This window comes from Pinus tabuliformis, chromosome 8, assembly GCF_031772625.1.
Source record: "Pinus tabuliformis cultivar Carrire ecotype Pingquan chromosome 8, CPIR1, whole genome shotgun sequence".
Taxonomy (NCBI): Eukaryota; Viridiplantae; Streptophyta; class Pinopsida; order Pinales; family Pinaceae; genus Pinus; species Pinus tabuliformis.
In genome coordinates, this window is record NC_142294.1 from 60940715 (window position 1) to 61012803 (window position 72089).

At 39.0% G+C, this 72089-nt stretch overlaps 3 protein-coding genes across 3 annotated transcripts; all 3 read left to right on the forward strand.

The window, feature by feature from the left end:
- The first annotated feature begins 14621 nt into the window (after window positions 1-14621).
- On the forward strand, window positions 14622-15236 carry LOC149234149 (uncharacterized). Its single transcript, XM_089368168.1, has one exon. It carries the CDS (start codon window positions 14622-14624, stop codon window positions 15234-15236), a length of 615 nt encoding a protein of 204 aa, XP_089224294.1.
- A 914-nt stretch (window positions 15237-16150) lies between these two features.
- Window positions 16151-17793, forward strand: LOC149234150 (uncharacterized). Its single transcript, XM_089368169.1, has 4 exons — window positions 16151-16474; window positions 16699-16879; window positions 17330-17402; window positions 17499-17793. The coding sequence occupies exons 1-4, from the start codon at window positions 16151-16153 to the stop codon at window positions 17791-17793; spliced, it is 873 nt and encodes a 290-aa protein (XP_089224295.1).
- Window positions 17794-17820: 27 nt separating this feature from the next.
- LOC149234151 (uncharacterized) lies at window positions 17821-18177 on the forward strand. The gene has a single exon (XM_089368170.1). The coding sequence runs from the start codon at window positions 17821-17823 to the stop codon at window positions 18175-18177; it is 357 nt and encodes a 118-aa protein (XP_089224296.1).
- Window positions 18178-72089: the final 53912 nt, after the last annotated feature.

The window sequence follows — 72089 nt, forward strand, 5'->3', positions numbered from 1 at the left end:
GTGATATTTTTTCTTCTGTTGCCAAGGTAGCTTCTATTAGATTACTTTTATCTGTTGTTGTTGCTTTTGATTTTGAGGTAGAACAGATGGATGTGAAGACAACATTTCTTCACAGGGATCTGGAAGAGGAGATCTACATGAAGCAACCTAAAGGTTTTATGGTGAGTGGTAAGAAAGAACTTGTATGCAAGTTAAAGAAGTCTTTGTATGGGTTAAAACAGTCACCAAGGATGTGGTATTAGAAATTTGATACATTTATACGGGGACTTGGATTTACCAGAAGAAAAGCAGTTCACTGTGTGTATTTTAAATTAAATGGTGACCATGTTATTTATCTGGTCTTGTATGTAGATTATATGTTGTTGGTTGGAAATGACAAAGAAATTATCCAGGATTTGAAGACCTAATTGTCCTCCAAATTCGACATGAAAGATCTTGGTGCTGCAAACTATATTTTGGGCATGAAAATTAAAAGAGATCGGGAAAAGAGGAAGCTATGGTTAAACTAGAGGAAGTATGTTGAGACAATACTGCAGAGGTTTAATATGTAGGATAATAAATTGGTGAAGGTTCCTATTCCTGTAGGTGTAAAGTTATATGCCGAAAAGTGTCCCAAGACACAAGAGGAGTAAGAGGACATGTCTCATGTTCCATTTGCAAGTGCAGTCGGTAGCTTGATGTATGCAATGGTTTGTACTAGACCATACATTGCACATGCAGTGGGAGTATTGAGCAAGTTTATTTCAAAACCAGGGAAGGAGCACTGGACAATGGGTTTTCAGGTATTTGTGTGGTACTAGTGATTATGGTTTATGCTACCAAGGAAGACATGGATTGGATAGAGTGTTGGATATTCATGGCTTTGTTGATGCAGACTGGGTTGGATATCTAGATCAGAGGAGATCTACAAGTGGGTATGTGTTTAACCTATTTGGAGGTGCAGTCAGTTGGATGAGTAAGAAACAATTTGTAGTGGCACTATCAACTACAAAAGCAAAATACATGGCAGCCACTCATTCAAGCAAGGAAGTAGTTTGGTTGCAGAGATTGTGTTCAAGTGTGGGGTTAGTATACGGAGCTATAAGGATAAACTGTGATAGCCAAAGTGAAATTTTCCTAGCAAAGAACCTTGCTTATCATTCAAAGACAAAACACATTGATGTTCAATATCACTTTGTGAGGGATATGATAGAAAACAAAAAGGTGTTGCTGGTAAAGGTGGACACTTTGGAGAATACTACAGATGCATTGAAAAAATCTGTGAGCTCTAAGAAGTTCTCTTGGTGTATAGAAACAATGGGCGTTGCAAGTCTAGATAAATGACTAAGCTCTCCTGTGGCCCCCTATGGAAAGAAAACAACAAGTGGGAGAATGTTGGGTTGTGTTATATTTTTTTTGGACCCTATATTAGGTTGGGCGGACCTACCTATGGTTTTGTGCATGGTTTTCACACGTGGTTTGGACGCGATGGTTTTCGTTCCATGGTATTGAATGCTTCGGCATGTATAAATATGTATTGTAACATTGAAAGGAACATAATGAAAAATAAAGATGGTAGTCCCGGTTTTAGGATCTAGGGGAAAATATCTGTGTATATGTGTTTTATGTGTTATTCTCTTGCATTGTTTATTTTCTGTGTTTTAGAATTCGTATGCAAGTAATTTTTGTATGGGGTTAAAACCTACACGTAGGACAGTCCTCCATTTCATGATCAAATAGAGTGCAATATTTGTAGGAAGGACGCGTTGGGTTAGTGTAATCGCGGGCATAGTGTCTTGGTCCTCCGAAATTGTAGCAGATTAGTTGTCCCCGATCTTTACTAGGTCCTCCTCCACCTCAGCCTCGTCTGCGCCCCTGAAGGCCTGTTCGCACCATCCCTGTGCTCTGGTCAGGGGGCTGCGTTTCTGCCTAAACCCTATAGACGAGTGTTCTATTCATCATCAATTCATAGCTTCTCCAATGCACTCATCATGCCCTACCAACCTACAGAAGTTGTAGAACAGTTGTTGCGGTGTTTGTACAAACTTCTGTAGCAAATGACAATTATCCGTTGTATGTTTTCCTGTTACTTGACATATAGCGCACCACAATGCAGGCCCCGCGCTTGGTCTTGCTTGGGCCTCCGGCCTCAAAGGCATTGGTCCCCCTCCTACAATATAGTTCGCAAAGACCGGGCAATGGTCTTTGTCATGCCCCTGACCCTTGCATTTCAGGCACCATACCTCTTCGCGCACCTCCAGTCAAACTATTCTGTCTTGCTTCAAACTTTGCATTTCAAGGCAAATATTTTGCAACTACGCATGGATTTGCTAAACCCCAAGATTCAGATCTTGCATCGGTGTTTCATGTAGTCTCATTACAATATCCAAGGCTTCTTCCTGAGTCGTAATCTTTTGTTGTGACAGCACAACCCTTAGGTGTGGTAGGAGCGAAGCCACAAACCACTCGTGGTGTTGGCCATCTGTTAAGTTCACATTAGCTTCACAGATTTTACACTTCAACCTATGATATAATTCCCAAGGTGTCTCTCCTGGTTTCATCACGATTTCCTTGAACCTCACAATCGACTGTGCCTTGTTTTTAGGCATACTGAATTCCATATTTAGCGTGTTCTGGATGTCCGCCACCCCAGCATTTGGGTTATCATTAGAGTACTTGATGTACCAGGTTAGCGCGCAATCCTGAAAAGCACTAACTAATGTTGCCTTCTTCATGTGATCATTTGTAACACCAGGAGCTTCCCATACAACTTTCACAACGAACCAAAACTGCTCTGGGTCTTCATTTCCTAAGGCTTTAAACAAAGGCATCTTCACTAAATTTTCCATGTTGAACTACGGTGGAGGTGGTGGTGGTATGGGCGAAGTCGCAGGTGATGGTGGTGAAGTTGGAGGTGGTGTGGGTGGAGGTGGCAGTGGTGGTAATCCTTGTCTTGTTAATTGAATAGAACTTCGCAGAGCAGCCTGCGCTACTCCCTCTGCGTCACCCAATGGAGGTGAAACCAATGGAATATATTCAGGACCCTTTCTTCCTTCGTTCTTGTAAGTCTTTCCACTTTGCGTAGCCTCGAACATCAAGGTAGCTGCATAACCCATTTATCGCACAACAACATCTTAATCCAGGTATCCAAAGACTTCAAGTACACACTTATAGATGCCTCCACTAAGCCACTGGCCATGAACACAATTCCAACTATCCAAAAATTCCCCTCTTTGGCATTGATGGCAACACACCATCCTTCTCTCCAACTGATGGCCTACCTCAAGCTTCTGCCACATGTTGGTTGCGTGGGGCCTGACCCAGGTCCAACGTTAGTAAGCCAAACAAATCCCTACACTACTGGCCCTTTTGGCATCAGCCTGCAGAGCGTAGATCGAAGTCTCACTCGAAGCAGTATGTGGGGATGCTGGAATCAAGTTTCTGCACCTGAGATTGTTAGGAAACCAACTCACAAATAGATAGAAAATATATATCAACGCCTTAGAATTCAGCCTCTTCAAGCGGGCATCCTTCTTTACATTACACAAATGATGATCCAAATGGATCCAAGAAACACTCTCTATATCTTCAAAACTACGAAAATCATGCCAAAAACCAAGGAGAAATCGCATAAGGCAAACTTTTAATACACTATCGGGAGCCAAAACCCATGAAATTAATGAAAAAAATAGAGTAGTGGAGGTGGAAGCAATATTACATAGTAGTTGTCTGATCTGGTCGATCAATGGTCCAGATCGGTTCGGCAATCGCAATCGGTAGTAACCTTTGGTAGAGATCAGTGCTTAACACACATTTATGGCGATGAAAATTGGCGGAGTTAATATGGACCATCGATCAAGTGCATAGATCAACGACCCATATTACATCGCCAGATCGCTATCGAGGGATTGCAGAAGTTCTTACAAATGGCCCAAGGGTTATTGCGATGAGCGATTGCGATATATCGCATCGCCGCATCAGATTGGAACTGTGTAGAGGAGCGACTACAATCGCCGGGGGTCATGTGTGATATGCGTTATCACGTTGGAACATGGAGCGGGGCCGATATTAATACACCATGCAACAGCTGGACGAGATAGCATTATAAAGGAAATTTGATATAATTTCAAGTGTGTAACAGAGCCATTTTAATGTATTTTCGTGAATTTTGTTGTATTTCCAAAACACAAAGGGACGGAGCCTTCCGATATGCGATAATGACTTGTGGACGGACTTGATAGGGGAATGAATCATATTTAAGGACTTTTAAAGTCCGATATATTGATTTTTGGCGGACTTTCTCTGTTAAAACACATTTTCCCTGTGTTTAACAGAGTGCGTTTGTTTCAGTAGTTTCAGAGGCCCGCGACACTATGGCATTACAGAATGGGTGGCCACCTCCTCTCTAGGCGTTAAACAATGATTGTATCACACTGAGAGAGGGATTCGAAGTAGATAGATGTCGGGAAGACTGAGAGATAGGAATATGAAATGAACAGGCAACGCATTTTTGACTATAAAGCCACAAACAGAGAGCACAACAGAGAGGCAGTGTTGCAAGCAAATGCGAGACAGAGTTAGGATAGAGATTGAGAGCTGTGAGGGAGTCTGTGTACTCAGAGGAAGCATGAGGGATTCAATTGAAGCTCTTGTAAATGCATCTATTGTGTGTGAGGCTCAAATTGAGTTCACAATCGTAAAAAATCTGTTTGAAGACTTAATAGAGAGGCCACCATTGAAGGCTGGACCAGGAGATGTAGCCCAGGAGTTTTGGGTGAACTCCTTATTAAATTTGCTATGTTTTTATGTGTTTGTTTATTATAGTCTTTAACTACTTCAAAGTCTATGTATTTTGAAATTTGATCGATCCATTGCAAAAATAAACATAGGCACATCCATGCACATAAGTCTGTAATACCTTATTATTGTCTTAGATCTCATTATCAGATCAAGTGGTATCAGAGCTTTAGGTTGCTAAGGTTAGACAAGCTTGTGCTAGACTGTTTGTGAATGCTAACTAGGTCAAAGCTTAAATGAGGAGAAGGAGAACTGGTTGAAACTAACCTAGAAATTGGTAGAGCCTATCCTAAGAGGAAAATGACAAAAGAAATCCGCTTCGAATCAGACTCTCAGTTCATGGACAGTTTCATGACCATGAGATCCATGGTAGAAGAAATGTATAGAGAATTTAAGAAAGGTCGAAGTGAAGATTATTCCACTTCCAAACAAGACAAAGGAACAGAAGAATCTCTTATAGATGGCCATTCTGAAGGAAAAGGGAAAGGAAAAGAGGTTCCTCTGCCCACACCTCCTGACAGCCCTGAAAATAAAAGGAAGAAAACATTTGTGATTAAATTAGATGTTAAATTTGATTTGCCAATATATGATGGTGAGTTAAATGCAGAGAAGCTAGATAACTGGATTAGACAGATTGATGTGTATTACAAGGTGTAGAGAATTGATTTAGACAAAAGTAAAATTTAGCTGGCCAGCCTACGCCTTGGAGGAACTGCCTTGGCATGGTGGGAAGGCAGGACACAAGCTGACTTGAAGAAGCATGGTAAAACTCTTTCTGTCTAGAGTGAAGTTGTTTCTACAATTAAAAAAAAATTCTATCCACCAGCTTATATGTAGCAAGCTATGATGAGTTGGCAAACTCTTCGCCAATTAAAAGGGTAAAGTGTACAAAGCTACACTCAAGAGTTTAGAAAAAGATCTTTGATTCTAAGCATTTCTTTAGACTCACCTGAAACTTTGCTGAAGTATATAGGTGGTCTACATAGTTATTTGAGACATACCATTCTCATGTTTAACCCTACTAGCATAGATGAGGTATCTGTTCATGCTACCCATCTAGAGGCTAGAGGCAAGAATTTGAACCCAGAGATTTGGGGATCATCAAAACCCACTGCAAGCAAGAACAAGGAAAAGAGGAAACAAAAATGGAAGGAGAGGAAGGCCAATGTTGTACAAAAGGCAAAACCTTCACGCATTCACTGCAAGAAGGATGGACATGATGATGAACATTGCTGGTCTTTGCATCCGTTGTTGAAACCCAAGAAGTTCGATGGCAAGAAGAAGAAGGTTGCTGTTGCTTTTCAAAGAGATTTGGGGTCGGCTCAGGTGATGAAACAACCATCACAGCCACATGCATACAAGGTAAAAATTCTAAAGCATCTACTAGTAATTCTGCCCAATTTATTGATAGTGAAGAAAATGAGAGAAGAAGACATGAGCTTTTTCATATTAGAATTATTTCCAAGCATCAAAATATTGATACTTTGTTTGATAGTGGCTCACAAGTAAATTTAATTTCTAAAGCAATTGTAAAGAAGCTGGGATTACTAACCACACCTCACAACAAGCCATATCCATTGGGTTGGTTATGTGATAAAGCAAAGCTACAAGTGACTAGACAATGTAAACTTAGGTTTGCCATTGGTTCAACATTTGTAGATGAGGTGAGTTGGATGTAATTCCCTTGGATATATGGGGAATTGTTTTAGGAAGTCATTACTTGTATGATAGAAAAGCCATCTTCTATAGAGTTGAAAATAAGTATCAACTTGTTAAAGATGGAATAGAATATATCGTAAGAGCTCACAAACTCAAAAATAATTATACTCTCATAAACTTAGGGCAGATGAAAAGGATTGTAAATTCATGCAAACAATTTTTACTGATGGTTGTAAAGGAAAAGAAACCTGAAAAAACCAATGTATTTGAGGTCTGTGATGCTAAACAAAAAGCTGAGAAAAGGTTGTTTCAAATATGACATCTTATTTCATAAACCTAAAGGTCTGCCACCAAAAAGGGAAATTGTACATGATATTATTTTGTAGCAAGATTCTCCATTGCTAACATCGGAATGTACAAGTTATCTGCTTTAGAGAATGCAAAAATCAAGAAGCAGGTACAGGAGCTACTCGAGAAAGGGTTCATAAGAGGAAGCACATCGCCATGCGGATCCCTAATAGTGTTGGTGAGAAAGAAGGACGGTTCGTGGAGGATGTGCATTGATTACCGAGCACTGAATAAAATAACGAACAAGAATCATTATCCCCTTCCTCACATTGATGATCTATTGGATCAGCTGAAAGAGGCTGTTTACTTTTCCAAGTTGGACCTATGTAGTGGTTACCATCAGGTTAGAGTAGCAGAGCAAGATGCATGGAAGACTGCTTTCAAAACAAAGCAAGGGCTGTATGAATGGCTAGTTATGCCTTTTGGCTTAACTAATGCTCCTGCCACTTTCATGAGGGTTATGAATGATGTACTCAGGCCTTTTATTGATGATTTTGTAATTGTATATTTGGATGACATTCTTGTATTTAGTAAAACATGGGAAGAACATTTGAAGCATGTGAAGCAGACTCTAGATGTTTTGAAAAAGGAAAATCTCTATGTTAAATTATCAAAATGTGAATTTGGTAAAACATCTTTGAATTATTTGGGTCATATTGTAGGGGGTGGTGAATTGAAGATAGATCCCTCTAAGGTTGCAGTCATTGTAAACTAGCCTAAACCCAAGTCTGCTACAGAAATTAGAAGCTTCCTAGGGGTAGCACAATATTGGAGAAAGTTTATTGCTAACTTTTCCTTAATTGCAGCTCCCTTACATGCTTTGACAGGATTGAACAAGGTGTTTCAATGGGGAGGAAAACAACAGAAAGCCTTTGACATCTTGAAAGAAAAAATCAGTACAACACCAGTACTAGCATTGCCAAATCTTCAACAACCATTTGAGATCAAAACAGATGCCAGTGATTATGCCATGGGAGCAGTGTTGATGCAACATGGTAAACCCATATGCTACCATTTTGAGACTTTTTATTCTGCAGTAGTTAATTATCCTACATATGATAAATAATTGTATGCATTAGTCCAGAGTGTGAAAAAATGGAAACATTACTTAATGGGCAAAGAAACAATAATACATACTGATCATTAGCCACTTCAGTACTTGCACTCACAAACTAAGTTGCAAAAATCAAGACACTATAGGTGGATGGGCTTCCTACAACAGTTTCATTTAGTAATCAGATATAAAAAGGGCATACATAATAAAGTTGCAGATATGTTGTCTTGACCAATCATAAATGCATCTACTATACTTAAGCATAACTCAGTAATGCATTGAAGCTACATTGAACAATATGCTCAAGTGATAGACTTTAAAGATGTATATGCAGCTTTAAGTAATGGAAAAGAGGTAGAAGAATTGGATTACTATGTTAAGGACCAACTCTTGTATCATTTGGGAAAGCTATGCATTCCACAAACAAAGAGAATTAATATAATTAGGGAAGCACATACTTCTCTGGTATCAGGTCATTTTGGGGTAAGTAAAACAATTGCAGAGCTACAAAGATACTGCTATTGGCCAAGAATGCATGAAATTGTTTCTAGATATGTAAGAGGGTGTACCATGTGTGCTAAAAGTAAGCCCAATAATAGAAAACTAGGCTGGTACACTCCACTACTAGTCCCATACCGTCCTTGGAAAGTGTTTCCATGGACTTTGTTGGGGGATTGCCAAAATCTAGAAAGTGACATGACTATTTATATGTTATTGTGGACAGGTTCAACAAAATGTGTATTTTAATACCCTGCAATAAGAAGATTACAGCTGAACAAACAATGAAACTGTTCTTTCATCATGTTTGGGTGCATTTTGGGTTACCCACTTCCATAGTATCTGATCAAGATTCTTGATTTGTTGGGAAGTTTTGGTAAAGTCTGTGGGAATTGATGGACACCAGACTAAAGAAGAGCACAACCTTTCATCCACAAACAGATGGCAAAATAGAGGTAGTCAACAGGACAGTGATCCAATTGCTCAGGGGTTATTGCAGCAAGCATCCCAAGCTTTGGGATGAACATTTATGTTATGTGAAACATGTTTACAACTGTGCCAAACATTATTCTACACAAAGATCTCCTTTTGAGACTTGTTTTGGTTTCATACCAAGGTCTCCCTTGGATTTTGTCTTTGAAAAAGAAATAGCAATTGCTAGACACTCTGATGTGGACAAAGCAACCAGATTCATTGAACAGATCCAAGAAATTCACCAGGAAGTGCCGGAATAGCTGGAAAAGAGCCAAGCCAAATACAAGGCAAGGCATGATAAACACCGGGTGGCGCACAACTTCCACGTTGGTGATCAAGTCTAGCTGTATATCAGCAAGGACATAATGCAAGGTGAAGGAAAAAAGCTGAAGCCAATAAGGTATGGGCCTTTTAAGGTACTTGAGAAAATTGGTGAGAACTCTTTCCGCCTTAATCTATCAGCATACATGCACATCTATTCAGTAGTAAATGCAGAAAATTTAAGACTGTTTGAACTTTCATTAATTGAAGATCCTAAAGAGCAAAGTCAATTTCCTTCCATTCATGATCTGTTGCCTGAATACCTTAATGATCTACAGGAAGATATAGTTCTGTATAGGAAGGTGAGGACTATGCACAGAGGAGATGTCGAGTACCTAAGAATTGGACTCAAAGGTTCAAAACCCAGTAGTGCAAAATGGATAGAGATTGGGCAAGTGAGGCAACTGTATCCTCACTTAAACAATGCTTGAAACCCAAATTTTGGTGGTCCAAAAGCTTTTCTGTGGGAAGGCGTGATCCAAATGGATCCAGAAACACTCTCTATGTCTTCAAAACTACGAAAATCATGCTAAAAACCAACGAGAAATTGCATCAGGCAGCCTTTTAATACACTATCGGGAGCCAAAACCCGTGAAATTAATGAAAAAAATAGAGTAACGGAGGCGAAACCAATAATACACAGTAGTCGTTCGATCTGGTGGATCAACGATCCAGATTGGATCGAAAATCGCAATTGGCAGTAACCTTTGGTAGAGATCGGCGCTTAACACATATATATGGCGACGACTATTGGCAGAGTTAATATGGACCATCGATTAACCGCGCAGATTGACGACCCATATTACATCGCCAGATCGCTATCGGGGGATTGCAGAAGCGCTTAGAAATGGCCCAAGGGTTATTGTGATGAGCGATTGTGATATATCACATCGTCGCATCGCATTGGAACTGTGTAGAGGAGCGATTACAATTGGCGGGGGTCATGTGCAATATGTGATATCATGTCGGAACATGGAGTGGGGCTGATATCAATACACCATGCGATAGCTAGACCCAATAGCATTATAAAGGAAATTTGATATGATTTCAAGTCCATAACAGAGCCCTTTTTAATGTATTTTCACGATTTTTGTTGTATTTCCAAAACACAAAGGGACATAGCCTTCCGATATGCGATAACGACTTGTGGATGGACTCGATAGGGGAATGAATCATATTTAAGGACTTTTAAAGTCTGATATATTGATTTTTGGCGGACTTTCTCTATTAAAACACATTTTCCTGTGTTTAACAGAGCGTGGTTGTTTCAGGAGTTTCAGAGGTCTGCGACACTATGGCGTTACAGAATGGGTGGCCACCTCCTCTCTAGGCGTTAAACAATGATTTTATCATAGTGAGAGAGGTATTCGAAGTGGACAAAGTCCGGGGAGACCGAGAGATAAGAACATGAAACAAATAGGCAGCACATTTTTGGCTATAAAGCCACAGACATAGAGCACAACAGAGATGCAGTGTTGCAAGAAAATGTGAGATAGAGTTAGGAAAAAGATTGAGAGCTGTGAGGGAGTCTCTGTACTCAGAGGAAGCTTGAGGGGTTCAAGTGAAACTCTTGTAAATGAATTTTTTGTATGTGAGGCTCAAACTGAGCTCACTATCATAAAAAATTTGTTTGAATACTTAACAGAGAGGCCGCCACTGAAGGCTAGACCAGGTGATGTAGCCTAGGAGTATTGAGTGAACTCCTTACTAAATCTGCTGTTTTTTTATGTGTTTGTCTATTATAGTTTTTAACTGCTTCAAAGTCTATGTATTTCGCAATCTGCTCAATCCATTGCACAAAATAACATAGGCACATCCATGCACATAAGTCTGTAATACCTTATTATTGTCTTAGATCTCATTATCAGTTTGTTGGGTACCAAATCGGGCCATATTTCTGACCATTTCCATTACCCTTTTTGACCTTTTTGTACTCATTTACCTATGCTGTTATGTTAAAATTACAAGGTAAATACCCCCTTACTTGTCCAATTGGTATATTTTAATTAATGAATTAAAAACCCACAAAGTTTATCTATTTGCGGTACTGAATTATGTGTTTGACCACAACGTGGAGAAAAGGAACCCTCACTTCAGCATATCACAACAGATCTAGTAACGACCAGCCAGAAGGAGGTCACACAGCTCCAAGAATAGGCTCCCTGAACTATTCTTAGGCCTTCTTTCTATCTCAGACGTCTGATGCTGATACTGTTTCAACCGATGTACATCTTTGTATTTGCAGTTACTATGTTTCCAGGAGATCTATTAATCTCCCTCGTTGTGTATAAATTTCAGGTTGTTCCTGTGAATGGGGGTTCTCCCATCGATATTGTAAACATCTGTTACCGAGTAATAAAAGATCATCCATTTTTCTGTTCTAGTCTTTTTCATGGCCAACGTAGCCTTGATCAGAGAGCTGGGCTTGCTTTTCTGATCAGATGATGCATCTTTGTGTGCATGTGATTTATCGGTTTATGTTGTTGTTGTAGTTCTTTACTGTTTATAATTATTTCTGTAGTTCTATAAATTGTTAATCTTACAGTCATGTTTTGAATCTTAACCCACGAGCCCTTGGTTGGAAAGGATTACACGTTTGCCCCTGCATATACCTTGTGTGTTGCTTTGAAAGGATTGCACATAGATTGATAAATTATGTAGGAACAAGGTGGATAAATCACCCCTACTTGGATACCAACATTTTAGCACCATTTCCAGGGAGGCTAACAAGGTGCAAACAACGATTCGGACCGACCAGAGGGTCAATCTCTCGTCCTGGGGAGAGAACGAGTTTTCTCACTCTGCTTTAGGTCATGAGCATAGATACTCTTTTTGCTTTGTTTTTTTTGTTTTTCTGATGATTTTGGGCCATTCTCTTGCCCTGGGAGGGAGGAGTCTTTTGATGCCCTACTCCAGGCCTTGAGTTAGAATTATTTCTTCTTAACCTATGTGTGCTTTCTTTTTTGGAAAGCCCTAGCTTTTACCCTGGGGAGGGACAGGTCTTTTGACACCCTGTTTCAGATCTGGGAATATTAGGGCTTCCCGTGGTTTTTTATTGTTTTTGGTTCTTGTCCCTGGGGAGGGAGGAGTCCTTTGATGCCCTGCTCCAAGCTTGAAACCCTAGATTTTTGGTTATAGCTGCCTTTCTTTTTGTGATTTCTTTCATCTTGGGGAAGGAACGGTCTTTTGACACCTTACTCCAGGATTGAAGCATTGTAGGTTCATACCAAGACCCTCTATCAATCCAACTTTTGTATGAACAAAGAACCAAATAAAAGGGGCAGAGGGAGAGCCCCAAAGAGGGGAAGACCAGACTTGGGAAGGAAAACTTATATACAAGAGATCATAGCAAAGGTTGAATCTGAAGCATCCTCTCACATAGCTATGAGACCAGGAGCAAGATGGGTGAAGTCAGAAGGACAATCAGTGGAACAGCCAGTATCGGCTGTGGCATTCTTTGGTGACTCAACACAACAGGTTCCTGTACTGTGGAGGAAACATCTAGCAGTAGACCTGATCCAGAGAATCTTGCACTGGTGTTATCAGAGGAGGAAGTTGCAAGCAGAGAATCGGCAGAGTCAGACTATTCTAGTAAAGGAAAGGGAGTTGCAGCTGAAGGATCAATCCATCAGGCCACAGGAGAAGGAAACGAGGAGATACTTACATCACCAAGGGAATAAGGAAGTGCTACCAAAGCAGCTCGAGTTTCGGTGGCAAAGAATCCTCAGCCACTCTCTGTAGAACCTGTTGAAATCCTCAATAATTATTGGAAAATATTCATGGCTCCTACAAACTCCACCATCGATTTCCCTATTGGAGATCTAGGAATCGGTGCACCTACAAAGCCTATTCCATTGGCAGCTCTACCAACCTTCCATGGGCTTATCTCAGGAGACCCTGACACATTTCTATTTGAGTTTGATATAGTATGCCGAGGGTATGACTATACAACAGATGCCTAGAAGTTGAATTTTTCACTTCCACTCTAAAAGGGACGGCTTTGCGATGGCTCATGGGCCTTGGAGGAAAATCCATTTCCACATGGGAGGATATGTAGATGGCTTTCCTAGAGAAATACCAGGATTACTGTAAATCCCAGAACATTAAGGAGGAACTCTTCAAGTTCACACAAAAAGAAGATGAATGCTTGGAAGTATGTGTGGAGAGGTTCAGATACACCTTACAGAGGTTAGGTCATTTTGACCTAGATAAGGAAATATTAAATATTATCCTCCTTCGATCCCTTCGAGAAGACTAAATGGAACTATTGAACATTGTGGGAAAGGGAGAGATCTCCAAGGAGAATTTCGAAGATATTTGCAAATTATGTATTCAGTGCTCAAGGGGGCTCGCGAGGAACAAGCAGGGGATCCATTCAGTAAAGGGATCTGGCGGGGGTGTTACAAAAGAAAAAATCAGAAATTTTCTAGATAACCTGAGAACAGATATCCTTAGTACCCTATCAGCACAGATGGACACTTTGCAAGTAAAACAAAAGCAGCTAGATCTAGACAGAACTATGGCAATATTTTGTCTGAAGTGCAGGAAGAAGAACCCAGAGAGGGAATGTCCACTAAATTCCATAGAGGAATGTGCGATCTGCAAGCTCAATCATGCTACAAGCTCATGCCCTTCCTTACTAGTCTTGAAAGCAATATTTCAAGGAATGGTGGAGGACACAGAGCAGTTGTACCTCATGGGATCTAGGAAGCCATGGCAGCCTTGAACATCGATGGGAAATCAAGGTATATACCTGGATCCATCTCAATATTTTAACAATTGTAATATGAATCCTCATACCATGCCTTATCCTCTGATGTGGCCACAATACCAGTACTCACCTTGGCAGCAGTGGAATCCCCAAGCCAGTACGAGCTCTTCATGGGCTCCAACCTAGTGAGGATCCACTCCTGGTCAGTTTCCTCCGTAGATGCCACAGCAGATGCCCCAGTAGCAGCTTCAACTACCCTCCAATGTGCCTCCTGGTAACCAGCCTGCCCGTCCTCAACTCCTAATGTAGCCTAACCCTAAACCCAACAATAAGGGAGCTCATTAAGGTGATGTTCTTCACCTGCCTTCATATAGTATCTCCACTATAGAGTTGTATGAAATGAATCTGCGATCAGGTTGAACAGTTAACGTCCAACCTTCTCCAGTTATCATTGAACAACTTGATGGTGAAGGTAAGGAGGTAGAGCTAGTCAGTAAAGAGCCAAAGCAAACCAATAGAACCCAAACGCCTCCTATCAAGCAACATCAATCTGAACCACCTTACCCAGAGAGATTAATCATGAGTAAACCAAGTCCTCAATCTGAATTTGATTTATTAGGAGAATTGTAGAACTTATTTGTTAAAATTCCCTTATTACAAGCTATGAAGGATGTGCCAATCTATGCAAAGACTCTTAGGGAATATTGTTCAAAGAAAATTGCCAAGGAAATTAAAGATCCCCTCACTATACATGTTATGGGAAAGTTGTTGAATTTTATGATGGGAAAATCAATGCCAGTGAAATATGGAGATCTGGGGAACCCGAACTTGACAATACAGATTAATGGGGTAGAGATTCAAAATGTATTGGTAGACTTGGGAGATGCCATCAATGCCATCACCACTGAAACTATGCATGTGTTAGGACTTCGTAATTTAAAGCATACACCTACAGTAATGGAATTACCAGATCGATCTACAGTCAAATCTGTAGGGAAGTTGGAAGATGTGAAAATTTCAGTGGATTCATGGCATTACCCCATAGATTTCCTGGTATTACATACACAATCTTCAGTGGGTGGTCATCCCCTAATTTTGGGTAGGCCATGGCTGGACACTGCAGATGCTTACATTGGGTGCCGCTCAAGGAATATGGTCATCTCTAATGGGAATAACACTAAGAATTTAGTGTTCTATCCACCTGTAGAACCAAATTCACCTATAAAACTAGCAAGCGGTAAGAAGGTTGTATCTGCAGTGGAGGTTGAAACAAAAGATGAAGAAGTAAGACCCATCCTTACTATCGGACAGGCCCTACAATTGAAAATGGAATCAAAATATGATGTAATCACTTCCTTCATGGATGATCCTTGTTCTGTTTCAAAATCAAACTAGCAGATCCTAGAATCTATCCTACACTATGAGACTCAGGAAACTATGGAAACAACAGGAGGATTAGAGGAACCACCTACTGATGCACCTCATGAAAGTATGCAAGTGGAATTGGAACCTGGGAAAACCTTGAATATTAATCTGAACCTGTCAGAATCTCAGAAGGAGCAGCTTATAGACATTTTGCGGAAACATAAAGAGGCCTTTGCCTGGGATTATGTAGATATGAAGGGAATCCCTGCCAACTTATGCACCCATCACATATGCAACAAGGAAGATTGTCGTCCTATAAGACAACCTCAGAGAAGGATGAACCCTGCATTGAATAATGTGGTGAAAGAAGAACTTTAGAAATGATTAGATGTAGGTTTCATCTACCCTATTTCAGATAGCCAATAGGTCTTTCCATTGGTAATGGTCCCCAAAAAGAATGGAAAATGGCGGATCTGCGTAGATTATCGAGAATTAAATAAGGTGATGCAAAAAGACCACTTTCCCTTGCCATTTATTGATCAAGTGTTAGACACATTGGCCAGTAAGAAGTATTTCTCTTTTCTGGATGGTTTTAGTGGATATAACCAGATCCAGATTGCTCCTGAGGACTAGGACAAGACCACGTTCACATGCCCCTGGGGACATTTAGATACTAGGTTCTTCCTTTTGGTCTATGTAATGCTCCTGCAACATTCCAGAGGGCAATTCTCAGAATCTTCTCTAACTTGATAGATGACAGTGTTGAGATCTATATGTATGACTTTACTCTATATGGGGACTAGTTCATCGTGGGATTGAAAAATCTAGAAAAAGTTCTCGCAAGGTGTATACAAGTGCGTTCCTCTCTGAGTACAGTGAAATGCCACATGATGATGGAAGAGGGAATTGTTCTGGGACACTTTCTCTCAATTGAAGGGATCAGGATGGATCTAGTAAAGATACAGGTAATTCTGCACTTCCCAACACCTAAAACGGCCACACAGGTATGTGGTTTCATTGGTTGTGCTGATTATTATAGGCATTTCATAGAAAATTTTGCAAAAGTAGAACACCCACTGTTTCAATTACTAACGAAAGATTCAGAATTTGTGTGGACAAAAGATTGTGATGTAGCGTTTACAAAAATTAAAGAGATAGTTTGCAGTGCTCCGATCCTTAGAGGACCTAACTGGGCATTACCTTTCTACATTCATACAGATGCCTCTCAGACAACAATTAGTGCAGTATTGGGACAACAAGAGGATAAGGTACCTTACACAGTCTACTATGTTAGTAAAAATTTGGCTCCTGTTGAATTAAACTACATAGTGACTAACAAAGAATTTCTTGTTGTCGTTTATGCCATCAACAAGTTCCGGCACTACATTATCGGGTATCCTACTTTTGTGCACATTGATCATGCAACCATAAGGTATTTAATGAAGAAATTTGTTACCTTGGTTGCATTACAATATGATTTTTGCTATTACAGGAATTTGATGTCACTATAGTAGACAAACCAGGGAAAGACAATGTGGTCGCAGATTGTTTATCTAGGATAGAACATGATAGTAAGGAAACACCAATTCAAGATGATTTTACGGATGAGCACCTTTTTGCAGTTTCTGCTAACACTCCGCGGTATGCAGATATTGCTAATTATCTTTCTACAGGTAAAGTTCCTCATCATCTGTCCTATAAGGAGCAAAGGAAGATCATTCACCAAAGTACCTGATATTCATGGATGGCAGGATACCTCTTCCATATGGGAGTTGACCAGTAGATTCAGCGTTGTGTGGCAGGAGATGATATTTTCGAGATATTAAAAGATACACATGACAGACCCTGTGGGGGACATTTTGCAGACAAAAGAACAGGTCATAAAGTACTGGAAATGGGATATTACTGACCCACGATATTTCTTGATGCTCGGGATTATGTTCGGAAGTGTGATAGCTATCAACAGATGGGACAACCTGGGAAAGCAGATGAAATGCCCCGGCAGCCCCAGATAGTCCTTGAACCATTCGAGGAATGGGCCATCGATTTTGTTGGTCCCTTCAAACCACCTTCGTATCAAAAGGTTTACATCTTGGTCTGTACCGACTATGTAACTAAATCAGTGGAATCTAGAGCGGTCACGAGAGCAATAGAGCAAGTAGTGGTAAACTTCCTTTTTGAAGAAATCTTTGCCAGGTACATGACTCAAAGAGAAAATGTATCAGATAGTAGATCACAGTTTACATATCATATGATAGAAAACCTAATGCATAAATATGGGGTAAAACACAGAGTGACAACCCCCTATCATCCCCAGGAGAATGGATGGGTAGAAAGCACAAATAAGGTATTGGAAAATATCTTGACAAAAACAGTAGCAAGCCATTGCCAAGACTGGGCACAAAAACTTCTAGAAGCTCTATGGGAATACAGAACAGCATGGCAAAATACAACAGGGTTTTCTCCATATGAATTAGTCTATGCGAAATACCCCTTGTTTCCGGTGGAATTTAAGATTAGTACACTCAGAACAGCTCTGGAAGTAGGCCTAGATTTATCAGAAGCCCAGAAACACCGACTGGAATAGTTGAATGAGTTGGACGAGATTCGAGCAATGGCTGTCCAAAAAACTATTGCTGTTCAACAACAGAGAATGAAATGGCACGCTAAATTTATCAAAATTAAGGTGTTTCATGTGGGGGACTGGGCATTACTGTATGACTCCAAATTTAAGGATTTCAAAGGCAAGCTCTGCACTCGCTGGATGGGCCCATATAAAGTGGATGTAGTGTTCGACAATGGAATGGTTAGACTAATTACAATAGATGAAAACCATACCTTGTTCTTGGTAAACGAACATCGTCTTAAATTATACTACCATCTAGCCTCTAAAGATGCTTTTGTTAAAAATCTTTCTACTTCATTTGATTTAATGGTCATTGGAAAAGAAGATACCCTCACTCTGCTGTAATATATATATATATATATATATTGTTATTTACTTGTTTATCTTTTGCAGGAACAACAAAGAAATATGGCGAGGAGAAATGTAACACTCGACGCTGTCATTTCATCAGTCATTAAGATATTGTTATATTTCACTAGTGTGTGGCACTAAGTGCTTTTACTACACTAAGTGTTGTTATTACACTAAATGTGGTTATTTCATTAAGAGCTGTTACTCTGTAGTTACGAGATCTTAATCAAAGACTCAATTTGGAAAAGGGAGTTGCTTCATTTTTTAATGAGGTTGACCCAGTAAAAGAACTATCCTCATGACCCTTGTTTCAGATTTTAATGAGCTCGACACAAGGCATGGAACTATGCTTAGGTTTTTTGTTTCATTTTTTTTAATGAGGTTGACACAATACCAAGAACTATCCTTGGACATCTTTATTGATTGTTTAACGAGGTTGACACAAGACAAGGAACCATCCTCATACTCTTTGGTTCATTTTTTAATGAGGTTGACCCAGGAACAAACTATCCTCGGAACCCTTGTTTCATTTTTTTAATGAGGTTGAGATAATACAAGGAACTCTCCTCATACTCCTTGTTTCATTTTTTTAATGAGGTTTACACAAGACAAGGAACTCTCCTCATAAAATTCTGATGGATCATATGAGAACATGGCTCCCAAGAGGTCTTCACTAAATGGAAAGACCACGCTCTGAGAGGAATACATGTCATTTGGTACCAAAGGTAGATCGGGTTCCAATGCTCCCAGTACATAACGTACTATACCATCTGTGTGATCATCAGCAGATGTGGAGACAGAATGGGTAGCCACATAATTGACCTATGGCGAGGAAGGTACTGCTTGTAAAAAGAGCTGATAGGGGATGATGGTTGCAAAGGAGGCATCTGGTGACCAATGAACGACAATTGATCAATAGTCACAATTCTTCCTTTGTGCGTAAAACAAACCACACGGAAAAGCGAAGAAACAAGGGCTTCCATGACATAAACATAGTCACATCCAAGGAGAAGATTAAAATCTAAAGAACCTTGGACTACCATCACATCTATATAGACGGTCTTTCCTCCTAAAGTAACAGGGAACTTAGGAAGGATCCCTAAGGGTTGACTGGTTCCTCCGTTGAAAGCCAATAGATTATCATGAATCAAAGAGTGACCCTCCCATCTTGGCTGTTTAGGAGATTCCTCCTTCTATTCCTGCCAGGCATGGGGGAAATCATATGACACCCCCACCAAGTAGTTCTATCATTTCTTTTGATTGGAGTCACTTGAATGCTTTCTGCCTCCCATCATATGTGCCTTTCCAAATCAGAGTACAAGCCTATAATATGGTAGTACCTGGCAGTCTCTTGGATGAAGGTGTGTCTGTTAGAATCATGTCTTCCACTACTTGGCAAGCTTTGGGCTCCCCACAATGAGTCGCCAACTTGTGGCACAGGAAAGTTCCCTCTGTAGATACAGGCAACCCCTCTAGCCCTAGAGTGGGTCTAGTCACTGTAAAGACAATACCAAAGCAAATTTCCTTAGAAAGTTGGTGCTATGAAGGCCTACCTTCAGATCATTATTCGATGAAGTCTTCGTCGTGTCGCTCCAGCTCTTGTTCTTCTAATCACTTGTACCTAAAAACAACATGTAGAGAAACGCTACAAACGCAATAGAAAACAACCAAACAATCTACTTGAAGAGTCAAGGAACTTCGAGCTATCGACATACAATCATATGATATAGGAAACAAGCTATTGATTTGTATTAATATAAATCAAGGTAAAACTTACAACCGAGCCTTGACATCGTAAGTCTCCTCGAAGGGTCCTGTCGGCATGTCTCCGTAAGCATTCATTGGTGACCTGTCTCCCAAGGGAACAAATGACTCTCTCTTTCATCCAAAAGCTTGATGCTAGAAATTTCTCAAGCCAAATTACATGTGAGGCTACTTCCACACTATAATTACACTCTCTACCTCTACTCCTCTCTTAGAATCTTGAAACTACCAAATTACATCTAGCTATCATCAAGTTACATCCAAGCTAACTCATCTTAGTCATAGAGGAGGCATTTATAAGAGGGAGAGATTACAAAAGAGATGGGAGGAGGAACTTATCCTTTAGGGAGGTTGCAAAAAAGGTGGAACAACTATCCCAAAGGAGAGAGGTGATCTCATTTGACCCAACAACTAGCCCTAGGACCATCCATGAAGTAGTTTCATCTCAAAGCTTCGACGAGTTGATTAAAAAACTTGCCAAAAGTAGCTCATTGCAGGTGCAGCACAGGGACAGAGCGACGAATTCGCTAGGGCTAGTGCAAACTTTCCCATCTTCGTGAGTGGGAAAACTGCTGACTCGCGACGAACCAAAAACTTAGGTGGAAAAGAGTCTGCTTCAGGGATAATGAATTGAGATATTCTTCTTGAGATTACAAGGAAGGTATTGAAACATAATTGGCAACATGACACAAAATAGATGTCAGTAATATGGATTGCTAGTGTCTGGGACCAGGGAGTATGGGGTTGGTGACAAATTACAGTGTAACAAACCCCCACAATTATCATGGGTCGTTGATCTCCATCAACCGTGCTGACGTCAAGGTCAACTATGGAATTATAATCTGCATTAATTTTTCCCCCCGCAGAGTGCTCAATTTATCTTCGTTGCCGATATTTGATCCCATTTTGTGAAAATGCTCGGGCTTTAGTAGAAGGGTTGGGCCAACCTCCTTAATGCCTTCAATGCCACCGTTAGTTTCTTTTAAAATAATATTTCAAATTTTGTAAAAATTAAAATGATAGAGTAAGTTGCAAGAGGTGGTATAGCATGTTATATTAGGAACAATGTTTTCTCTCACATCCACCTTCATAAAACTGACCACTTCAATTAGTACATTTGGATCGAGATCTATGATTCTACAACCAATAGGATATTTCTTGCAATCTGCTATTTTTCCCCTATCAACTCTACATCCTATAAGAAAAAAAACATGGATAAGAATTGTCCTTTCAATACCTTAGAAAAAGACATCTATAACCTAAGGAATGATGGCAATATCCTTTTTCTTGGGGAATTTAATGCTCTAACTACTACTAAGCAAGCTATTATGTTAAGTAACAAGTCTAACCTAGACCCCTTGTGGCTTGATGAGGATGGTAACTTAACTAATAGATTCAAGAGAAAATCTGAAGCCATAATCGAGAACTTATTCGGCACAGAGCTCCTCAAACTTTTTAGTTCCTAGGACCTGATCATTTGTAATGGTATTAATAAATTGCCACTCTTCAGTCAGATGACCTATTTCCATGGGTAAGGTAGCATCGTGGATTATGTGATTTCTGACATCCATGTCCTCAACCGTATCACAAACTTTGAGCTTCTTAATAGGTATGAGCCTGACTTTGACCATAGACCCTTGTCTTTATCCCTCAATCTTGCTATGCATACCACCCACATGCAGGAGAACAATGAAAGAAAAAGTCACATTCACTTCGATAGAAGTAATGTTGACCTTTTCTTAAGGAATTTGGAAAGGGATTTAGGCTCCCTCAGCTATAATAAAAAAATTGATCAAATCTATTACCATTTTAATGCTACCCTTTCCACCACCATTAGAAAATTCTCTACTAAGACTTCATATAAGAAAAATAATAGAACTTCCAATCCTTGGTATGACAAAGACTATAAATTTACCATGAAAGAAATCAGAGAAGCCCGTAATGAAAGAATTAAGCTTCAAAATATAAATATATACAAATATCTCATTAAGAGGAAGAAGAGGTCATATATTAATAAGAGATATGAGCATCTTCTCTACCTTTCTAAAGTTGCGGCCAGAAATTTTTGGTGGAATGTGCTTGTTCGTAAAATTAAAGATAATCCTTCTACCCCCCTTGAAAATTGGGATAACTATCTTAAGAAGTTGTATGACTCTCCAGACATCATGGGAACCATATTGAACACTCCTATTAAGGATGATATTTTTTCTCTAGAAGACGTTGAGTTTGGGATTAATAAGCTTTCTAATGGGAAAGACAAAGATATTGAAGGTTACCAAGTTGAGATCTTTAAAATGGGAAAACATATCCTCATTCCTCATCTCCAAAAGCTTCTCAATTTGGTTGTAAAGCTCTTCCCTAAGCTTTGGATGCAAAGCCTTATTGTGCATATCTTCAAAAATGGGGACAAAAAGTGTTCCCTCTAACTACAGGATCATTATGATTAGCCACATCCTAGCAAATCTTTATGGGCTCATTCTGGAAAAAAAAGCTTATCCTTGTCTTGATAACCAGGGTAAAAGAGATAAAGGGAAAGTTGATTTTAGGAGACATCACTCATCCATCAACCACCTTGTCACCCTTAGGATCATTGTAGAGGAATTTCGCAATAGTAAAACCGATCTCTTCTGTTGTTTTATGGACTTTAGAAAAGCTTTCGACATTGTCCCCCAAGATAAGCTCCGGGAGAGGCTTGAAGAGATCATGGTTCCTCTTGATTTGAGGATTGTTGTGATCCGCCTCTATGAGACTGCCATTCCAAGCTTAAGACCAATGAAGGGTGGTCTAGATATATTAAATGTAATATCAGGGTTAAGCAAGGTTGTCCCCTTTCCCCTACCCTTTTTGTATTTACATCAATAAACTAAAGGAGTGTCTGGAAACTATGGGCTGCAAGTTACCGAGCTCACTGGTATTATCATTACTCTTCTCCTTTATGCTGATGATATCATTCTTCTTTCAAGGAGCCATGATGATCTAGACAATCAGCTTAAGACTTTTCATGTCTATTGCTTCAACATGGGTATGATAGTTAATACCGACAAGACTAAAGTCATGATCATTAAATCCAAGAAGATCACCCATAGTAGTTCCATCTATGATAACCATTGTCTTGAGCAGGTTTCTTCTTATAAATATTTGGGTATTGACTTTCCTCATGAGATCAACTGGAATTATAACATCGAGAATAGAATTATTGGAGGTTGGAACACTTATTATGAGCTTGAAAACAATTGTAAGTTAGCCGCTATTTACATTTGGAGTAAAAAAAGGCTCCTCTTTGAGACTCTCATCACACATGCTATCTTAAATGGATGTGAAGTTTGGGGGTGTAGTATATCTAGGGAGTCTTGGAGAAAGATTGAGATGATCCAAAAGAAATTCATAACCTATAAACTGAAGATCAAGGGAAATAATCCCTATCCTATCTTCTTGATCAAAGTTGGCATGTACCCCATTGAAAGTGTGGTTATGTTTATATATCTGATGTATAAGAAGAAGCTTCACAATATCGAATCCAAGAGGCTCCCAAAAATTGCTTCTAACTTTAGTCAAAAGCCCCACCTGCGTCTCAGGCACAGGTGGCATTAGGATGCTTAGTCTTGGCTCAATATTTGAGAGGTTAAGGAGGATATCATCATGGGAAGTAAGGAAAATATCAAAGATACTATTACCTCCAATTTTAAGGACAAGATGTGGGATGCTAAGGAGCTGGAGTGTAAAAGGTAAGGAGCTGGAGTGTAAAAGGAAGCTAAGGTACTATAAGGAGGTGATCAAACCCACCCTTGATAACCAAAATAATCTCTCTATGTTGACTAGAACTAAGAAGAAAATGAACATCGCTAGAATTATAAATAACTCTCATGAGATTCAGAGTGATATCAGGCGGTGGTCTACTCCCAAGACTCCCTAGGACATATAATTTGTTAGATTTGTGATACTAAGAAGTTGGAAGATGAAGACAACCTCCTTTTAGACTTCCCGACTCTTGCCCACATCAACTCTCAATTCCTTATCAACAGCCACACCTCTAATATTCTTGACTTCTTAAGCTAGCCCAACTATAGCGATCTTGGAACACTTCTTTCCCTTCTCCTTGATCACATAAACAAGATTTTGAAGAATGACAATTAGACTCTCTTTTCTTGAGGTCTAATAGACCACATTCATCTTAGTGGATGTTAATCATCATCTTTTTTTGTGTAAATCAGATGTTTATATTATAGCACAAAATATAGTACAAAAAATCTGCAAAGGCAGATCGAGAAGCACTGACAGACTAGAAACCAAAACGCATCAACTGCTCAGAGAGTTCAAAAAGAAACGGCTCAGCGCACACCGCGCAGGGTGGCCCGAACTAGGAGCTGATGCCTGTTTACCCAACACTATCAAAACTTGACAATACATAACAACAACATTAAGAAACAAAGGCCGAAGCATGGAAAGAGAAGAGGAAAACAGTGAAGGGGACGACACTAAATGAACTTGCCCATGCGACTAATTGTATCCAGACCAACCTCCCGAACATGTTTGTCCACTTTGGCTTGCAGGGCTTCGATTGGCTCGTTCTCCTGCACTTCTGTCGTGGTCTGCTGCTGATTCATGGGTACTGGGTTCACGGTGTCCCTCAGGATCCTGATAAGCAAAGTAAGCTTTTTGTTAACTGTTTCAACAGCCTCGTGCACAGTTGTGATTCTGCGGTCCAACGAACTGTTGTAATCGATGATTTTGGCCATTTGGGCCTCCGTCAGGTTCACCTCATTCACTACTTGCTGTTTTTCTTTCTCGATAGACTCCAGGGCTTTAGCAATGAGAGTCTTGATGCGCCAACTCTCTGCTTTCGTTCTGACAAACTGCGTTGCTCTCTTCGAAGGAGTGCCCGGGTCCTTCATCCAGTCAACCTCTTCCGCAATATCCTCCTCCGTTCGCCCAGCTTCCTCTTGTTTAGCCTTGGCTTCCAGCTCGGCTACTTTGCGTTTGTTCTTGCTTGCCGTTCTGGTCTCATACCCTCTCTTCGCAGCTTGTAGCTCCTGATTCGCAGCAAAGCAACGACAACTCCCCGCGTCCATAGCTAACTCTCTATGCTCGTCCCAGCTGATGCAGTTGCCGATGAGGGAGACGTGCTCAGCTCTATTTTGAAACACTATGGAAAAAACAGGGTATCTACTCTCTGATATATAGTGCATTCCCTTGTAGTTCCTCATGAAGCCTGTCTTAATCCAGCGAGTAGTTGGAGTACTGTTGTAATAAATTCGGTTGAAGTACGTACAGGCCGAGCCGCTCCAAGCCGAATGAACTTGATTGTAGCTGATCTTAATCCATATTGAGTTGTGCCATGTGTCCTGTACTTCTGAGCTGTTGATATGGTAATTTGTGTTGTTTGATCTTTCCTGATTACCAACAAATCTGGCCTCCTTGTGCCATGACTCGGGCCAACCCGCTCCTCTCGAAATCATCATAAATGTTGCTGATGCTTTCCCATACGGAACCGTCCCATGTGTCTCATCTCCTATACTACTGATGCGGTATACTCTGTGGCGTGATCTGTTATGATCATTCGTCTGGCTGGCCTGCCGCCGCCGAGAATTCCACCGCCAAAATTGTCCTCTCATCCAACTCCCGTGGATATTATTGCTGTCGTGGCCGGTTTCTTCAAACCTCTGGTACCGTAACCCGAAACCGTTATCGGCTAGGCTTGATCGGCTTCGGTTAAGTCCTTCTCTGCCAGCTGTGCGCATGTCGCTTTGAGAATTGGGCAGTCCACCTCCTGCCAACAACTGTCCCAGACTTTGTCCTGGTTGTCCACACCATGGTTTGCCAAGTGGTCTGCCAACCCGTTCGCTTTCCTTCTGACTGTTTGGAACACTAAACCTCTCATTCCTGCTATCAGCTCCGCTATGTTCTCAGTGACCTTAGCCAACCTCCAATGTTTGGTAGCTTTACTGGCCCTGGTACCTGCTTGTATGCGTTTAGCCGTCGTGATTGCCAAAGAGGAATCCCCTTCTACTATTACATTGCCTCTTCGAATTGTCCTTAGGATTCTCAGACCTTGTTCGAGCGCAGCAAACTCCATTTCATTGTTTGTGCTTTCACCAAGCGCCCTACAGTAGATATGTAAAATTTCTCCGGCCTGATTTCGAATTACGCCTCCGATGCCTGCTGTGCCTGGGTTGCCCCTCGAGGCCCCGTCAAAATTCAGTTTTAGGCCTCCCTCCGGCGGACATTGCCATCTGATGGTTTGCGAGGAAGGTTGTAACCTGTTTCCCAAATTCGGTTGATTGCTGGATGCCTCCAAATGAAAGCTCTTCAGGATGCGTAAGTCCTGAGCCGACGGTTTTTCATTCGGTTCTTCTTTGCATTTTGTCTGAATGAGCTGTTGGATGTTAATTAAAATTGAATCTTTGGCAAATTCTATATTTCTGATTTCCTCTTGAAATATCCTTCGATTACGCTCCTTCCATATCGTCCATAATATGAATCCTGGGACACATTTCCATATGCTGTCAACTCTACGAATGTGAGAAAAGTTTTTCCTCCAATTAATGATAGTTCCATGAATGGATTCTCTGTCACGGTCGGAGGCGCCTAGCAATCCTTCCATCCAGTGCCAAAGCTGGTTAGCCCACTCACAAGAATTGAAAAGGTGATTCATGGTTTCCGCTGCGTCCGTGCACATTGGGCACCTTGAGGGTCCCCTGAAGCCTTTTTTAAGTAGGTTTTCCCAGGTCAGTGTTTTCTTTTGCATAAGAAGCCATAAGAAGGTTCTGATTTTCGGCCAGGAAAGGCTGTCCCATACCTTGTCGGACCAGGGCACAATTTCAGGCTGCTCTTCCTTTTCTATGATACTCCTGGCTTCTTTCAGGGAAAAATCTCCGTTGCCATTCGGACCCCATCTCAGCTTATCATTCTCTCCGGCTATCCGAATTTTCCTTTTGAGAATTTTCTGATTTAGAATCTGAATAATTTCCTGAGTGTTTTCGTTATTGCTTGAATTGAAAACCATCCACTCCCTCCATTCCGGGTCTCTACTGATTGGGTTCCAGTATTGATTGACTCTGTATTTGCCCTCATTTTGATTTATTTGCTTCAGGGGTAAAAGCTGTGGGGATTCCAGTTTAGGGGATTGCTGCCATGCATCCTCCCAGAAAAGAGCTTGAGTTCCATTTCGTATCTCCCAGAAACTGTGTTCCTGAACTATGCTTCTGTTGTTTTTAGCATGATTCCATATTGGCGAGCCGTCAGGAGCGTCTTGTATTCTGATAAGGTCTAGATTGTTACAATTCGGCATATACTTTTCCTTCCAATGATTGGCCCAAGGTAGGCTTGTATCAGTGATCCATTTCCACCAGATTTTGGCACCACAGATTCTGTTGACCACTGAGGGATCAACCAGATTTAGTCCCCCTCTATCCTTTGGTTTACATAATTTCTGCCAAGCAACCAGAGACCATTTTTTCTTGTCGCCGTTTCCACTCCATAAAAAGGATCGTTGGATAATTCTCATTTGTTGAAGAGAGATTCCATACAGGCTGGTAGATTATTTAATTAAATGGAAAGACCTGTGAGCAATTTTGAAACCAACGTTTCGGACTAGCTAGGTGAGTCCATCATCAGGGTAATGAGATCTGCATTTTGAGAAAGAGAGAGTCAAGAGCATGAGAACCTATTAATAGAAGGATGGATAGATAACCTAGGTTTGGAGAGGTCGGCTTGAATTTCATCAATTTATTAATAAATGGATTAAATAAATTTTTAATTTTGATTTTAAATTTTAATTTAATTAATGATTTTTAAACCTATATTAAAAGTAAATTTTTTTAACTAGATTAATTTGACCTAATATTAAAAATGAAATTAATTTAAACTAAATAAAATCAATTTAATAAATTAATTAATTAAATTAATTTTAAATATAGTTTAATTAATAAATTTAAAGCTATATTCATTTTATTAATTAATTAATTTTTAAATTTAGTTTAATTAATAAAATTTATTTTTTATTTTTTATTTTTTTATTTTTTATTTTTTTATTTTTTATTTTTTTTTTTTTTTATTTTTTTTATTTTTTATAAAATAAATTCGCTTAAATTAATTTGGCCTAAAATTAAAAATAAAATTAGTTTAAACTAAATGGATTCAATAAGATTTAATTTTGTTTTAAATTTAAATTTTATTAATAAATTTAAAACTATATTAAAGTAATTTTTTTTTTTTTTAATAGATTAATTTGACCTAACTAAAAATGATGGTCTTAAACTAAGTAATACCTGGAAACCCTTGTTAAACAAAATAAAGTAACTTTAATTTATACAAATTCTCCCTTAAGACAGCATCCACAGCTCAAAAAAGTAAATAAATTAATATTAAATATATATATATATATATATATATATATATAATCATGTCTTAAAATGAAAGACATGATTAAAGAATTACAAGAAAAAGTTAATAGCCGCCTCACCGTAAATAGTGGGGTAGATAAGTTAGATATTAAACCAATTAAAGACGAAATGAAAAAACTAATAGAATTAGACCACGAACGTAACAAAAGGACCTTAAACCTTATAATCTTCGGTTTAAAAGAGGAAGAAGATGAGGATACTTTAGCCTTAGTCCAGACAGAATTACATAATAGATTACAAATTGAAACACCGTGTCTCACAGAAGCAACAAGGTTGGGGAAATTAACCGAGAATAAAGGAAGATTAATCCGCATAAAGGTGAGATCTACTGACCATAAGCACAACATACTTAGTAAAACCTCGAGTCTAAAAGGAACGGGAATATTCATAAATGAAGATCTCATCCCAGAAGATCAAGCAGAATTAAGAAAGGAGGTTCAAAAGGTAAAAGAAGCTAGAAAGGAAGGAAAATGGGCAATAATTAGAAATAGAAAAGCCTTTATTCGGGACAAAAACCAAAAATATAGTAATCAATAGCAATCAAACATGCTCCGGATCCTTTCTTGGAACTGTCGGGGCTTCCCATGGAACAAAGGCCCCAAGCTAAGTTGGATCTCAAATGATGTTGATATTATTTTGCTTGTTGAAACTTGGGAACACGAAGAATCTAAGATCCCTAACATAGATGGCTTTACGCTATGGTCTACATGGAACAAGCGATCCTCCCGTAGAGGCATTGGGGGAATAGCTTGTTACATTAAGAAAACCATCTCCTCCTATGTTAGGCTTTATAAAAACGACCCTTACAACCAATTTAGTTGGATAGAGATCAGAGACATTAATAATAAAAAGTCCTACATAGCAATATGTTATTTCGCCCCCATTAATTCTAACTTCTATAAGAAGAAGAATCTAGATAAAACTAACCCTTACAATAGTTTAGAGAACGATATTTCTAACCTAAGGAATGATGGTAATATCCTTTTAATAGGTGACTTCAATGCGCGAACTTCAAGTAACCAAGCTATTGTTTTAAGCAATCGTTCCAACCCTAATCCTCTTTGGTTAGACGAAGACCCTACCCTGGCTAGTAGTTACAAAAGGAGCTCTGAAGACCTCGGGGAAAATTTGTTTGGGTCAGAGCTTGTCAAGCTCTGTAGTGCTCAGGATCTCATAATTTGCAACGGTCTAAAAAAGTGGCCAAATTCCAGCAAGATGACCTGCATCCATGGACTTGGTAGCAGCGTAGTAGACTACGTTATTTCCGATCTTCCTTTATACAACGAAATGATAAACTTTGACATCTTAAACGACCACGAGCCTGACTCCGATCATAGGCCTTTACTTATAACCCTCAATTTTGTCATGCATAGAGTTCCCATAGAAAATAATACTTACAACCAAAAGAACCTAATATTTGATAAAAATAAAAAGGACCTCTTGCTAAATGAATTAAAAACTAACTTGTCTCCTTTATCTAGTGTAGGTAACATAGAAGACCTATATCATAATTTTACTACAACCCTCTCATATTCTATTAAAAAGTTCTCAGTTGAAGTCTCAAATAATAAAAGAAATAGCAAAACCAATCCTTGGTATGATAAAGATTGTAAGAAAGCGAGGAGAGCAATTAAGGAAGCTGTTGATGATTCTCTTAAAATGGACAAGATAAGAATATACAAAGCCCTAATTAACAGGAAAAAGAGACAGTACATTCGTCAAAGACAGGAGAATCTCTTACACCTCTCTAAGGTAGCTCCTAAAAAATTCTGGAGGCAGATTCTGACTAGGAAGACTGAGGATAATAATAAAATTGCTCTTTACGATTGGAATTCTTATCTTAAAAAGCTTTATGAATCTCCTAATGCCACGGATAATTTGGAAACCCTGCTCACAACGAAAGAAGTCTTCTCTTTAGAAGACATTAAGTTTGGAGTTAATCGCCTCGCGAATGGGAAAGCTAAAGACATTGAAGGTTACCAGGCAGAAATCTTAAAAATTGGAGGCCCTGTCCTCATCCCCCACATCCACAAGCTTTTCAATCAAGCTGTTAAGCAAGGGTTCCCTAAACCTTGGACTGAGAGCCTCATTATCCCTATTTTTAAAAGTGGAGATACAAATAACCCCTCTAATTATCGAACAATTATGATCAGCCCTCTCTTAGCCAAATTATATGGTAGTATTCTGGAAAAAAAGTTAAGCATATGGCTTGAAAGGGAAGATAAGCGGGCTAAAGGACAAGCAGGTTTCAGAAGGCATCACTCAACAACAGACCACCTTGTTACGCTAAGGATCATTGCGGAGGAATGTCGTAATGATAAATCCAATTTATTCTGCTGCTTTGTAGACTTTAGAAAGGCTTTCGATACGGTTCCTAGATACAACCTTTGGAATAGGTTAGAAGAGCTAAAGGTTCCTCTTGAGTTAAGAGCTGCTGCTATAAGGCTATACGAGAATGTAATTGCCAAGCTCAAGAACAATGAGGGGTGGTCAAAAGATATTAAGTGTAACATCGGAGTTAAACAAGGTTGCCCCCTCTCCCCTACTCTATTTGGCATTTACATCGATAAGCTCGAAGGCTATTTAGAAGAAGCAGGATGTGGTGGCACAATCTTAGCTGGGATAGTCATTATCCTTCTTCTCTATGCTGACGATATTGTTCTTCTGGCAAGGTGCCCTTCTGATCTTGATAAGCAACTCAAACTTCTTAAGGATTTCTGCTCTACCATGGGTATGACTGTTAACACAGACAAAACAAAAGTTATGATTATCAAATCTAAAAAGGACACTTGCGCTAATTTTACGTATGACAATAATAAATTGGAGGAAGTGTATTCTTACAAGTACCTAGGAATTGATATCCATCACAAGCTCAACTGGAACCATAGCATTGAGAAAAGGATCAATGGGGGATGGAAAGCTTATTTTGGTCTTGAAAATAACTGTAAAAAAGCAAACCTCGTAATGTGGGACAAAAAGAAGTTCCTCTTTGAAACTTTAGTCGCTCCTGTTATCTTGTATGGCTGTGAAGTTTGGGGCTGCAGCATCTCCAGAGAATCATGGAGAAAGATTGAGCAAATCCAGAAGCGTTTTATAACTTATAACCTGAAAATTAAAAGTAATACACCCTATCCTATTCTCCTTATAGAAGCGGGTCTTTCTTCTATTGAGAGCCTAGCTATGCTCAGGTTTCTAATGTACAAGCACAAGCTCAATAACATAGACAATCATAGACTTCCTAAGCTAGCTTTAAATTCCAGCCAAAACCACCTAAGGCTTAACCGAGGATGGCATAAGGACACAAGGGCCTGGTTAAACTATTGGGAGATCAATGAGAATGATGCTTTGCAAAACATAAATAACATTAAAGATATTGTTACTTCTAAGTTCAAAGAAAAATTGTGGTGTGAGAAAGATTTAGCGTCTAAAAGAAAATTAAGTTATTATAAGAAGGTCATCAACCCCACCCTTGAAGATCAAAAGTATCTCTCTATTCTAACTAGCTCAAAAAAGAAAACTAATATAGCAAAGATTAGAACGAATTCTCATGAGCTCCATAGTGAGACTGGCCGCTGGGTAGTTCCTAAAACGCCATGGAGGGAAAGGATCTGCCATATTTGTGAGAATAAGAGCATCGAGGATGAAAACCACTTCCTCCTAGAGTGCCCTGCATACAACCACATTAGATCTCAATTTCACAACCTTTGTTACAATACCGACCTTTCTAGCCTTTTACAATGCCAAAATTATAATGAACTCGGGAGGCTTCTCTCCAAGCTTTTTGAGCATCGGAATAAAATCTTAAATCAAAATAAATAATTTGACTTTTTAGGTCCGATAGATCATTATTTGGTCTCAGTGGACGTTAACGACCATCATCATCATCATATATATATATATATATATATATATATATATATATATATATATATATATATATAATTGCATAAATTAACATCCAAATTCTATTAATTAATTAATTAAAAGTTAAACTAAATTTAAAATTAATCTAATTAATTAATTAATTTAAATAGATCTTATTTTAAAGATAGTTTAAACTAATTTCATTTTTAATTTAGGCCAAATTAATTTAAGTGAATTAATTTTATTTAAAAATAAAAATAAAAAATTATTAATTAAACTAAATTTAAAAATTAATTAATTAATCAATTAATCAATTAATTAATATAGTTTTAAATTTATTATTTAATCCAAATTTAAAATTAATTTAATTAATTAATTAATTAATTAAATTGATTTTATGTTAAATTTAGTTTAAATTAATTTTATCTTTAGTTAGGTCAAATTAATCTATTTAAAATAAAATTTTTACTTTTAATATAGTTTTAAATTTATTAATAAAATTAATCCAATTAAACTAAATTTAAAAATTAATTAATTAATTAATTAGTTAATATAGTTTTAAATTTATTAATTAAACCAAATTTAAAATTAATTAAATTGATTTTATGTTAAGTTTAGTTTAAAATTAATTTCATTTTTAGTTAGGTCAAATTAATCTATTAAAAAAAAAAAAAAATTACTTTTAATATAGTTTTAAATTTATTAATAAAATTTAAATTTAAAACAAAATTAAATCTTATTGAATCCATTTAGTTTAAACTAATTTTATTTTTAATTTTAGGCCAAATTAATTTAAGCGAATTTATTTTATAAAAAATAAAAAAAATAAAAAAAAATAAAAAAATAAAAAAATAAAAAAATAAAAAATAAAAAAATAAAAAAATAAAAAATAAAAAATTAATTTTATTAATTAAACTAAATTTAAAAATTAATTAATTAATAAAATGAATATAGCTTTAAATTTATTAATTAAACTATATTTAAAATTAATTTAATTAATTAATTTATTAAATTGATTTTATTTAGTTTAAATTAATTTTATTTTTAATATTAGGTCAAATTAATCTAGTTAAAAAAATTTACTTTTAATATAGGTTTAAAAATCATTAATTAAATTAAAATTTAAAATCAAAATTAAAAATTTATTTAATCCATTTATTAATAAATTGATGAAATTCAAGCCGACCTCTCCAAACCTAGGTTATCTATCCATCCTTCTATTAATAGGTTCTCATTTTCTTGACTCTCTCTTTCTCAAAATGCAGATCTCATTACCCTGATGATGGACTCACCTAGCTAGTCCGAAACGTTGGTTTCAAAATTGCTCACAGGTCTTTCCATTTAATTAAATAAATTCTCATTTGATTCAAGATTCCTTTTGGAGCTGGAAGAATTGATAACAGATATTGCGGAATAGCCTGCAGGACAACTTTGGTTAATATGAGTCTGCCTGCGAAATTTAAAGCTCTGTTTGTCCAATGCTTGCATTTCCTCTCCATACTGGCCAGAACTTTCTCCCAATGAGCCTTTTGCCATGGTTTGAGTGTGAGAGGGGCTCCAAGATATCTCGATGGCAAGGTTCCAATTTTAAATCCCAGAAGCCGAGACAGATGAGACTGGATAGCCTGATGAGTATTGAAAAAGAAAATTGTAGACTTGGAGAAATTGATCTCCATGCCCGAGGCTCTGCTGAACAAGTTGAGAATGTCCCTGTAAGCTAATGCTTCTTTCACTGTTGGAACACCATGTAACATGGTATCATCCACAAACTGTTGATGAGTTGTGGCTGGAATTGACCTAATAGGTTGCAGACCTTTAATTTGACCCTCTGCTTTTTTCTTGGCTATAATTCTGCTTAGGCCTTCCATGAGAATGACAAATAAGAAAGGGGAGAGGGGATCACCCTGTCTAATGCCTCTTGAGGGACTAAAGGGGGCTGAGGGGGCGCCATTCACAAGGATAGAGAATCTAGGAGATTTTATGAGGGCTAAAACCCATTTTATCCATTGCCTACTGAATCCAAATGCTTCTAAAACTGCTTCCAGGTAGGTCCAGCTTACTTTGTCATAAGCTTTAGATAGATCTAATTGCATAAGCATTCCGGCTTCTTTCCTCGATTGAAGTGAATGAATCATCTCCTGTGCCAGCAGAATGTTATCTAAAATTTGCCTGCCTTCAACGTAGCCAGATTGCTCCTGTGATATTATGCCCGGTAGGATCGACTTCAGCCTGTTGGCTATGACCTTGGAGATGATTTTGTAGATGACATTACATAGAGCTATGGGCCTAAATTTCTCCGGTTTATTTGCTTCTTCAACTTTGGGAATGAGAGCAATGAAGGTTGAATTCAGAGATTTTAGGATGGTTTTGGAACGTCTTGAATCTTCCACAACTTCCCATATTTCTTGCTTAACAATGTGCCAGCAGGCTTTGTAGAAGTTGATGGTGAATCCATCCGGTCCTGGTGCTTTGTCACTGGGCATGCTCCGTACTGCCTCCTCCACTTCTTCCAAAGCAATTTCTCTTCTTAGGGCCCAATTCTGATCCTCTGTAATAGATTTAGGGATGGCATTAGTGATTTCCTTGATGGCTTCCTCTCTGTTGATCCCCGGTTCTTGTGCTATAAAGCTGAAGTGATCCGATAATGAGGCAGATATTTCGTTATGATTCTTAAGGATTTCTCCTTCACTATTTTTTAATTCTAAGATCTTGTTGGCACTTCTATAATCCATGGCTGACCTATGGAAGAACTTAGTATTTTGCTCCCCTTCCTTCAACCATTGAATTCTCGACTTCTGCCTCCATAAGGACTCTTCCTGCTTGCATCTGTTATGCCATTGTTGAGTGAGCTCTTTTTCTTGCTCAGAGGTCTCCTCATTTCTGCATCCTGCCGCACCATCCTTTTGAATTTGTTCCAGCTTGTTTTCTAGGATGATTTTCTCCTGAAAGATGTTTCCAAACACTGTTTTATTCCAATCTTTTATCCTTATTTTGATGTTTTTTAGTTTCTTTTGAAGATTGAACATTTTGGAACCCGTTTCATCCAAAGGTTCTGACCACCATTTTTCAACCATCGAGAGAAAGTTGGGGTGTTCTATCCAGAACTTTTCGAATCTAAAGGGTTTGTTCCTGGGGGTGCCCTGAAGCTCGACAATGAGTGAGATCGGCCAGTGATCCGACCCTCCACTTGGGAGGATGTTCGATTCAACTGTTGTTCCATCCATAATTATGCTTTCCGAGACTAAGAAATGATCCAGTCTGGATGCTATTAATCTTTCGCCCCCCCTTCTGTTGTTCCAGGTAAATTTACCACTCTTAGGGAATACATCTACCATTCTGGCATTTTCAATGAAACTTATAAAAGCCTCCGCATCCCTGTTTAGTTTTCTAAGGCCTCCTTTTTTTTCCAGGAGGGAGGTAATCATGTTAAAATCTCCCCCCAATATATAATTAGAGTCTGGGTGCCTTTCTATGAGTTTGGATAACGAAGCTAGGAAACTTATTTTATCTTCTAACTTTTGAGGGCTGTATATATTGATACATAAGAAAGATCTGGAGTTACCTGTAGGTTGAGCTTCCAGTGCTATGTAGTGTTTGCTTGCCTCAGCTGTTAGAATCTGGATTTCCCTTGTATCCCAAAACGTAGCTAGGCCTCCTTCTCGCCCTTGGCTCTCGATCTCCAGGACTTCAAAGTTTCTCCCCAACTTGTTGCGTAGGCGATCTATGCTGACTCTATTACATTTGGTCTCTTGTAGGAACAGTATTTCCGGGTTGTATTTCTGCATCTGCCGCTTTAGAATTCTCTGCTTAGCCTGGCTGTTAAGCCCCCTTGCGTTCCATGAGACAATATTCATAATTAAACAATTGGTTGGAAGGACGGGAAAGCACTTAGCATCTTTATCTTACCTGAGTTAAACAGCATCTCACCTAGCTCCTGCAGAACCTCTCCGCTTGTTTTGCGGCCTCTACGTCGTTTCTGCCTCGAGCCGGAAGTTTTTCCCAGGAGTTCTTTATAATGTAGGCTGCTGCCTTTGACTATACCTAACTTTCTGTTTTGTTTTTCTAGTTCGGCTTTCTGCCGTGCTATGAATAACTCATTGACCTTCTTGATTTCTTCCTCCGGTGCTGCCTCGATTCCTCTGGCTCTCCAGCTCTCAACAATCGCTGGTAGGTCTATTCCTTCCATAGCTAGGGTTTCTTCCAGCTCCAGATCCTCACTCCCCCCTTCACTGGTTAGCATTTCTGTTTCTTCTTCCGTTTCTACTGTTCTTTCCTGCATTTGGACTTCATTGTTAAAGTCTCCTTCCTCAGTCCCTTTCCTGGTTGGTTCTTCCTGTCCTTCTTGCTCTGCCTCCACATTAGGTATATTCTGCTTGTCCTCCGAGTCAGTCTCAAGATCTAGGATCTCAAAGGGGTTGCTGAAGTGATTTCTTTCTGTATTGCCTTTGTTAGCTCTTCTTTTGTTGGCTCTCTGCCTGTTCTTTGGTTTAATGAAATTGTTCTTGTCTTTGTTGTTCTGTATTGTTTCATCTTCTACCTCCTTTCTATTCAGTGGACAGTCCCTTATCAGATGCCCATGCTCGTGGCATTTACGACACCTAAAGGGTATTTGCTCATAGTCTAAGGCCTGAAAGTATTCCTCATCCCTGTACTCGAGCCATAAGCCTTCATGCAATGCGCCAGAGACATCCAGTTCCACACAAATTCTAGCGTATGATGTGTATCTTTTCTGCATAGTAGCCTCCGAAGCTTTAACAAAGGTGCCCAGCTTATCACCAATTTGTTTTAAGGCGTTCAAGCCCCAATAGTCTATTGGGAGAGAGAACAGTCTGATCCATACCGGGACTTGAGTAAACGATTCCTTTTCTGGGACGAAGTTTGGCTTCCAAGGTCTCATGTACAAGCCCGCAGATGCTAGAAAGTAGGGACCACCTTCGAAAACTCTGTCTTTAAAGACTACCGTAAAAAATCCTTTAGCCCCCAGATGAAGCTGCACATCCCCTTTCGGCTTCCACTGCTGTCTTATCCATTGGCACAGAGTCCTTTCAGATGGCCAGACTCCCATGAATTTACAAATGATGGCATGTTCCGCCATATGCTCTCTGTAAGCCTGGATTTCAGGGTCATTGATTATTACCCTAAGGTTGTCTGTTTTTTTGGGCTTGCAGGCATTATTATTCGTTGAGGTCTTGTTGGGGTTCGCGCTGGTCTCCCCCTCCTTCTCCGGTTGACCCTCGTTATTGCTTTTTGGCTCTTTGTCTTCTTCTGGTTGTTCCTCCTCGTTTCCTGAGGGTTTGAGCTTTGCGGCTATTTTGTCTTTAGTGTTTGCTCTGTTCTGCTTCTCTTTATTCCTGACTTCTGAGGTGTTGTCTGTCTTGTCAGGTATCATTGGTTTCTTCTCCTTGTTTTTTCTGCTATTCTGCATCTTGCTGTCCATTCCACCTATTCTAACTCCCTCTTTCAGGTTCTGTCGCTGCTTCTGCATAACAATCTGCTTATAAGTTGGGGTCCCACTGGACCCCTCTGCTCCCATCCAGTCCGACAGCGCTTGCCCCTTTCGAAACAGTGCTGCCAATCTGAATCTTTGTTGTTCCAGCACTGTATCAAACGCTATTCAGCATGAACCCTAACCCTCGAAGAGGGATGTTAATCATCATCATCATCATCATCAATATTTATTAATTTTTAGTTATAGAAAAGGTGCTAAAAATTAGCCATTTATTTGTTTATCCATATATGAAATTATTCATTAATAATATTAAACTTGTATTTATATATTATTTTTTATTTTTTTTATATATGAAATTATATTTATAAATAAAATCATAAGGGTTCAAAACTTCTTCTAATTAATTAATAAATTAACTTATTTATTTTATATAAGAAAAGGAAGGGGAGGAGAAAAATAACAAGGGGGGAAATCAAGACGAAAGAGCTAGAATCCAGCTCTTACTCAATTTCCACACATAATCTCTATTGAGATTGATTGCATGTTTCTCAATATCAATAGCCTCTCTTAGCTTCCTACAGTGGAAGTGATCAACCCTAGCAATGATCTTTGCATCCTCAATGCATACATGGTGTTTATAATTCTCTGCATACTCTGCAAGAGTTGATGAGCGAGATCGGTTATCCCTGATGTTTGCTGCATGCTATTGGATTCTCTATTTAATATGGGATCGAGTAGACCCCTTTCATGTCTTTAGGGTTTGTAGGGTCTTTAACGGATCTGAGAGAATTTCTAATGGTATTAAGGGGTTTGAAAGTAGAAGAAACATTATTCTTCTTAAGAATATGGGAAATCCTATTAGTGGTACCCTGGATAAACGAGAGTTGCACCTTAGAGATTTTGTCATCACGAGGAGGCTTAACCCTCGATTCTTAATGGGCCTTTTGAAAATCCTTGATACCTTGAGATTTTCTATAGCCATTATTTTCAAAAGCTTTAACAAGATGAGATTTTTCCTCTTATAGGTGCTTCTCATCAGAAATTATTAAAGCACGGGTGGCATGAGTATTAAGAACCCCGAACTTTTGCGCCAAAAAATTGATGAGAACTAGAATGAAGATATTGTTCCATGTGAATTTTTTTGCAAACGAATTGATGAGAAACAAAACCATCATTCATTCTAGAGAGAAGGATGTCAATGAAAGGAAGATACCCATTCACCTCAACCTCCATTATGAATTTGATGGAGTTTGATTGAGAATTAATATGGTTAAGAAACAAATCCAATTTCTCATGACCATCAGGCCAAATGACACAAGTATCATCAACAAACCTCTTTCATTTCTTAGGGAAAAATTAAGCAGAGGATAAGGACTTAGTCTCAAAATATTCCATGAATAAATTAGCAACTATAGGGGAAAGAGGAGAACACATTGCTACCCCACAAGTTTGTTCAAAGAACTCACCTTGGAAACTAAAATAGGTAGAAGTGAGAGAGAGGCCAACTAATCTGGCAGTGTGATTTTCAGTGATCTGATTTATGATATCAATGGCCTCTTGAATAGGAATATTGGTATAAAGGGAAACAACATCAAAAATCACCAACAAATCACTAGGATCCAACCTAATATCCTTCCATTCTTTAACAATGGAACTAGAGTCCTTAACAAAGGAATATGTGCAACCAACAAGAGATTTGAGCCTATGAGCTAAGAATTTAGTGAGAAGATACATAGGCCCACCTATTGTGTTAAAAATAGGTCTCAAGGGAGCCCCAACCTTATGAATCTTGGGAAGGCCATAAATTCTGGGGGTAAGGGGATTGATTTCAATAAGATTTTTACAGAGAGGTTTAGGGGAATTATTGGAATTAATGGAGGTTAATACTTCTTTATTAAGTTTTTTAATAGGATCCTTATTAAGTATGATGTAACTACAACTATTATAGAGATGGTCAACCATTTTGTTCACATAGTATGATTTATCAAGAATGACGACGACTCCACTTTTGTTAGCTTTAAGGATGACTTTGTTGGGGTTATCCATTATATTTTCTAAAAATGTACCAATTTTAATAGTAAATTACATGTTTTTTATTGAATATTCTCCTACATTCTATATGAATGAATTTTCAAACTAGAATAGTTGCCTACAATACTATATATAGGAAAAGTATTAAATCCTTAAAAAATACCCCGTTGTTAATTGTATTTATCTTTATATTTGATCATTTGTAATGAGCAAGGGTTGGATTTTGAAACAAAACATCATATTTTTATATAGTCTGTAACTTTAGAATTTAATTAAGGGCTTTTGGATCTAGTTAATGACATAGATTGTTTACTGTGTGAGTACTTTCATATAATTGCATATCTTTTTCTGCATATATTTTAGGTTGTATAAAATACTGAGTAAGGCTAGGTTGAGTTCCAACCTCCCTGGAAGCCCACCAAAAAATTATGTTCTCTACTAACTAGATCAAGGTGACAGTGTGTCATGTTGATCCCTCTGCATCAATAGATTGTTGCTACTATATCAATTCTTATATGTATTGTTGTTAGCTATAGATATTTTTCTATACGCTTCTGCTTTTGTTAGATGATTAGATATTCATGAAGGATATTTAATTTTCCAATTTCTTCTCCATTCCTCTATCAAAACATTTAAATAATTGTACTTTGTCATAGTTGAATGTCAACACTTCGTTAGAGCTTCGTAAGTGGGGCTTATCTATTAAACAAGGACTTTTAACTCATTAACAACCTCCCATCCAAAAATCCTAGACCTGGCCATTATGATTCATAGCTTGTTGTTCAGTAGATGTGAACAACATTAAAGCCTCATAACCTTGAGGGAGACCACTCTAGTTCAATCGTTAGCTTGGACCTAAATGGGTGAGTTGGTTTCCTAGAGAATTTTTAAGCCAATAGACTACCTTCAAGAAAAATATACAACATTTGGCGTTGTTGATGGGGAGCATAGTAACGAAGAAATATTCCCTGGGAAAAAATGATAATGTTTAGAGATGATTTCTAATGGTGATAAAATGTCAGGCACAAGAAATTTGTTGTGTATCATTCACCTAGTGACCCCACTTTATTTATTTTGTTGACTTCATGAGTGAAGAATCCATTGGTGACTCCAGTATTTCATAATGGAAAATTCAATTTTTGTTGTAGGTTACCCAAATAAAGTGCCTCATATAAATGAATGGAATGAATACCTGCCAAAAGTTTAGTGAAGATAAAGAATATTGTCCTGCACAACATTTGAAGGATTTTCATGAGTGCATGAATCAACTAAGTATTTTGCATGAATACGAGCTCATGAAAATGTTTATGATACATTTCGAAGGTGATTCTAGACAATGGTATATGAGTTAATACCTATTGAGAGTATCTCCTCATTTTCATGTTGTGTTTCATTCTCCTTGCAAAGGGTTTTATCTAGCTAAATTTATTTTTGAAGACTCCTACAATAAAGAATTAAAATAATGAGTACTTTAAGATAGTCATGATGATAAAGGATACACTGATGAAGAATATTTGTTTTTCTATGAATAAACATATCTCGATAGTTTTGATTTGAATGCATCTGAAAGTGTTCAAGAAGGTACAATTTTGTTTCTTGTATTAGAGGATAAAAGTCAACATATTTTTGAACAAAATGATATCTTCATGCTTAAGGAAAATAATAAACATAAAGAAGAGCCTCATAAGATTAAAGACCAAGACACTAATTTTGATTACAATCATCATACAAAGTTTTTTGACTTGCCCATTTATGATGACAATAATTATTTTGATGTGGATTATGATAATGATTTACAAGAGAAATCAACAATATTTTCATTTATTGAGAAATTGGATCAAGAGCCTAATGGAAGAAACAAACTAGTGGATGCTCATCAGGAATATTTTCATGGTTGTTTTGATGATAAGACCAAGGATAACAATATTATAAATACATCTGACATTTTTTTCCCAAACCTTCATAAAGAACAACATTTGTTTGATAGTTATGATGTTATGAGTGTTGGTGCACTAAGATGTCTATTAAAAGCAATCTTAATAGCTACATTAATCATCAACCCAGGGAAAGTCCGTTTATTTCAAGAGTGTCAGCATTTTATATGCAAGTGAATTCAGAGGTCAATTCATAATGAAATGATTTGGAATCGTTGCAATGACTAATATCTATTTCTCTAAGTTCAATCCAAACAATTCTGAAAGAAATCTGTAAAGCACTTTCAAATCTACTTAATCTACTCCGCAAGAAACTGAATCGGAATGCAAGTAAAAAGGATCGCTCTTAGCAAGCTAACTAGTATTGACACTATTTCATTTAGCATGAAGGAAAGCTATAGAAATTGAACAATAGGTAACTATGTAAACAAATCATGGAAAGGAATCAACTATAACCTTGATATCTATGGTAATATTGCTTTAGAATGAACAATGATCGAATGATTAAATTAACATAATCAATTAGGTAAAGATTATCACACAGATATAACACATAGCCAGATCCAGAATCTTGTCTGAATAGCGAACGCAAATCAGAATCATCAATCCTCACAACAATCGGAATAGTGAGAACTTCACACACTAACAGTAATCAAAGATTATAAGAATAAACAAAAATAAATATAACACAATTAAAGAAGTAGATCTCCTATCGATTGGGCCCAAAGTCTCCAGAAGTCCCCGCTGAAAGATATTCAGAATACGAGTACAGATGAAACAAAATATTCTTCATTAAACTTGATAATAGAGTTACATCATCACAGTAAAAGTATTTTGTGTCCAAAAAGAATAGTTACAAACTTAAAATTCCCAACTAGCTGTGCAATTTGCCTAATGGTTGTATATAACTTTTGGATAGATAAATGGATAGAAGTGAATCCCAAGGATCAGGGGATCCTGAGGATTTCGCAACCCTCAATCTAATTTCATCACATAATATAATTGGTCCTCCTGGTCTTCCGCTGTCCTCCATAATCAAGATGTTGTCCTTTTCCTTTCCTGGTCACTGTTGTTTTGTCATTTGAACAACAATCATTCATTCTGTGTCCCTGCATATAAAGATAGCGAAATTTATTTTTTTCATGCCAAGATTTACCCAATTTGTTAATAACCGATTTTACCTAGCTTCTGCTATTGTTTCTTCTATATTTATTCCTAAAACGAAGATAAAAATATAAAGATAAATCATTAATTAAGCTATTACGAGGAGAAAACATACCTTTTCCATGGCCCAACATACTCCCCGACTTACCTTTTTGCATGTCCTCATGCAATATGATGGTTGAGGTGTAGTTGAGTCAAGGAATAAGCAGGATATACTTCCTCCTTATACATCCTAAAACTGTTTTTCTGTTTGAGCACTGCAAAAACCTGGTTCACTCGGTGATCTGGCAAGTTATAATCACTATAATACCCATATGGAGGATACAAAATAATCAAAATTTTGTATCGGCACCCTATCCAGTTATGGCCTATGCTTATGACCATATTGTTGTGTTTGCGTAGGTGAGTGGAGGCAGCTTTGAAATTTCTAAGCCCAGATGGCTCCCTCTTCCTGACATTGTTTTTGGAGGCTTCCCATCTTTGTCTTTCTGCAAACAAAGCTTCTTCTTTAATTTCCTGAAAGGATCCCTTTCATCCCTGTATGATGTCTATATGGAGTGGTCCTAATTGACTCACAACACCTGTTCGTTTCATGATCTTTTTATGCTAGACAGAAAGGTGTAGGGGTTTTGTGGGTTCTCCCCTAACCCATAAGTCTATACCATATTCCCTCTTTTGAAAAGTATTATGGGATTTAGCCAATTTAATATGATTAGTGGCAAAGGAAAGAAAAGATTGAAATTGGATATCCTCAATGAAGGGGCCAGGATTACTGTCTAAGTCATCCTCTAAGAAAAATTGTGCATGTAGAATTCACATAAAAGGTGTTGTACCTATTCATTTTGTTCTTTGAAACATTTAACAAAGTCTGGAGTGGTCTTAATTTATGCTGACTTACTAGCCTTAACGGATTTAACCTTCAGTAAGAGGTATCTTTCTAACAAGAATAGTGCATAATTGATTGCAGGTGCTCGGCACGACAAGGCATCTGAGTAGAGAGAGAAAATAGTCTCAATTTTCTCCTCAGCCTTTTGCAGCTTGGCCTGTGATTTTCTTGAATTTCTTCTATTCATATTTGTAATTAGCAAAAGTCTCATCCTCTGTGATAGTAAGTGCCTCAAATTTATTTCGCAATTCCTGGTGTACTTGTAGCGACACTACTTCTTCTTTATGTCGAGCCAACTCCTGCTGAGTCTTGGCTAGTTCATTTTGCAATTTTATAATGACCGCTTCCCTTACTAGAGGAATGTAGTAAGGCATTTCCTCTGTCTAGACTTCATCATCCTGTGTTACCATTGAGTCAGTTTGAACAGTAGCCTCAATCGTTTATGGGGTCATACAACAATCAACTTGGGTGTTTCCTTCAGTATCAGTTTGAACAAAAACTTCAACTGTTCCTTGGGGCATATGGCATTCTTCTTGAGTATTCTCTACAGAATTGGTTTGGATAGTAGCATCAGTAGTGGGGATGTATGTTTTTGTTTCCATTGGGCAAACGCAAGGATCTTCTATCTGCATTTCACTACTCTTTAAAAGACATTGCTCTATTTGGGTTCCTTTTGAACAAACCAAAGGGGTATTAGTCTGGGTTTCAATATGTTCCCAACAAGAGTGTTTTGTTTCGGTCCCTATGGTCTCTAATTTTGTTTTCAACTTCCATACTCTAACTGCTTCCTTAACCATTCTCTCAATTGCTTAACTATTTTCTTCTGCTTCCTGTACTTCTTAAGAAACTTCCTCAATCTATACTTATATGTTTTCTTTGTCGTGAGGTCTTTGATCAGTGGTGGCACAATTGTATTTACTTCAAGTTCAGGTAGAATTGTGCCAATATCAGGATGGGTTTCTAATGGAACCGTGTCTCCTGATGGATTCTCGCCTTCTAGGTCTTTGTATTCATGAGCTTCCCTCTCAAGAAACTCCAATGGAATGGTGTCTCCCGAGCAATTATCATTTTCAGGGTCTTCTTCTATATGGTCCTCGTCCTCTAGGTACTTCATAAAAATAGTGTCCCTTGGTTGATTTTAATCCTCCAGGGTTTCTTCTCTAGGGTTTTCCTTTGCTGTGGATTCCAGTGGAATAGTAGCTTCTGTTTGATTCCATCCCTGAGGATTTCCTCTACATGAACCTCTGCTTCAAGGGGATTCTCAATAAAAGGAGCTGGTTCCCTCTGTCCCTCTGAATTATCTATAAATGGAAATGTTTCAACATGACCAGAACTGCCAACAAGGGTAGACTAGTTAGGGGCATAATTTTTACCTTCAAAATTTCCAGATGGCTCCCTTCCTTCACAGATGTCCCCATATTCTCCAGTACTCGGGCAACCTCTTCCTCATATTCTTGCAAAGAGTCATCTTATGGACTTAGAGGGGGCATGTGGGATGGCCCTGCCTCTTCTATTTGAATTGGGGTGTGTCATTGCAATTTTATCCTCGCAAAGTCTTCGCTTTAGTGGGCCTGAGGCCAAAGAAGGATTATTTATTTTCTATGTCTTTTTCGGACCTATCACTCTTACCCCCTGTTGTTTAGTCTCTGGTTTTTATACAGGTGGGGTCAAATTAGGATTTACAAGGTTATCATAGGTTAGTTGTTGTTGGGCCAATCCATGAATGGTGATTAATTTGATCAGCCCATGGTGGCTAATGACAAGATGTGGGCCCTTTTCCTTTCTCACCCGATGAGTAACGTCATGTAATAAAGAATTTAAATAAAATGGAAAATTAACTGTAATTTTCTGTTTCAAAATAGCTAACAGTTTAAGTTTTTAAGGTTTTATAATGTCTTGACATCCTTCGCATGTGATATACCTCTGCACAATGGTTTCCAATTCCTACCATGGTTGTCTTAAAGCTGTAGGGTGAATCCCTTTTCCTTTGTGCACCAATTTCTCATCTGGGTCTTGAAATACTGGGACTGCATCTTGCAGAAGAAAATGCTTCTCTGTCCATCTCGTCCCTTCTGCTGGAAGTCTAGAGACTTTGGTTATAAGTGCTTCAGAGACTATTATGTTTCTTCCTTTTACCATCGTGTGCCCATTCTGTAAATTTTGCAGAAATTCAGGGGTCATTTCCTCATGAAATCCCTGTAATTTGGTCAAGTATTGAAGCCATCTGATGCGCTGAAGAATCTCACGAACCTAGTCTAATACCCAGAGCACTGTGGGTTCACTTTCAATTTTGCATGCACTCCTATCACACTTTCACAGTTTGGAATAGCACCATAGAACGTTAAAGCTATTGATAGAGCAGTGATGTTGTTTTGAGAGTTAATATCAAAGGAAATTATGTTATTTTTCTCATCAGTAGTATTTGACGCAGGATCATAATTAATTCGCATGCTATCCATCATGCTTTCCTTTCCCCCTCCAATCGGAAAATGATTTGATAATTATTACACACGCTCATTCATAATGCAGTCCTTCAACCAGAAATCAGTTTAATAATCATCACACATGCTATCCATAAATCATCGTACATGCTATTCATAACGCAGACCATCCCCCCCTCCAATCAAAAAAGGGCATCCACACCAACTAAGCATGGGAAAAAGGGGGAAGGTGTCCGGAATTCATAAATGTAGGTGGACAATTAATAAAAGCGACGTAAAATATGACAAAGACAATTAGAGCAGTATAGGTCAAAATATTTCAAAAGCCCATAAAAAGAATAAAACAAAAGTTAAATGATTATGTAAATAGATATTTACCTTAGGTGGAAAGGTGATGAATGCATGACCGGTGATAAATGTTAATGATTGTTGGTATCGAGTGATTGGACAATAATTATATAATTCATATAAAGATATAGTTTACCATGAATGTTGGCTAATTGAATTACAAATGTTTTTCAAATGGGAAATTCTCCTTAAGAAATGAATCCATAGGAGGTAATAGGATAGAAAGTATTTGGTAGTGTAACATAGTACTTCAATACCACAAGCAGAGCCACTGCTGCCAGCAGGTGCTCATAGCCTCAACAAGGTTGCTTTTTAACCCAAAAAATGAGCCAGATTCCTCCTTTTAGAATTTAGATGATTTTCTTTTTCCTTGCTATAAAGAGACCGCTATGCAAGCATGGTGACCAGTGTAGAAATTTTGAATAATTTAACACATATTCACAGAGATTATACTGATCATACAATTATAAGCGGAAAATGTATAATACATAATCTCCTCTACGTTGATAATCAATTTACAGAAGCAGAAACATTCACAGGCACACATAGAAGCATCAATCAAACTCATTAACGCAGTATGTATCCCGAGGAAAGCATCTCGCTAAAAACCCCACACTATCTGTATATTATATTGATTGAATCATGTAAAAATACATAGCATAATACTTCTCACAAGTATCTCCACCTATTACACACAATACAGCTCAGATCTGATCTCCAAATCTATTCCACTGCTTGCCTGCCTCCACTGCTCAATACCTGCTCAAGAACTGATGAGAATGGCTCACCAAACTCGTATTTCACCTCAAAATAATCACTCACACTTTGTTGGACGTGAGCAAAGGCTACAATACTGGGAAAATATGTGAGCAAACTCATTGGCATACTCAATCCCTTGATTGTGCAAGATCTGGTGCACAACTATAGTCACAACTGATAGCAATCTGATTCTCTAACACATGTCCCTGCTGAACTGAACATGCACTGACATGAAACTGAGTTAACTGATGTATTATATAGTTGCATTATGAGTTAATAACTTGTGAATTAATTAATAACTAATTCACCCAATCATCTCTATTCTATTGATCAGTTAGACTAAATACAACCAGTTTAACAAAGCTAAACTGAACACAACTCCATCAACTGCACCTCCAGTCCACTAAACTCAACTCACTTGAGTTCTAACTGAAGTCTTGCATGCAAATATTAGTCATCCCATAGGTAACCACATATTTACCTCTAGGATCTGCATGTACCACATCCGTAGCTCATCCTGAAGTGCTCCAAGAGAATAAGATCAAGTTTATAGTCCAAATATTATTATGAGACGATAATATTTGACTTTTCTATTTTTGACAGCCAGTCTAAAAATAGACTTTGATCACTCACACTGTGATCACTCACACTTTGATCAAAAATAGAAGTCCATCTATTTTTCCCAACTTGACCAATCATCCATAAACAGCAACCTACAATCCATAGACATGATCCATATGTCTAAAAATAGACATAGTCTAAAAATAGACTTGCGCCAAAAATATCCTGCGGGCCCACTTAGTGAAGGCGACTCTTTTCACTAAGCTCCGTCATCTTGTTGCACACTTTTCAACAACCAGATACTCATAGTGCCATTCACCGGGATACAACAAAGTGATTAGGACGTTTCGTGATGAGACCTCCTGTCCTTCTAACGATTTTACTATCAAGAAGGTCATTACCCTGGTGTGGTGGATATAATGAAATGTCACTTGTTACACCCTTATGATCATGGTAGGCTGGCTCGTGATAAGACCCCCTATCCTATTTAAGAAGATGTATGTTGTATTTTCATAGTTCATATTTTCATATTTTTATTGTAAAGGGAGGGAGGCTCATTTACTCCTTAAGAGTCAGGGATGGCGTAAGAAGTAAAAAAAAATGCCAATGAAAGTTATGCTTTTATCCCTATATCATCATACCAAAGGGAATTATCCATTGAAAGTGTGAAAGATAAACCAGCATGGTATTAAGATAGTAAATCATTTTATGATGTGTCCAAAGAGAAGATATTCAACCAGTCATTGTATACATGAATCGTGTCGGTTTCACAATAAAAATGACCATCAAAAGGTTTTAAAAGTCATAATGGTATTAATATTACTGTGGAGCTGTAACAAGGGTCTTTTTCACCTCTAGTTATCTCACATTACAAGTCAATCCGGGAGCGTTTTGTTATTGTAAAGGATATCTCAATTTGAGGCTATTTGTCAGGATAATGATTTGTAGTATAGATCTAAAGAATACAAGAGTAAACGGATGCTAAGCTACGCTAAATTACTTTTGCATAAAGAAATCACACACGCAGCAACTTCGTCGGTCGAGGGTATGGAATTAGTAACCTATCCCCCTAGAAACGGATGAAGGAGTATGGATCATGATCTGGGAGCATTATAGCGTCTGCTCTATCTCACAACAACCTTGACCCTCCTCTCATGCCACTTCAATAAATGCAAGCGAAAGGAACAGCAAGAAAACAGAATGGAACAGCAACTTCAGAAATGGAACAGCAACTTCAGAAATGGAACAGCAATAAAAGGAACGGCAGTAAATGGAACGGCAGTAAAGAAACTAAGTCTCGCGAGGTCAACACTTCCAATCCTTGGCACACACTTACATACAAAGGGAAAGCAATCGTTTATACAAGTTTGCAGCTTAATCAAATGGAACAGCAAATTATTAAAGACAGGAAACGTCAATCATATACATATCAAATGGAACAGCAAATCATTAAAGACAGGAAACGTCAATCATATGTACACGATCTGCAATAATCACCAATAGTCCATTACTCCAATCACCTGTAGCTGAAATATTCTACTTATGAATTCTGTAATTGATGCAAACAACTCAGATCAACAGTATGCGAAGAATCCTGAAAGTATGATATGAACTTGTTACAGAGATTTATAACAGGAAAGCTACAGATGAATAAGTATGAGACGACATGCAATCATAATAGATTATAAGAAACAAACCACACAAAGCAGAGTTGTAATGGTACAATCAACCATTGTCCGTTGGAGCCGGGCCCGAAGCTTCCAATGGCGCACTGCCGTAAACTACTTTAGACGCAGGGAGAAATTAACACCAAAGATATTATATTAACTCATCAATGAGAGTACAAAACTAAGTTTCAGATAGACTCAATAGTCTGAGTTCAACTGACAGTAAGATCCGTGAACAGAAAGTTAAAGATACAAAAATATATATCTCCCTTAATTTCCAATGCTGCCCCCCTTTTATACAATCAACGGCGGAGTTCTCCAGATGACAAAACGATTGAACGTAGCGATCCCTCAGGATCAAAGATCCTGAGTGATCCGCTAAACTGTTAACGCCTTCCTTTACTCGGCCTGTATTTCCGAACTGGCAGTCCTTCGTCTCGTTCCGGACTGATCTTCCTTGATTTACTCGACCTGGTCTGAACCTTATTTAGAATTGGAGGGACAGCCGTTATCTTCTCATCAAATTCTCATTTTGCGTTACGCTTTCCTGCTTTTACCTTTCCCTGCGTAGAGAAGACAACTATTAGTGATTGGATCATTTTGGACTCGTTCTTATTGCGTTTTCCCTACTTTATAATAAAGAAAAGATTACAACTATTGCTTAAAACATCACTAAATTATTTATTAAAACATACCTTCCCAATGCTCTACACACCCCCCGACTTACTCTGTTTCATGGCCTCATGAAAACGTTATAATTAACATGGAGAGCAGTAAGAGAATAGGCTGGAGAGGGTACTTCATGAGGGGGTCTTCAACCATGATAGGCAACCAGATTATCAAAGAAGTAATGCAACTGATCTGCAGGCATATTATACAAGGCCTGGTACCCCGGTGCAGGGTGCCAGATAATTGGGCTGCGGAACCGATATCCTAACCATGATGGTCCAGCTTGCAGAATGCACTGGCCATAAAAGGGCAATCGTTCAGCAGCCAGCTCAAAGTTCTCGTATTTGAGGGGCTCCCTGAGCTGGACGCTTGGGGTGGAAATCCGATAACGGAATTTGGCAGCCTCCAAGGCGGAATCTTTAATAACCAGGAAGTATTCTAAGCTATTTCGGATCAACTCCTCATGCATGGGTCCTAGTAGTTCTATAACGCCAGGGTTTCTCATAAGGCTTTTGTGTGATTGCCATAGGCGAACTGGATCTTGAGGCTCAGCCCTGACCCATAGATCTAGGCTGTGCTCCTGCCTCTAAAAGGCATTGTAAGCCCTGAGCCACTTTAACTGATTGACCCCGAATGAAACAAAGGCTTGCAGCTGTATATCCCCCACAAAGGGACCAGGGTTTAGGTCAGTTTCCTGCTCAAGCACCATATTGTGCAAATAAAATTCGCATAATAATCGTTGGACCTTAACCCCATAATGTTTGCAACAATCAATGAAATCATTAACAGTATTAATCTGAATGGGGGCACCTGCCCTGACAGCTTTTATTTTCAATCTTAAGTATCTTTCAAGGAGGAATAAAGCATAATTCTTCGCGGGGGCCCTGCAAGTCAAAACATCATCATACAACGAACATACAGTGTCCAATTGTTTAATAACAGCATCTAGTCGACGTGTTACCTTAGCAACCTTTTCCTGTTCCTTCTGCCATCCTTCAAAAGCCTGACTCTCCGATTGACTCCTGTTTCTCAGCTGCTGTTGCAGTTCTTCATGTTTTTCCAGAGGGATCCTTTGTTCCTCTAACTGCTCAGCCCTCTGCTGCAATTCTTCGTATTTTTCTCGAGGAATCCTCTGCTCAACTTCCTGTTGCAGCTCCTCATATTTCTCTCAAGGGATCATTTGTTCCCGTAGCTGTTCAGCGTCCTGTTGGGCCTGTCTTATCTCGCGGCGCAAGGCCTTGGTTTTTGGATCCCTTTCCCATGATTCCTTGGAGGCAGGAAATTTCGCCTGGACCTTCACATTTCGTCGCTTAATTTTCCCTGAAGGTGGTGTCTCAGTGTGAACTGCTCTATTCTCCCCTTCCTTCTTGACATGTATAAAGGGGTACGGTGGTCCCTCTGTAAATGGGATGTCATCTTGTGGCTCCGTTTTAATTGGAATGGCCGTTGGTTCTAATGGGCTGTTTGAAATATCAGCGTGCTCCTCTATGTCAATAGGAACGACATTCTGGTGTTCTATTCCAGATGGAACAGCATTTTGTTCCTTAGTATTAATTGGAACAGCTGCAGGTTCGCTGGCAGAGTATCGACCTACTAGATGCCTATAGGTGCTCTGCCTTCTCCTCTGACACGACCCAGCTGTATTTGTCCTTCTTTTTCTTCTTACAGTCCTCCTTATTCTCAAACTGGCTTTCAGACTTCGAATTTTCTGCCGAAGCTGGCCTATAATATTCAGCAATTTCTGCTGTTTTCTTCTCAACTTCGTAATTTCTCTTGCCTCGGCTGTGGCCACATGGGCGGCCCTCAGTTCTGCTCCGCTTTCATCGAGGGTTTCTTCTGTCATTCGGGGAACGTCCTGTTCCCGACAAACATTTTCATCCTCCATGGCATCAGCAGGTGGATCTCCTCCTGGAGTTTTGGGAACGGCTTGTTCCTGATTGGTATTCACATTTTCTTTGTCAACGACAGGGGGGTTTTCTCCCCCTGCCATTCCATCATGCAATTCTTCACGCGTCTCTTCCTCAGAGGGTCCTTCGGGAGGCTCTACCGGACTGGAGGGTGAAGGATAACCTCTAAGGCTGGTCAAGATGGTGGCCAGCTCTTCTTCCTCCACAGGGGTTTGTGGATGGCTACCCCCCAATTGTTCCATCTCCTTCTCCTGAATTGGCTGCTCAGTAGCTGCCTCTGGATAGCTGGTCTCGGCCGCAGAGTCATCATTCTTATTTCCTTCTTCAGCTTTGTTCTCTGTTTGTCCCACGTTTTCCCCAGGTATTTGTTCTAGCGCTGGAGGTTCCTCTATTATTTCAATCGGCTGGTCAATGTTTGGCTGGATTTTTTCCAGCCTACCTCTTATCTTTGCCAACCGAGCTGACTTTCTAGGCCTCTCGGGCTGTTTGGGTGTGCTGGCCACCTGTTCTTCCACCTCCACCTTTCTGCGTTTTTCAAACTGTTCTGGCGTGCCAGAGGAATACCTTCGCTTTAAGGTAGCACGTCTTTCTTCGGGCAATTCCTTACGTTTTTCTGCATGTCTAGTTGCTTTAGGGGTACATTTTTGTTTCCCCAGCTTTATGCGTTTCTTCGTTTGCTCGGTTGTGCTCGAGGGTTGCTTAGGTTTTGGCGATTCTCTAGGTTTTTTAGGTGTTCCAGAGGTGCTAGCGGGGTGCTTCGCCTTTGGGGATGGTGATGCTGCTTCCCCTCCAATTGCTGTAATAAGTTCTCGCCAGCTACTCTGCTGCTGAGCGAGACTGTATGTTACTATCAGGCGGATTAACCCGTGGTGGCTAACCACTGCGTCTTCATGGTGTGCCTTTTTCAGGCTCCGAGAGGCATCATGCAGCAATGAATTTAACAATGCAGGGAGATTCACAGCACATTTTCCTTTTAACACAGCTAAGAGCTTAAGGTGACGCGGCCTTACCACATCTTTTCATCCTTCGCAGGTGATGTAGCTCTGTACTACCTTTGCCAGTTCTCTCCAAGGTTCTTCCAGTGTTGCCGGCAGCACTCCTTTTCCCTTCACTGTCAGCTTCTGCCCTTCATCTTGGAAGATTTCTACGATCTTCTGTAGTCTTTCTTTCTTTGTCGTCCATATTGGACCTGAGTCTGGTAATCCGGTTACTTCCGCGATTATTTCCTTCGTGACTGCTATCTGCTTCCCATCTACCACTGAGTGTTCTTCCTGCAAATTCTGCAGGAATTCCATGGCCACTATTTCGTTTGATTTGCGCAGGCGGCCAAAATAAGTTAACCACCCTGCCTTTTCTAAGATCTTCCGAGCGGCTTCGGAGACTACGAGCTCGCTCGGCTCGCTTCTGATAGACTTTCCCCCCATGGTTCTGTTTCAGGGTCTAGATGGAACAGCAATGCAAAGAACGTAATTGTGGCAAAAAAAGAAAAGACACAGAGCATGCATGAATAATTGATCATAAATAACAACTTTTGCAAAAAATAGCATTGTCATGCCGTTAACGCATATCGTACCTTCGTATCATATCATTTCCGAATGATGTGTTAACACGTGGCCGGCGGAGTAATGAAGTCACCTCCCCCCCGCGCGAAATGATAGGCTGCCTCAGCCGTCAAATAGAAGAAGGCGGTCATCCCATCACCGAGTCATAATGGAACAGCTTATAAAGTTTTTCCATGTTTCAGATTAGACAAAGAAATACCGAGATCGATGCGACAGATAGATCGCGTTTAACATAAGCCTTCGTGATGTGATGCAGAACATAAGGATAGGACGTCTAGCACTCATGGAAAGTCTGAGATAGTCATAGTCAATACCTTTGCCATAATTGGTAATGATAGATGTTCATGTGACGTATCCATTAAGGTGTAAGATATAATTATTACGAGGATAGAAAGAAATATTTAATAAGATCCAAATTGGTGTATATGTTTTGACTCCAATACCATTAACAGAGCTCTGCTGCCGACCGGTGTTTATAACCGTGGCAGAGTTGTTTATTTCACCCCGGAACCATAGTCCTTTGTGTAGTTTTGAAGAGCAATTCTTGTCAACATGCAGGCCATCATGCTGGCTTGGTAACCAGATAACCATGACGCCATTCACCAGAGAGGCGCGAAACGTGGGCAGGCTGGCTCGTGATGAGACCCCCTGTTCCAAGGTTTGTTTATATAATGAACCTGTTGGACCATATCCCTGGTGTGGTGGCCATGATGGGAATGCCACTTCGCTTCCAATCTTATGATCGTAGTAGGTTGGTTCTTTAATGAAACCCCCTATCCTGCATTTGACAAATAATTTCTTTTGATTTTGCTTTTGCTTTTTTTTCTTTTGAGATGGACTTTTGCTCTTGTATAGTTACACATAAGGGTGGTTCAGCCCTCCCTAAGAGTGGGAATGGCGGAAGAAGTCTTGTTATCCCAATAGGAAGATATAAATTTTCTATTCTTATTTCCAAGTAATAATAAAGAAAATTGTAGGAACGTAACATGATGAAGTTTTCCAACAGGGCAGAGGAGGTGAGACTTATGGCTGAAAAAATGATGAGTGTATGGATCCTTCCTTTGTTGCATCAATACTAGGGCTGTTATAGATAGCGATTTATGATGTGCTGATCTCGATATATCATGCCTTTTATATTTGTTGCATATATAGCTGCTACTTATGGCCTCAGGAAAAGGATGGACAACGCTTTCTTCTTATAGAAAGGACGAGGGCATACTATTTCTTTCTTACAAGGGAAGGTGGGAGGGTTCTTTTGATGCAATGTCCTAAGATAACAAAAGCACTCAAATGCTGCTTGCTAAAAAAAGAACTGAAAAAAAAACACACAAATGTTGCTCCTTCTAAAAAGGAATAAAATTCAAAAGTGCTGTTCCTTTTGAAAAGGAACAGCAAAAATTCAAAAGTGTTGTTCCTTTTGAAAAGGAACAGCAAAAACTCAAGGGTGCCGTTCCTTTTGAAAAAGGAACAGCAAAACATGCAGGTGTTGTTCCTTTTGAAAAGGAACAGCAAAACACACTAGTGCTGTTCCTTTTGAAAAGGAACAGCAAAACACACTAGTGCTGTTCCTTTTGAAAAGGAACAGCAAAACACACAAGTGTTGTTCCTTTTGAAAAGGAACAGCAAAACACACAAGTGCTGTCCCTTTTGAAAAGGAACAACAAAACACACAAGTGCTGTTCCTTTTCAAAAAGTGTTGTTCCTTTTGAAAAGGAACAGCAAAAATTCAAGAGTGCTGTTCCTTTTGAAAAGGAACAACAAAACACGCAAGTGTTGTTCCTTTTGAAAAGGAACAGCGAAAACACGCACTCGAAACATATATACAAAATTTACAATCTTATATACAAAATGTGGTAATAAGGAATGAACTGCTTACCAATCTATAGGGGAGGAAGTTTTTGCTTCCTCTCCCATCATCTTGATGTTAGTATCTTGGCATAGCTGCTGGCAAAATGATTCCCGAGTGAGCGGTTTGCGATACAGACGAACTCGGTGGCCGTTTACCTTAAATGTATATCCAGATCCATCGATTGTAATCAAAGTAAGGGTCCCATTGTCATGGACTTTTTGAATCTCGTATGGTCCCAACCATCGAGTCTGAAGCTTCCCCGGGAAATCCTGAAATCTAGAATCATATAACAGAGCCAGTCTCCTTCGTGAAATATCTTGTTTTTGATGAGCGCATCATGCCACTTGGCTCGCTGTTACTGAATGAGTGCTGTATTCTGTAATGCAGCGAGCCTTGTTTCGTCCAACTCATTAATTTGCTGTAATCGATTTTTCTGTGCTTCACTTAAATCCAATCCGACTTCTTGGGCAGTTCGCAGGGTTTGGATCTCAAATTCTATAGGAAAAATGGGTTGCTTTCCAAACACTAAGTGATATGGTGAATAGCCGGTGGTACTTCTCCATGTGGTTCGATAAGCCCACAGTGCCTCCGGTAGTCGGGCGGCCCAATCGCGGCGGTGTGAGGCAATAGTTTTTGTCAAAATTGACTCTATTATCTTATTACTGTTCTCGACTTGCCCATTTGCCTGCGGATGGTATGGGGTAGTAATTTTGTGGTGGATGTGATGGTTATTGAGTGTTGCAGCTAATTTATGTCCCACAAATTGTGGTCCTCCATCTGTAACCACTTCCCTTGGAAGACCATAACGTACAAACAAATGGAACAAGAACTGTATTACCGACTCCTCTGTAGCTCTGGGTAATGCCTCCGCCTCAACCCATTTGGTAACATATTCAGTTGCCACCAAAATGTAGGTTTTTTGGTTTGATGGGGGGTTGATGGGTCCGACAAAGTCCAGAGCCCAGCGTTCGAAAGGTTCGATCACTAATTGAGGCCGCAAAGGCATTTCGTCTGCTGGGCCAGGTCGTCCTACACGCTGACAACTATCACAGGCCTGGACAAATTTTTTGGCATCTTTGAAAATTGTAGGCCAGTAATATCCCGTTTGTAATACTTTGTGTGTTGTTCTGCGTTCAGCGAAATGTCCTCCACATGGCCCGTCATGGCAGGCTTTCAAGATATCAAAGATTTCGTCTTCATGAATACATCTTCTGATTTCCATATCTGCGCCTGTGTGAAACAGATAGCCCCCAACCCACGAAAATCGATTGCTTTTCTGGACGATCTGTTTCCGTTCATTGGGAGTTAAATGTTTTGGAAGCTTACCTACTGCGAGATAATTAGCCACATCAGCGTACCAGGGAGTCTGGACAGCGACAGCAAATAAGTGTTCATCTGGGAATTGGTCCTCAACTGCTGCTGTTTCAACTGATTTTGGTATTCGTGAAAGAAAATCAGCTACAAGGTTCTCCTTCCCTGGTCGGTCTCTGATTGTAATGTCGAATTCCTGCAACAAGATCAACCACCTGGTTATTCTTCCATTTGTAACAGGCTTGTTTGCTAAATACCTAATAGCAGAATGGTCTGTATACAAAATAACGGGATAGCCTGTAATATAGTGTCTAAACTTATTAATAGCATGTATCACAGCTAAAAATTCTTTTTCGGTGACAGTGTAATTTAATTCAGCCGGAGCCAAATTTTTGCTGATGTAATAGATAGCGTATGGTCTTTTCTCTTCTTCTTGGCCCAGAACTGCACCGATTGCTGTGTCTGAGGCGTCGGTTGAAATTTGGAATGGTAAGTTCCAATTAGGTCCTCTGAGAACTGGAGCTGTAGATAGCAACTTCTTTAATTCTGTGAAGGCTCGATCACATTTTTCTGTCCATAAGAAATCAACATTTCCAGTTAATGCATGTAGAGGTGCGGCAATATGTGAGTAATGTTGTATAAATCGTCTATAATACCCAGAAAAACCAAGAAAACTGCGTACCTCTGTTTGATTAGTGGGGGTTGGGATAAGCATGAGTATTTGAATTTTAGCCGGGTCTACCTGAATGCCAGCTGCTGAGATGTAATGTCCCAGAATGAGTCCTTCTGTCATCATCATGTAACATTTTTCGTGACTCAAGCAAAGCCTGGTAGCGATGCAGCGCTCTAGAACTTTTTCGAGAGTGTCCAGGGCTGGATCAAAGTCATCTCCATATGGTGTGAAATCATCCATATAGACTTCCAATCCATCATTAATTAAATCTGCGAAGATGCTAAGAACAGCCCGTTGGAATGTGGCCGGAGCATTACATAATCCAAAGGGTAAGACTCGGTAGGCGAACGTTCCCCAGGGGCAAGTAAAGGTAGTCTTGTCCTGGTCTTCAGGGGCAATCTGAATCTGGTTATATCCGCTGAAGCCATCCAAAAAAGAAAAAAATTTCTTGCCTGCTAAGGTGTCCAATACCTGGTCTATGAAAGGGAGAGGGAAGTGATCTTTTTGTGTAGCTTTGTTTAATTCTCTGTAATCGACACAGATCCTCCATTTCCCATTCTTTTTAGGTACTACCACAAGTGGGGAGACCCATTTGCTGTCAGAAATAGGATAAATAAAATTAACGTCTAATAATTTCTGCAGCTCATCTTTTACAACATCTTTTAAATGGGGATTGAGTCTTCTCTGTGGTTGGCGAACAGGTCTTGCATCTTTCTCGATATAGATACGATGTGTACATAGCTGGGGATCAATCCCTTTCATATCGGGATAGTCCCAAGCAAATGCCTCCTGATACTTTCGTAGGAGCTGGATGAGTTTGGTCTCTTGCTCTGGTGTCAGATTAGCGTTAATATTTAAAGTTTTGCCCGGTTCAATTTGTATTACTTTGCTGTTAGCAACAGAGGTTACAGGTATATTTGGGTCATGGTCATCTTTTAGAGGATCTTCCTCTAATTCGTTATCAAATGCCGCTTTTATCATAAAGCATTGTGTATACGATGTGGATTCTGTTTGATTAATGAATTTATTGATGGCATCGTCTTCCGTTTGATCTTTAAAATCTAGCGCTTCCTGGACTGTTAATGGTGGTCTAATATTATCAGTAATATATGAGGCAGGGCGCAGATTGGTCAGTGATATATGAGGTGTGATGCTTGGCTGGGCTGGCGGGTACAAGATTAAATTTTTGATATCCGGCCCTCTGGTTATGGTCATGTTTCCCTGCCGGCATCCAATGTAGGCGTCAGCAGTAGCGAGCCATGGTCTACCTAGAATTAGCGGATGTCCATCTAGTCGGGTTTTTGGATTAATCACCAGAAAATCGGTCGGGTATTCCCAAGAGTCCACTGAAACCATGACATCATACAAGGTGCCTTCTGGTCTTATTACTGATCGGTCAGCTAGCTCTAGTAAAGTGGAAGTAGGTTCTACCGATGTGATTCCAAGCTTCTGGCAGGTTGATGTTGTCAGGATATTAATTGCAGCCCCTAGATCTACTAAAACGTTGGTCAGGGTCTGCCCACGGACTTGAACAGTGACAATTGGGTTTCCAGGATCCTCATATTTAATTGGTGTTTCTTTCCCTGATAAGAGGTCGGATAAGGTGCCGACTACCTGGACTCTAGGGTTAGGGGTTATATTTCTTTTTGATTTTCTGCTACACAGGTCTTTTATGGTTTTTGCATATATGGGAATATCCTGTATAGCCTGAAGGAATGGAATTCTTATATACAAGTTTTGGAGTTCTCCCAGAATATCAAAATCCGGATATTGCATTTGTCTCGGAATGTCCAGTCATTCTGGGAAAGGTGGAGAAGATGTAATTACTTGCTGATGAACCTGGTCTTTACTTACATCTTCTTGTTGTGACGGCTGTTCTATCGGTAACTGGTTTTCAATATGAGCGGTTCTATGTCCCTCAGTTTCTATTATTCGCCCAGATCTCAACTGAAGATCATTGCACTCCTGCAGAGCAGATTCAATCTCGGAAGATTCTATAATTTGAAGAGATTGAACTGGTCGATTGTTTGGGTTAGGGTTGGGTTGGGCTGGGAGCTGCGGTCTTAGGTTGGGCTGGGGATTTTGTTGCAAGGCTGGCAGAGTTGGTTGAGGGAGCGGAATTGATCCTGGTGTTTGATATGTCGATCTTGGCCAGTTGCTCTGCCAGGGTGAACTTTGCGAAGTGGAAGGGGTCCACTGTGGATGGTATGAATTATTTGGCCAATATGGCGGAGGATAAGGAAAGTTTGGCCAACCAGCTTGGTTCATCCAAGGGTTCGGAGTAGGAAACATTTGAGGCGACCAATTTGAAAACGGGTGCTGAGACTGATTTTGCCACATATTCTATTGCTGAGCATTAAATTGCGGAGATTGAAAAGAAGAGGAGGGATCTTGAAACATACCAGATTGCCTAGGCTGCCATTGACGACGCTGGTTAATAAAATATGCTGATTCTGGTTCCTCTTCTGCTTCTTTGTACACCGCCTTCAAACCAGGAAGCGAGGGACAGCTTTCAGTCGGATGGTCCTTGGTGCAAATAGCACATATTTGAACTGTATCGAGCGGGCATTCTTTCTGGCTATGTTTCTTTCTGCACCGAGGGCAGAAAATTGCCAGATTCTGTTCCGCCTCTGCTTGCTTCTGTTTAGCCTGCACAATATCAAGCTGTGTAGTTAATGTCCCCATGATATCAGTTTTAAAATTCTCTAGCAGATTTCCAAGTTCCACTCGTGATACTCCTTCTATTGATGTTCTATTGTCTCTAGTGAAGCGATCATATTCTGCTGGTTTTATCCTTGTGCTGCCTCTTGAGCTCCTGATACACAGATTAATGATGTCAGCAAAATTTTCCTGATAAATGTCTCATTTTCCCATAATATTCAACGTTTCAATCCATTGCTCTTTCATACCTCTAATCAATGCAGTTTTCAACACGTTATCGGGCAGAGGTAACGATGCATAGGGAGATCTTTGCAAGTTATATTGGAAACGTTCTACATATTCTTCTAAAGTTTCATTTGGTCTGGCTGACATTTGAAAGATTTCATCCTTTAGTTCTCTTGATCTACAGTAATCCTGATATTTTTTAAGAAGGCCCCTTTCATTTCTTCCCAATTGTTTATGACTCCACCACCTAAACCCATGAACCATCTCAGAGCTGCTCCCTTCAAAGTAGAGGGAAACAGCTTTAACTTCTGGGGTCAGTGGTGTAATCGTATCCCCTGCATAACACATCAAATTCGAATAAAAACGCATCAGGGTCTTCTGATGTGAGTCCATGAAACGTCGGGATATGTTGAAGCGGAATTGCCTTCATCGGTGCATTCACAGCGGAATCTACTATGGGATATTGCAAAGTAGAGGTTTGGGTATTTGGCTGATTCTGCGCCATGGAATCAAATATATGCCAGTAATCTTCAGAATTTCTAAGAGAGTATCCCTTGGTTGAGGAGGGGTAATCTTAGCGGGAACTGTTTTTACAGCACTCCCTTTATTAGGGATAATGATGGCCCCTACTGTCTGAGGTGAATGAATTCCTTCAACAAGGATTTTTGTAGCGCTTCCTTTATCCGGACTGTTTAAAGGCTGGTTTGGTTCAATAGGAGATCTAGGTTCCTCGATTTCCCCTGTTTCTCCTTCTCCTTCGCAAAGATTGCTAAAATTTCCTTCGTGCACTGGTCCAAGAGTCGAATTGTCAGGTTCTTGAAAGTCCTGCTCCTCTGTCTGACTGTGCACCTCAGCAAAGGCTTCAGATGGTGATTCTGAGGCCTGAAGGGAACTAGCAGGTTGTTTAGAGTTTACTTTCCTATAACCTACTGATTGCTGAGATTCGGCTTTCTTATAAATTTCATCTATAAAGGTCTTTCGTCCAAGGGTCGCCGACCCCTTGGCTTTTTCGGTTTTGGATGGAGGCTTTTGATTCTTTTCTGGCTTTTTCTGCTTAGTCATGCACTCCAATTAAATTACTAAATCAATTCTGCTAGGAAAGCGGACGGTGGAGCAGGGCTTTTACATGCTCCGCACGCAGGTTCTTACCTTCCGTTTTTAGAATCCAGTTCTCCCCTAACAGATTCGCACACTACCCTGTTAAAAGACAAATGGCTATACCCTTCCCCGGCAACGGCGCCAAAATGTGGAGCTGTAACAAGGGTCTTTTTCACCTCTAGTTATCTCACATTACAAGTCAATCCGGGAGCGTTTTGTTATTGTAAAGGATATCTCAATTTGAGGCTATTTGTCAGGATAATGATTCGTAGTATAGATCTAAAGAATACAAGAGTAAACGGATGCTAAGCTACGCTAAATTACTTTTGCATAAAGAAATCACACACGCAGCAACTTCGTCGGTCGAGGGTATGGAATTAGTAACCTATCCCCCTAGAAACTGATGAAGGAGTATGGATCATGATCTGGGAGCATTATAGCGTCTGCTGTATCTCACAACAACCTTGACCCTCCTCTCATGCCACTTCAATAAATGCAAGCGAAAGGAACAACAAGAAAACAGAATGGAACAGCAACTTCAGAAATGGAACAGCAACTTCAGAAATGGAACAGCAATAAAAGGAACGGCAGTAAATGGAACGGCAGTAAAGAAACTAAGTCTCGCGAGGTCAACACTTCCAATCCTTGGCACACACTTACATACAAAGGGAAAGCAATCGTTTATACAAGTTTGCAGCTTAATCAAATGGAACAGCAAATTATTAAAGACAGGAAACGTCAATCATATACATATCAAATGGAACAGCAAATCATTAAAGACAGGAAACGTCAATCATATGTACACGATCTGCAATAATCACCAATAGTCCATTACTCCAATCACCTGTAGCTGAAATATTCTACTTATGAATTCTGTAATTGATGCAAACAACTCAGATCAACAGTATGCGAAGAATCCTGAAAGTATGATATGAACTTGTTACAGAGATTTATAACAGGAAAGCTACAGATGAATAAGTATGAGACGACATGCAATCATAACAGATTATAAGAAACAAACCACACAAAGCAGAGTTGTAATGGTACAATCAGCCAGTGTCCGTTGGAGCCGGGCCCGAAGCTTCCAATGGCGCACTGCTGTAAACTACTTCAGACGTAGGGAGAAATTAACACCAAAGATATTATATTAACTCATCAATGAGAGTACAAAACTAAGTTTCAGATAGACTCAATAGTCTGAGTTCAACTGACAGTAAGATCCGTGAACAGAAAGTTAAAGATACAAAAATATATATCTCCCTTAATTTCCAATGCTGCCCCCCTTTTATACAATCAACGGCGGAGTTCTCCAGACGACAAAACGATTGAACGTAGCGATCCCTCAGGATCAAAGATCCTGAGTGATCCGCTAAACTGTTAACGCCTTCCTTTACTCGGCCTGTATTTCCGAACTGGCAGTCCTTCGTCTCGTTCCGGACTGATCTTCCTTGATTTACTCGACCTGGTCTGAACCTTATTTAGAATTGGAGGGACAGCCGTTATCTTCTCATAAAATTCTCGTTTTGCGTTACGCTTTCCTGCTTTTACCTTTCCCTGCGTAGAGAAGACAACTATTAGTGATTGGATCATTTTGGACTCGTTCTTATTGCGTTTTCCCTACTTTATAATAAAGAAAAGATTACAACTATTGCTTAAAACATCACTAAATTATTTATTAAAACATACCTTCCCAATGCTCTACAATTACTATTTTTCTTTATCTTAGGTACAAATTCCGAATCCAAACATATGGTTTTCACTCAAACATGGGAGAGAAGGAAAATGTCAAACAAAATGATTGGTGATGGAATAACAAAAAGAAATCACAACTATTCGTTCTACTGAACATCGATTGTTCAATCGATTGAACAACAGATGTTAAATTGATTGAACAACAAACACACAAAAAGGAATCGGTGTTGTTCAATTAATTGAACAACAAAATACACAAAAAGAAATTTGTGTTGTGCAGTTGATTGAACAACAATCGTTCAATCGATTGAACAAAAAAACACACAAAAAAAACAATGTTGTTCAATTGATTGAACAACAAAACACACAAAAATAAATCAGTGTTGTTCAATTGATTGGACATCAATCGTTCAATCAATTGAACAACAAAACATGAAAAAGAAATCGGTGTCGTTCAATTGATTGAACAACAATCGTTCAATCGATTGAACAACAAACGCACACAAAAAAATATGTGTTGTTCAATTGAGTGAACATCAATCGTTTAATCGATTAAACAACAAAATATGAAAAAGAAATCGGTGATGTTCAATTGATTGAATAACAATCGTTCAATCGATTGAACAACAAAACAAGAAAAAGAAATTGGTGCAGTTCACTTGATTGAACAACAATCGTTCAATCGATTGAACAACAAAATACGAAGAAGAAATGTGTTGTTTAATTGATTGAACAATAATCGTTCAATCAATTGAATAGCAAATTACGTAAAAGAAATCAGTGTTGTTCAATTTATTGAACAACAATCGTTCAATTGATTGAACATCAAAATACGCAAAAAGAAATTGGTGCTATTCAATTGATTGATCAACAATCATTCAATTGATTGAACAACAAAACACACACCAAAAGAAGAGAAATCCTCGTATCCATATGGTGATGTCTAACTAAATTGCAACCAACCATAAGAGAATATATACATGTTGGCATTATGATGGATGTGTTGTACTTGATGGCAACCCACTTGTAGTAGAACAACTCACTTGTATATGGTAACTAGATGAATCTATAGGAGAGCTATCAGATGTGACAGAATGCATGGAATTTGTGTTTACAAATGTGACAAAATGCAGGGTAGATCAAAGGAATCATTTCAGAAGTAATATGGAAAATTATAGTGTAACAGGTCTATTCAGAAGTAATAGGGCACTTGTATAGAAGAACAGGAAGATGGAACTAAGGTCTACTGATCAGAATAAAGAAGGTAAAGGAAAAAGTTGATGTAAAGCAGTTTAAGAAGTATACGCAGGTCCACTTAGTCAAAACAACATATACATGCTGGTCCATAGAACAAAAAGAGTGTATACGTATACACACACTCCCACAGGAGGAAAATCACATACATGTTGGAAAACCAAGGTTTTGGTCCGAGGTATTTGGTCCAAGGTATTTTGGTCCAAGGTATTGGTCCAAGGTATCGACCCTAGGTATTTGGTCCGAGGTATCGACCCTAGGTATTTGGTCCAAGGTATTGACAAAGGATCTAAGTATATAAGGGGGAGAAGATCAAAGGGCTAAGTGCATAAGTAATGACTATCTCATGAAGTGGGAGATAAAAAGAAAATATGCATGTTATGGGTTTTTGATTCTTTTCTTGATCTAGACTAAATATGCACCTGAGCATTTGATGATGGATGAGATATAATGATGGATCAATATCATAATGACTTATCATTATGTGATATGATAATGGATGGGCTAGATCTTGTTGCTAACACATGTTTTATCCTTTATATGTGATGATCTGGGTATGTCTGAAGTCAGGAATTGCAGTGAAGTTATAAGTAAGTATTTATAGATCTGTACACTAGTTCCTTTGGTGAAGGTGTGTATACATGCTGGTTCGGCTCTTCCGAGTAGCGTATGAAAAATAAAAGCTTGATGTTCAAGGATGGCTGATGTATCGAATCAGCGTTGCTGTTTTATTGTTGTCTATCAATGAAGTCTTCTTAGATCTGAATGTAAAGCTGAATGAATAAGGAGTTTGATATTTGATAGATTGATTGTATAAGTGAGAAGAAGTGATCTCTGTTGCTGTCTGTGTAAAGCATTGTAAATTAATAGTAGATGTTTAGTATGTTGATGGTTGGTACAGACTTGATTCAAAAGTTTATGTTTGTAGTAGCTTTTGAGGTATACGCACGTTTGATTAACGGAAGTAGCGTATACATGCAGTTTGGGTTCAGCCAAGTAGTGTATATAGTCTGATGCATGGTTTCTGAGGTTACAACTGGTTCTGAATGATGATGTAGTGTTCTGGGTTTAGATTTGTGTACTAGTTATAGTAATTTGTCTATTCCATTTGATTGGTTGAATTTGATTAAGTTTGAATGAATGGTTGATTCAGTTGTGTCAGAGGTTCAATGATTGTTTGATTCAGAGGTTCAGAGGTTTCAGTGATTGATTATTTCAGTTATATTAGAGATTGATGATTGGGTTTCAATGATTGGTTGATGTAGATGTATTTGATGGTTATATGGTAGTGGTGATTGATTTTTATCTTCAATGTTACTAATAGGTCCAGTATGAAAATTTGATGAAACGTGGCCTTTAGATTGTGGTGTTGTGATCCAGGAGTATCCATTCTGAAAATTCATAAAACATGGTACATGGAGGAAGAAATAAGGACGTAGCCTTCTGTAGGTCGGCACCCGTGTACTAGTAAACAAATTGGCTTTTACAAGAGCTAGGGGGTTGTAGCTCCCTTCCAGTAGAAGCTGGAAAACGAGAGAAGGTTGTAGCCTTCTGCGGTGGGTGCATGCATACTAGTATGAGTCTACATAAGTACAAGATTGTAAACAGATTTTCTTATTATTAAAAGAAGACAGAGACGACAACAGTAGGTGGTTTTCACCCACATTAGGTTTCCACCTTAAATATTGGTGTTCATGTGTGCTGCTTATGTGTGATGCTTTATTCCGCTTTTACTGCATTGTCTAATAAGTTACTGATGTACTGGTTTAATATCAACACATGATAAATTGCCTAAATCACAAGTTCTCTAAATATGCGTTGGTTTCTGTAATCATAGTTACGTGTACACGCTAGTTCACTTCACTGAAGTAGTGTATATAAATATGTTTGAGAAATAAAATTATTGATCTAATAATACTGATTCACTCCCCTCTCAGTGTTATTTCCAACAATACATTATTTACAGCTAAAGAAAGATGCATATTTTTATGAAAGTAAAGTTGTCAGATCAGTACTCCCTACAACTAAAATTTTCATAGTGGGATCATCATGTACATGTTGACAAAAATACTCTTTGGTGATTGGTTTGTGATAAAAACGCACCCGATGTCCATTAACCTTGAAAAAATGGCCAAATGGTAGTCAGAGCGAGAGTTCCATTGTTCTTTACCTCTTGAATCTCATAAGGGCCAAGCCACCTTGTCTGTAACTTGCCTAGAAAGTCTTGGAATCTAGAATCACAGAAGAGCACCCAGTCGCCTTTTTGAAACATCTTCTTTTTAATAAGACTATCGTGCCACTTTTCCCTTTGTTGCTTAATAATTGCAGTGCGTTGTAGAGCAAGTAGTCGAGTCTCGTCCAATTCATTTTTTTTTAAGTTGTTTGGTTTGGTCCTCTGTTAGATCCAATCCCACTTCCTAGGTTGTTCTAAGAATCTTTATTTCAAATTCAATAGGAAAGATAGGTTCTTTTCCAAATACAAGTTGCTACAGAGAATATCCAGTAGTATTCCTCCAAGTTGTGCGATAGGCCCACAAGGCCTCTAGAAGTCTAGCATCCTAGTCCCGTTGATGTGTCAAAACTGTCTTGGTCATAATTTCTTCAATGACCTTATAGCTTCTTTCACACTGCTCGTTTACCTGTGGGTGATACAGGGAAGTGACTCTATGTGTGATGTGGTGGTTCCTTAGAGTGGCTATAATCTTGTGTCCTACAAATTGCCCTCCTCCATCCGTTATCACTTCCCGGGGTAAACCATACCACACAAATAACCCAAAAAGGAAATTAATTACAGCTTCTTCTGTAGCTCTTAGAAAATCTATTATTTCTACCCACTTCGTTACATAGTCTGTGGCAACCAGTATGTAGGAATTTTCGTTTGATGGCGGATGAAATGGGCCAAAAAAATCCAAAGCCCATCGTTCAAGAGGTTATATTACCAATTGGGGCTGCAATGGCATTTCATCAGATTGACTAAGCCGACCCATCCTTTGGTAGCTATCACAAGCCTAGACATATTTCTTAGCATTTTTAAAAATAGCAAGCCAATAATACCCCATATGTAGTACCTTATGCCCCATCCTATGATCTGTGAAGTGTCCTTCGTAGGGCTTGTCATGGAAAGCCTTCAGGATGTCGTAAATTTCATCCTCACAAATGCATCTGTGTATGCACATATCAGGCCCTGTATGAGTAAGGTATCCTCTAATCGAACAAAATCGGGCGTTGCATTCGAAAATCTATTTCCTTTCTCTTGCTATCAAGTGTCTGGGCAGCTTTCCTACTATGAGATAGTTTGCTACATCTACATACCATGGCGTTTTGATTGCTAGAAAAAACAAATGTTCATTTGGAAAATGGTCATCTATTGCCAATGGATCATTTATCTTTGGAACTTGAGGCAAAAAATTCGCGACTAGGTTTTCCTTCCATGGATGATATTTAATGGTGATATCAAACTCCTTCAAACGTAATAACCAACGAGTCACTCGACCATTTGTAATAGGTTTGTTAGCTAAGTATCTAATGGCAGAATGATCAATATACAGAAAGACTTGATAGCCAGTTATATAATGTTTAAATTTGTTTATGGCATAAATGACAACTAAGAATTCCTTTTCTATTACTGTATAATTAAGTTCAACAGCAGTAATATTTTTTCTTATATAATATATAGGATAAGGTTTTTTGTCCTCGTCTTGGCCGATGACAATGCCTATTGCTACATCTAACGCATTCGTAGAGATGTGGAAGGGAAGCTCCCAGTTGGGTCCATGCAATATTGGTGCCGTCGAAACTAACTTCTTCAAATCTGTAAAAGTTGTGTCACATTTATCACACCTTTTAAAGTCAACATTTATTGTTAAAGCATATAAAGGCACAAAAATTTGTGATTTTTTTTATAAACCTGTGATAATAACCTGCATATCCAAGGAATCTACATACCTCCGTCTGAGTAGAGGGTGTAGGTAGTAGGAGAATTACCTGTATCTTTGTTGGATCTACTTGTATCCCAGCTTCATAAATGTAGTGTCCTATGCTTACGCCTTCTTTCATCATCATGTGACACTTGACATTACTTAAACACATCTTGATGGTGATGCATCGTTCCAAAACCTTTTCTAATGTCTGTAGCACTTGATCAAAGTCTTCCCCATACAAGGTAAAGTCATCCATGCAAACTTCAAGTAATTCATTTATCACATCAACAAAAATGTTGAGTATGGCCCTCTGAAATGTAGCTGGGGCATTACATAAACCAAACAGTAACACTCGATAAGTGAATGTACCCTACGGGTAGGTAAAGGTGGTTTTGTGTTGGTCTTCACAAACGATTTGGATCTGATTGTAGCCACTGAAGCCATCCAGAAAATAAAAGCACCGCTTTCTTGCTAGTGTATCAAGGACTTGATCAACAAATGGAAGAGGGAAGTGATATTTCTATGTGGCCTTATTCAATTCTCGATAATCCACACGGATGCGCCACTTCCCATTTTTTTGGGAAAAACTACCAACGGAGACACCCACTTGCTATTCGAAATAGGATAAATGAAGTTCACATCCAACGACTTCTGTAACTCTTCCTTTACAATATCTTTGAGATGCGGATTCAATCTACGCTGAGGTTGTCAGATAGGAAGAGAATCCTTTTCAGTGTAGATATGATGCATACATAAATTTGGGTTTGTGCCCTTCATGTCTGAAAAATCCCAAGCAAAAGCCCCTTTATATTTTTGCAAAACTTGAATGAGCTTTTGTTGTTGGTCACTGTCTAGGCTATCATTAATGTTTAAAATCTTGCTTGGTTCAATTTCAATAGGCTTGTTGCTATGAACAACAGTTGTCTGGATATGCTGATCATCAGTATCTTTCAAAGGGTATTCTGAGGCTTCATTGTCAATAATTTCTTTTAACATTTGACATTTGAAATTATTCATATTAGTTGGCTGATTGATAAAGTTATTGATCACATCATCTTCAGTCTGATTCTTGAATTCAAGTGCCTCTGCTACTGTAAGTGGTGAACGAATGCTTTCTTCCAGGTATACGGGTGGTTGTTTATGTATTTTTACAATGGCAAACTTGGTTTGGTAGGAGGATATAAAACAAGATTTTTTACAGCATCCCCCTTAGCAATGGTCATGTTGCCCTCTCGGCAACCTATATAAGAATTAGTTGTTTCTAACCAAGGTCGGCCCAAATTTAGAGGGTGCCTATCTAATCAACTCTTTGGGTTTATAATGAGAAAATCTAATGGATACTCCCATGAATCAACATAAACTGTAATATCCTTTAAAGTTCCCGTTGATCTTACCACCGAACGATCAGCAAGTTATATTAGGGTGGTGGTTGGTTCCAGAGCTGTGATACCAAGTGTCTTACAGGTTTCTGTTGTTAAGATGTTAATGGCTACACGCAAGTCAACTAGTGTGTTTGGAAAGGAGCGACCATATATTTATACTGTAACTATGGGATTCCCAGGATCTTCATACTTTATCGGAGTTTTCATGCCCAAAATCAAATCAGACAAGGTCCCTACAACATGAGTGGTGGGTGGGCTTTTGCTTTCCTCACAGGTTTTTCACAGATATCTCTTTAATTGTTTTAGCATAAATAGGAATATATTGGATGCCTTGGAGGAGAGGAATTTTAATGGAAATATTTTTCAGTTCCCCTACGAGATCAAAGTCTGGATAAACAATGGGTTTAGGTATTGTTAATCTTTTAGGGAATGGGGGAGAAGTAACTATGAGTTTTTGAGCATCTTTATGCTCAACTATTTCTTCTCCTTGTTTTATTCCTGTGTCAATCACAGTCAATGGTGTATTTACAGGTGGGGTTTGTAACTCAATCAGTGGTTGGTCTCTGTATTCCTCAGGAGTGATAATGCGTTTTGACCTCGGTCTAAGTTCATTACATTCTTTTTGTTCAACCTCATAGTCTGCATTTTCGACAATTTGCACCAGCTAAACTAGTCTGTTATTGTGGTTTGGATTCGATTGGGCTAGCAGTTGGGGATGCAGAAGGGGCTGAGGATTTTGTTGTAATGGATACGGGGATGATAATGTAGGTTGAGATTAAGTACCTATCCCCATAGGAGTATTGGTTATCCCTAAAGGTCACTTCCAATTCAGAGACCAGTTCAGATTTTGTGAAGTAGAGGCAGGCCACTGGGATGGATATGTATTACTTTTCCAAAAAGGAGTAAAAGGCGAATTCGGCCAACCATTACTTGGAAAGGGCTGAGTTGGCCAAGGTGACATAGGAAATGGTTGAGACTTCCAATTCGAGAAAGGTGATTGATCCTGCCATGCCGCTCCGTAATTATGCTGCTGATTAAATGACAAAGAAGGAAAGAACTAAGATGTGCCTTGTGAAATACCTGTGGGTTGGCCTTGCCACTATTGATGGTGGTTCATTAAGTATACTAATTTTGTCTCCTCTTCTACTTCTTTAAAAACTGCTTTCATCCCTGCAAGTGATGGACACTGCTCAGTGGCATGGTCATTGGTGCAGATAGCACAGGTCTGGACCATGTCCAATGGACACTCCCATTAGTTGTGCTTCTTCTGGCAGCGTGGGAAAAAAATGACCAAGTTCTATTCTTCTAAGGCTTGTTTATGTTTTTCCTACAGGACGTCCAACTGCATTGTAAGGGTGCCCAGGATGTGTGTCTTGAATTCTTCCAGGAGGTTACCGATTTCCATTCTTATCACGTTTCCTCTATGTGGTTTGCTTCCTCTAGTCACAAAATATCGACTCCTTGACTTGGTGCGTGTATTACCTTGTGAACCCTTGATACAAAAGCAAATGATTTCATCATAATCCTCTTGAGAAATGTCTCCCTTCCCCATCAAATTTACAGTTTCTATCCATTATTCTTTCATTCCCTTGATTAAGATGGTTCTCAGGACTTCTTTTGGTAATGTGGAGTGAGGGGATCTCTGCAAATTGTAGTGAAACCTTTTGACATATTCTTCTAGAGTTTCATTATCCTTTGTAGACATCTTAAAGATTTCATATTTTAATTCCCTACTCCTACAATAGGGAACAAATTTAATTTTTGATGGTCGGTGGTATAATTGTATCCTCTACATAGGACGTCAAACTCGAATCCTCTGTGGTCATCCCATGAGAGGTTGGGATGTTTTGCAAGGGAATAGCTTTCATTGGGGCATTGGCTACTAGGTCGACTATGGGGTATTCTAATGTCGAGGTATGACCTTGAGGTACATGGTTTTCCATTTGGTAAAAAATGTGCTAATATCCTTCGGGGGAAGTTATTCGAGTAAGCGGAGGATTCTCAATCCGATTTGGTTTTGCAGCACTGCCCAAATCATGGATCACAGGAGATCCTAATTCAGAGAGTTGTGGCTCTACCTTAGCAGTTCCACTAGTTTCTCCCTCTCCTTCTCTTAAGTTTAACGATTTTCTCTCTTGTAAAGGATCAGAATGTAAATTCTCTTTAACCTCAAAGCTCTGTTCAGATCCTCCAATTTGGTTATGAATCTCAGCGTAGGCTACATATTAGCCTACTGCCTGATGGATTACAATAGGGATTTTTCCATATATAGTCTAGAATCCTACTGATGCTTGAGACTCTGCTTTTCTTGGGATTTCGTCCATAAAATTTGATCTCCCAAGGTTCACCGATCCCTTGGTTTTTGTGGATTTAGACGAGGGGTTCTGATCTTTTTATATATTCTTATTCTTATTCATTCATAAAAAATAACCC

Coding starts and splice junctions, on each gene's coding strand:
- LOC149234149 (XM_089368168.1), top strand. CDS start 14,622: ATGGGAAAATCAATGCCAGTGAAATATGGAGATCTGGGGAACCCGAAC.
- LOC149234150 (XM_089368169.1), top strand. CDS start 16,151: ATGGATCTAGTAAAGATACAGGTAATTCTGCACTTCCCAACACCTAAA. Junction 16,475..16,698: donor TGGGACAACAAGAGGATAAG/GTACCTTACACA, acceptor TTGCTATTACAG/GAATTTGATGTCACTATAGT. Junction 17,403..17,498: donor TTTGAAGAAATCTTTGCCAG/GTACATGACTCA, acceptor GGTAAAACACAG/AGTGACAACCCCCTATCATC.
- LOC149234151 (XM_089368170.1), top strand. CDS start 17,821: ATGGCTGTCCAAAAAACTATTGCTGTTCAACAACAGAGAATGAAATGG.